This window comes from Ailuropoda melanoleuca, chromosome 15 (assembly GCF_002007445.2).
Source record: "Ailuropoda melanoleuca isolate Jingjing chromosome 15, ASM200744v2, whole genome shotgun sequence".
In the NCBI taxonomy this organism is placed as follows: domain Eukaryota; kingdom Metazoa; phylum Chordata; class Mammalia; order Carnivora; family Ursidae; genus Ailuropoda; species Ailuropoda melanoleuca.
The window spans coordinates 41017142-41089230 of record NC_048232.1 but is presented as its reverse complement, the minus strand read 5'-3'; the positions used below and the strand labels follow the sequence as shown (position 1 = coordinate 41089230).

Genomic DNA, 72089 nt, shown 5'->3' with positions numbered 1-72089 from the left:
GAAACCAGGCACAAGCTTCCAGGAGTCCTCTCTCAGTGGACTCACACAGGATATGCTTAATTCCTCCAGCAATGAGTTTTGACAACACAAGTGAACTATGGTCTACTAGGGAAGCTCATTAGAGACTTGGTGCCCAGGTTTGTTACTGGAGACCAATCACATAGGCACTCGCTGCCTAGCACGTAGTAAAATTCCAGACTGGGAATTCCTTTCCTCGTTCTTTATGGGAATAATGAAAGCAGCTGTTCAGCATGAACCACATGGCTTGTACAAATAGTTTAGGCACAGTGAGTCACTCTTATCAGCTCTGGGAATGGTGGGAACGTTCCTATGATGGTTAATTTCATGTGTCAACTTGGAGGGTGTTTTCGGATGGGAATAACATTTAAATCAGCAAATTCTGAGTAAGCAAACTGCTTTCTATAATATGGGTGGGCCTCATCCAACCAGTTGAACACCTTAATAGATCAAAAACCTGGCGTCCCTAGAAAGAAGGAATTCTCAAGCAGACTGACTTTGGACTTCAAATCAGTGCTCCTGGGTCTCCACCCGGCCCGCCTTCCAACTGGAACCACACCATTGGCTTTCCTGGGCCTCAAGCCTAACAGCCCACATGACAGATTTTAGACTCGCCAGCCTCCCTAATCACTTGAGCAAATTGCTTAAAATAAATTTCTTTCTACATATACACGCGCATCCTTTTCGGTCTAATTCTCTGGAGAACCTAATACACCTCTCCAAATCCAAGTTCCCAGATGCCAGTCAAGGTCAACCTTGCAAGCAGGTATTCCTAAGGATAGCAGTGTCAGACCTGCTGTGCTAACCTTTTCTGTACACTATTAACTTTTACAGCAGCAGAAACTACAAGGCAGGAATACCACGGAGCAGCAGAGCCCGTGAATAATAAGAAACTGTGAGTGGAGAGAAAGTGAGCAGAGAGAAGTTGGTTGCTAGTAGCAGAGAAGCGGAAGGAGCACGCATAGAGTCCCGGAGTCCCGGAGGAGAGGCCTCACTGCCTAGTGGAGCATCTGAACAGGAAACAGAAGGTGTCTGTCACTGAGAGAGCAAAATGAGCAGGTAACAAGATGCTCTTTTATTCGACAAGAACTGACTACCTAATCCTGGCTTGTGGTGGACTCAAGATGGCCAAAAATTCTTCACCACTCTTTGCATGAAGATGTGGAATCTGTTTCACCTCTCGTTGACTCTGGGCTGGCCTGTGATTTGCTTTCACCAATAGAACACTGCAGAATGACGTTGCGGCTCTTCTAGGCATAAGCCTGAAGAAGTTCTGGCAGCTTCTGCTTTTGTTCTCTTGGGAGCCATGAGTCACCCTGTCATGAAGTTTGGCTATTCTGCTGGAGAAACCACTTGAAGAGAAAAAGAGAGCGAGGGAGAAGAGAGGGACAGGGAGAGAGATCAGGCCAGCCCCCAGCTATTCCACCTGTCCCAGCTGAGACCCATGACTCTCCTGGATATTCCAGCCCTTTTGAGACTCCTGTATGAGTGACCCCAGGCAAAACCAGTGAAACAATAGCCCTGCTGAGCTCCACTCAAATTACAGAATCATGAGCGAACAATAAAATGCTGTAACCTTAAACCACTCACTTTTAGGATGGCTCCTTTCAAAGCAGTAGATAACCAATACAGCAGAGCAGCAGAACCGGTATGCGGCAGTGACATCATTGAAACAGTGGGGCCCTAGGGGAGAAGACGAGAGCTGTCTGTGGCGGGGGCAGCAGGATGACTCCCTGGGACTTGACACAAAGTCCTCTTTTCCAGTTCGCACTGTTTCACAACCTTGACATGTGTCACTTCACAAAGAAAACAGTCTGTACCCTTCCGAACGAAGCCGTACCCTAGAATCTTTTCCAGACATTCCCAACCCTCAAACCGAAGTTTGTGAACAGTTGATTGAGATCCCATGCTCAATGACTCATGTGTGTCTTCTGAATGCCTGTTGCCTTAGTGGAGATCTTAGATCATCACAAGTCCCATGACCTGAAGCTCGTGTCTTTACTTGGGGAGCCAAAATACAACAATCTCCAGTGAAGATTCTCAAGATGGGCATGAGTACGTGCGTGCAGGATGCCAAATCTGTGAGTCCATAAATATCACAGTCAACCCCGAAACCAGTCTGACTGATTTTATTGACAGAGTGGATGGGTCATCTAGTTGTAGCAGAAACTGGACCTATGACTGATTGTTGCAAATATTTTCATCTCTCTCTTGTGGATGAGGATACCAAGAAGGAGAGACAGAGAGAGAGAGAGAGAGAGAGAGAGATCCTAGGAATTACCAGAGCTACTCAACAAGTCAAAACTGAATGCAGGAACATAATCCAGGGCTCCCAAGCCTCCCTCCCGGGCTTTCTCCATTATTGGCAGCCTTCATTTTCATTCATATGTTTATGTATTTCTCTGCTGGAAAGGACATAGGTACAGCCCAGCATTTGGTTATTACCTTATGCAAAACATACTTGCTCTTTGTGATATCACTGTTTCACCTTGCACACTTTATTAGTTTTTTTATGGGCAGTCTCAACCATCTCTTGAAAAAAAAAAAAAAAGAAAGATCTGAGAAGAAATAAATTCCCAAAGGACCATGTGTTGAGAAAGAATGCGTAAGCCCAGCCAGCGGGGGGAGTATGGGGAGGCTCTCCCTGCTGATAATTTTGGGAGAAATAATTGCCTGACTGAGAAATATGACATTTTTCTAGGCCACCTCATTTCATCTGATAAAAAATGACCACTTTCCAATATGTTTGTATTAAAGGAAATGAATGAAAATATAGCTAGGAGGTAATGTAGAATGGTAAGTCAGAGTGAGTGAAATCTACACGTGCATATGCAGTCAGTAGACAATCTTTTATTTATAGCATATGGAGAATTCATCCGTCCATCCATCCATCCGTCCATCCATCCATCCACTCAAGAAACCTTGATTGAACACCTACCACATACAAAGCCACATTAGGTAGAGGTCATACTTCCTGCTCTCCTGAGACTGCTTTTACAGTCTCATAAAGGAGATAAGGCAAGATGTGAACACAAAGAACTACGAATCAGGGTGGTAAGTGAGTAAGTACTATGGGAGAGAAAAATAAGGTGAGATGAAGGTTCAGGAAAGGGAGATATCACTTCTGGCCAAAGGAAATAGAGAGGAGAATGATCTCTTAAAAGTATAATCTATCACCCTCCAACTCCTGGTTTGAAGTCTCGCACAGTTATTAGCTCTGTGACTTTGGGCAAATCATAAATTTCCTGTGTCTTACTTTTCTTATCTTTTAAAAGGAAGGGTTGGGCTAAATGATCTTGAAGGTCCTTTCCACTCTAAAGTACTAAGATACATAATTTTTCATAAGAAGCCCCAGCTAACCATGTGACAATCTATTCTTCATACAACTGGAGTAACTCTTTAAACCTAAATAAGATGGTGTTACCTATGGCTTAAAACCCTTTCATGGCTGCATTTCAAAGAAAACCTATACTCCTTCTGATGAGCACACCAGGTCCTGCAGCGTCTGGCTTGCTCCAGCCCCATCTCCCAAGCTCCTCCTCTCTCACCCACTCTCTGCCAGTCACGGGGACCTCTTCTGCCATCCCAAGTGCAGAAGCACTTGGTGCAGTTAGCACCTTCACCACGCTGTTCCCTCTCTCTAGGATACCTTTCCTCTTCTTTAAAAAAAAAAAAAGAATATGTGTATACGTGTACATTTTTACGAAAGAAATAAAAGCACACAATTTAAAAGAGTCAGATGATATTATGATAATTATAATATCCCAAGTGATATTATAGGATTATAACCCAAACCCAGACGGCTGAGAGGTTGCGAGGACTAGAAATCAGGTTCCAATATGTGTGTGTGTGTGTGTGTGTGTGTGTGTGTGTGTGTGTGTGTGTGTGTACACACACACACATATCTTGTGTTTCCACCTTTGTTTCTATGCACCTCTCTTCACTGGCACTGGGCTTGGCATCTGTGGAGCCCCTCAACTTTCCCATGCAGTATCAATCCCCTGGAGTCCTGGCGGGCTGAGGGAAGGACAGTTGCCTAGATTGGTGGGATGGAGGATGGAATCAGGGCATCCCAGTGAGCTTTATACTGACTTTCAAACCATTCTCTGGATTTCCTTCCCACACCTCCATCCCTGCCCACCACAATCAGGTGCCTTCAATTCCAGAGACTCTTCTGGGGAGCTCAGTGCTGTGACATGGCGTCCTGTTTGCAAGCATTTGGTATTCAGCATTCTTACTTTTGCTACGTCCTCCTTCTACTGTTTATCCTCCAAAAATGTTTCCACTCTTTGCAACCACAATCATCTTTCTCTTCACCCAAGCTCTTTGTCTTCTGAGTTCTGTCTCATTATTTATTTTTATACTCAATGTTAGAAGGATAGTGGAAGAGGTAAGGATGAAGAATGTCTCATATCTGCCATTTTAACTAGAGTACCTCTTCCCTTATCTCATATTTGGACTTTTCACCCTTTAGATATCAGGTTCAGAGTTAGAGGTGAACTTCCTTTACCAGAGATCCTGCTGGGATTATCTACTAGTGTACCCTTATTGTTTCCAGCCCTATTTGCTTCCACTGTAACACTTAATATTATTTCAATCTGTACCCTTCTTTATTAATCTATGAACTTTAAATACATCGATTTATTGCTTTGTTTGAGGTCTTTTTGATCCTACTAGAATGTAACTCAGGGAAGGCAGGGACACATCTATTTTCTTCAATCAATTTATACTGAGTGCTTCCCATTGGGCCTCACCTTAGCAGATGCCCAAGAATTCCAACGATGCATGTTGACAAACATGAAGATCGGATCTCAGACTTCACTGCAAGAGCACCACCGAGGTAGGAGCAGGCCAGGGAAAAAAGAAAAAAACAAAGACAAAGATGTAGCAAATTGCACTGGAGCCAAACTTCCTGTGTTCTAATCCTAGAACAATTACTCACTTCACTCAGCAAGCTCGTCAATAAAGTGGATTAAAATGGAGATAATGGCAGCACTCCCACCTGATGAGACTATTGTAAAGATTAAAATAAGTCAACATAGCTAGATGTCTTCGAACAATGCCTAGCACACAGTCAGAGCTACATTGATGTTGGCTTGGGAAGGCCTTGGCTGGGTGAGGATTAAAGTTGTGCTCTGAAAATTTAAGGCTAAACTTCTGTAGAAGATAAACAAGTTGGCATTGTATGTCTGGAATATTCAGAAACCAACTTTGCATTCTGGGTTTTACTACATAAGTTTTCATTTTGTCCCCACGTATGTCCAGTACTTTGTAAAGCAGGGTCCCATGGGGTATCCCCAAACACAAGACTCCTCCTTTGGGGCAAGGTGTGGTAGGAAGGATGGGGGGAAGGATTACAGGAAGGAAGTAACTTGACAGGCTTCAAAGAATAGAAGGTTTGGAAGGAGTGGGGTGTGAGGGTGAAGAGAGGGGTGTAAGGCAGCACACAGGCTTTGGTTGTAAAGCCAGCTCCACCACTATGAGTTGTATGACCTTGAGCCATTTGCTTTACTCCTTGGTGCCTTGGTTTCCTCAGATGGTGTATGTAGAAAACTTAGGCCAGTACTGATTTAGAGGAAAGTCCTTTTTGTATTTAAATCATTACCATTATTATAAGGACTAGTCAGGAGACTTGGGTTCTAACCCTACCTCTGAATCTGACTGGTAATGTGGCCTTCGAGGATTCGTTTCCTTTTCTACGTCCAAGAGGCTCAGCTACAAAACCAAGTCACACTTTATATTCCCCTGCAGCCTGTGAGCCAGATTTCTGCTGGTGGTGCTAGAGACCCCCTGCTCCCACCCCTTTACACACGCCACACGGTCCTGAGACCTTAGGCCTTTTCTGACTTTTTTTCAGGACAGTATTTCCAAATTTTGCTCTGCTGCTATACGAAATTAACCTATTTTACAGGGTGAAGGGTCTGTGGAAGCCAGCTTCCACGAAGGCCCTCTTGATCCCAGTTTCCTAGTATTCACACTCCTATGGGGTCCCCTCCCTTAGTAAATACAGCTGACCAATAACCTGTTGGTATAACCAATAGAATTCTTCAGAAATGTCGGAGTGTAATTTATTTTTTAAATTTTAATTCCAGTGTAGATAACCTACAGAGTTATATTAGTTTTAGATGTAAATATAGTAATTCGACAGTTCCATGTTGAGATGAGGGTACTCTTAATCCCCTTCACCTATTTCACCCATCCCCCTACCCACCTCCCCTCTGGTGGGCATCACTTTGTTCTCTATACTTAAGAGTCTGGTTTTTTTTTGCTTTCTCTCTTTCTTTTTTCTCCCCTCTGTTCATTTGTTTTGTTCCTTAAATTCTACATATGAGTGAAATCATATGGTATTTATCTTTCTCTGACTGGCTTATTTCACTTAGCATAATACTTTCTAGATCCATTCATGTTGCTGCAAATGGTAAGATTTCATTCTTTTTATGGCTGAGTAATATTCCATTATATATATATATTATATACATATATATATACATACATACATATATATATATAATATATAATATATATATATTCCACATCTTTATCCATTCATGTATGGATGGACACTTGGGCTGCTTCCATAGCTTGCCCATCATAAATAATGTCGTACTAAACATAAGGCCACATATATCCCTTCAAATTAAGTGTTTTTGTATTCTTTGGGTAAATATCCAGTAGTGTGATTATTAGATTGTAAGATAGTTCTATTTTTACCTTCTTGAAGAACCTCCATGCTGTTTTCCCCAGTGACTGCACCGGTTTGCACTCCTACCAAAAACGCATGAGATTTCTTTTTCTCTACTTCCTCACCAGCACTTGTTGTTTCCTGAGTTTTTTATTTTAGCCATTCTGGCAGGTGTGAGCTGATATCTCATTGTGGTTTTGATTTGCATTTCCCTGACGATAAGCATCTTTTCACGTGTCTGTTGGCCATCCGTGTGACTTCTTTGATGACATGTCTGTTCATCAGAGTGTAACTTCAGAGATTAGGTCATAAAAGACATTGAGGCTTTCCCCTTACTTCTTGGATTTCTCCCTCTGGAGGAAGCTGGCCATTGTGTCATAAGGGCACTCAAGCAGTCCTATGGAAAGGTCCATGTGGTGAGGAACTCAGACCTCTTGCTAACAACCAGTCTTACTTGCCAGGCATGCGAGTGACAGGATCCTCCAGCCTCAACTAAGCCTTCACGTGACTAGTCCCAGCCAACATCATGACTGCAGTCTCATGGGAGACCCCGAGCCAGAGCCACACAGCTAAGCGTTCCCAGATACCTAACCCTCAGAAACTGTGTGAGAATACATGTCTATTGTTGTTTCAAGTCTCCAAGTTTTGGAATAATTTGTTACGCAGCAACAGATAACTTACACAAGATCCCTGGGGACATGTTATGTACAGATGAGTCCATTTTCACATACAGACCCTGGAGCTAATCTGGGCACTGACTGAAACCCTATGAACCTTTCCAAAGTCTCACTTATTTCTCTTCCCCATTAGGTAGCAGACTGTTCCCCAGATCTTAACACTTTGGATTATAACTCCTTTTGTTTTTCTGAGTGTTTATTTTGCATATTGGGGCACTACTTGGAGGTTTCTGGACTACCCCAGGCCTCCTCTAGGCTCTGACAAGTTTCAGAGTCCTTCTGTTGCACAGTTATCTGTTAAGGTCCTGAGTGGGCCCCATGCCATGTGCTTACATGGTCCTACAGATAATCAACTCTGTGAAAGAACAAGAGTGGATTACAGTTGTTTAACACCACTGTCCCTTTCTACATCAACTTCTACTCTGTCATACGTGCCCTCGCCGGGTGGGAGGTGGTGTGAGAGCGACCATAGGTATTTTTGGCATCCAGCTAAGGGAACATTGAGAGTAATTGGACTTAGTAGGACATGTTTTTGTAGTTCACTGACAATTCTGTGTAGAGGTCAATAATTTCTTGTCTTCTCAGGCCTGGAATGGCTCCCAGCAACACTCCCAAAAGCACTGCTCTGCTGACACAAGAGGGCATCAGGGTAAGAAGATACCCTATGCCAGGCCATATGGGAGCCAGAGGTATGCAAGACTCTGGAGGAGAAATGAGAGGTGAAACACACAGAACCAGGCACGAATCTGTGAACAGTTCTTCTGATCCTGAGATGGGGAGGATTATAAGCCAAAGCTTGATTAGGTTGACATCTAGGCAAAACTATCCCACTAAATTTATTAAAACAATTCATCATTCATGATAGAATAAAGACTGAATTATTTTCCAGTTCACTCTTAAGAGAATTATACCACAGTCATTTTCATATACAGAAATGAATAACCAAAAAGAAAGATGCAGCCAAAAAAATAAAAATGAGGAAAACAAGTACGAAAGTGTATCAGTTGCCAGTTTCTCTTTGTAAATAAAAATTCGCTTTCAAACCTTATTTTGTATTCACCATTTTTGGTTCTTCTTAAGGGGAAGCCCTCAAAATTGTATTTGCTTCAGTCTCCACAAGACCAGGCTTTGCTCCTGCGCCTTCCCACGCAGCTCCAGACCCCAGGGAAAGAGTTGCTTCTTTTCTGGGCCCCGCCTCGGTTTTGGTTTTGGTCTGAGCTCCTCTCCACTCTAGTCGGCTGTTCTCAGGGGCCTCATGAGGACCCACAAGCTCCTCTTCCTCCTGGATGAGAACATTTCATTTCCTGAGTTCATGCTTGCGCCCGTTCCAGCGAGTATGGACTCCTCTCACCTTAAAGCCCAGTTTCTTGCTGAAGACCTCGTGATCTTCCTCATGGACAGCAGCCTCCCTCCCCCCTCACACCACCTCAAAGCATACTTTTCCAGGTCTCTGGTTTTTCCACCTGCTTCGTGGCCCCTGTTATTACCCTGTCAGCCCCATGGGGGTGGGAAAGATATCTGAATCTTTCACTTGTGCTTAGGGCAAGTGCAGGTGCAGTGCAGAAATAATACACAAATAATTATAGATCTATTGGTATAAAAGTGAATATTTATGTGGCCAACCTTCATTTACAATTCAAAATCTCCTAGCTCCAACTAGGCAAAAATTCATAAACTTGTGGGAGCGGGGAGTAAAATGTTTTCACTGTAGGGACATCCTCTTTGCTTTTCCATTGTTGAGATTTTGTCCCTAAGCTTTCTTCTCTTTCTTTTTTTCTACCCTTTCCCCATCCTCTCATGTTCCCCTAACATACACACGTGAACGCACACACATGCACACGTACACGTTTATCCTTGTAGGAACACACTTACAATTGATAGAGAACTACCCAAGGCTTATGGTTAGAGTTATTTTATTTAACGCTGAACTTTGTTGTCCAAGTTGCTTTGAAATCTGGAGAAGGGGAGAAGAGCGGAAACCTGCGGTCAGGAGGCAGCAGTGCCCTGAGGCAGGTAGGAGAGGCTCTGCTCCAGCTAACAGTTTGCAGAAGATGAGAGACACTGATCTTAAAATGGGCCTCAGGAGAGAAAAATGCATGTCTAGGAATCTATCTCTGTTCATTTCTCATAGGTCAATAGGAAGGATGCCTTATTTCCAAGCAATAATACGTTTCCTTCATTGAGATAAGTGACCTCTAGTTTTATTTCCTTGCAAACTAGATTATAACCCTCTAAAATGAAACACCTCACCCTATGGTATTTTCATGGACTGGAGCGGACAGCTGTTGTATTCGCCTGTCCAGGATCCATTACCTGTTATTCTGATAACAGTCCACTGGATTTCTGATGGGGGGCTCACTCCATGCCTGCATCCAGGAGTGGGCCTAGGACTCAAGCTGTGTCAGAGACTCTTACCCCAGAAAGCAAAACCCGAATAAAGTGCCAAAAAATGAAGATTATTGCAATCCTTTTATCTCGACCTCAGTGTATTGAAGAAAGGTCCAGTTATTCCTTTCCTCAGATCCTCAAAGCTGTTCTTACACGAAGACCTGGTTTTGTTGTTTCCACTTAGAGCTTATGAGCTGCTCCTTAATCTTTCAATTCCTTCCTTCCTTCCTTCTTTCCTTCCTTCCTTCCTTCCTTCCTTCCTTCCTTCCTTCCTTCCTTCTCTTTTCTTAAGTGTTCCAGTGTGGGTTTCCCTGGCTTGCAGTCAATGAACCTAGCCAATACAGATGGAGGAAGGAGATCTGAGATGTCAAGAAAACCAAAATCTGGGGCCAGACCCAATTATAATTGTCCAGCAGGAAAAACTTGTTTTCCTGACTTCCCATTTCCTTTCCATTGTCACCTTGCTGTGAAGCCACAGATCCCCATCCCCACGCCACCAGTTGCACAACACTCAGTGCTGTGATGCCTACTCCAATTTCTTCCCAGCAACACTCATCTCTGAAAAAGCATGAAGTCAATCATCGTTTATTTGGTCAATACTTTTCGAACACCTACTCTATGTCGGGCATGCTCCAGGTTCTTGGGACATAGCAGCCAGACTTCTGCTGCAGTGGGGGCTTTCATTCTAGTGGTGGAAAGCAGACAATCAAGCGAACAACTAAATTAACAATATAATTGGGCAGAGTGATAACTATTATGAAGGCTGACATGATAGAGAATGACTGGGTGGTTTGGGAGGGCTTCCTTGAAGAGGAGACATTTGAGCTAGGGTGAGGATCAATTGTGGGAACCAGTCACATGAACATTTGGTGTGTGGGGAGGGGGTAAAGCTGTCTGGGTAGCTAAAACAGCAGGTGCAAAGGCCCTGAGGTGGGGACGAGCACGGTGTGTTACAGTGGTGTACATGGAAGAAAGAGGTACAAAAGGTCAGGGACACGTGCAGGGCCCAGATCCTGTTGGGGTTTGTAGAAGATGGTAAAAAGTTTGGGTTTTATTCGCATTGCCATGTAAAGCATTAGAGGGCAATGGTACGGTAGGACTTACTGTTCTTAAAGAGATAACCGACCATAGTATGGATAAGCAATTGTAGAGCAGGGAAACCAGCTGGGAGGCCATAACCGTAGTCATTTCAAGAGCTAGTGGGACTCGGACAACAGTGGAGACAGAGGCAGTGGGAGGGTCCAAGACATGTTTGGGCATAGAACTGCAGGTGCCAGAAAGGGACAAGTGATGGCACATTTGCTGAGACCAGGACAACAAAGGAGGCAGAGGTGTGGCGGGGAGTGGCAAGCAGGGATGCTGTTTTGGTCATGTTCAGTTTGAGACCTCCCATCAGAGCTAGCCGAGTAGAACTTTCTGGAGTCTTGTGAAGGAGTCAGAGCCAGTATGAAGTTGAGTCATAAGGATATGGATGGTATTCAAGGCCACGGGAGTAGAGGAAATATTCACGGGGAAAATAGAGTGAGAGAAGAGAAGAGAAGGAGTAGTTGACTATACAAAATCAAACTGTCATTGATATTTATGATTAAAAACTTTTCACAGTTCTTATTCAAGATCTTTATCCAGATATTTGACCCCTATGAGTTTACAATCTAACGCAGTGTTTTAAAACATTTATTTTTTTTTAATGGCGAGATATTCCTCAAAAGAAATCTATGGCTAAATCTATATTTAGCATTGGGAGTGATCAGGTTGCTGCTGGTGGGGGGGGGGCTTATCCAAAGCCCTCCACTCATAGTGTCCCCCCAAGCCTTGCCCCCAACACTTACACTCAAAATCGTCTCTGAGGACCCACTAGGGAAATCTGGCCGCAGGCAAAACAGAATGAGAAGCCCCTTACCTCCTTCACGTCTCAGCATACGTCACCTTTGTGGTAAGACTTACCCTTCACCACTCTGCAGAAAAATTACAGACCGTCCCCCGCACCCTGAGTCCTAACACCTTTAGCCTATCCTTTGTTTAAAGTACATATCAAATGCTAACATGTTACAAGCTTTGCTCATTATTTGTGTTTTATTTAAAATCGTTTGTCTCTCCTTGCTTGAACATAGGCTCCAAAAGGGCAAAAGCGCAGCGTTTTTTGGGTTTTTTTCTCCCCTGTACACTGATGTATCCTATACACTCGCAAAGAGTGCCTGGTACGCGGTAGCATAACTCAAATATTCCTGGTCTGAATGAATCCATGAAGGAACTACAGAAGCAGTTCCTTAGGTAGACACAGCATCTTTTTTACTTGCTCAAAAATTTATTGAATATCTAGATATTTAACCCTGTACTCAATAATACAGGCAAAATAAAGGCATTTCAAAAATGACATTTGAAATAAGGCTTTGTCTTATTCTGGTCATCCCGGAGGACTCAGTAATATGATTTCTGATTCTAGAGAAAAGCAGTATTTCCTTTCTCTTTTGAATTGTCACACGGCCAGGTTGGAACGCCCGCTCGGTTTCCCATCCCCACCTAGAAGAGTATTCGCGTCCACACATCGCAGCCTGTAACTCTGCCGTGCGTCTTAGGAGAGCTAGTGGGGCTCGCGTCTCTGACTTCGGGCTGCGCCGCGTGACTAGCTTCGGCCAGTGCTGGGTGTCGAGCAGAGGCTTTCACTGTGCCTGCGTGGTCTGGCCTGTCCTGGGCTTGCACCATCTGCGCGAGACGAGCCAGTCCCCGCCAGCCTCCGGTCCCAGAATGAGAGAAACGTAGAGCAAAGCTGAACCCAACCCGCAGCCTGAAACTGAACCTCCCGCCAACCCACGGACCCCTGCGCGAAAGGCTCACGTCTGCAGCTATCAGCCACAGAGATGTGGGGATTGTTACCCAGAACCAGGGCATTAAAAACCGGAGTAACAGAGTCACAAATAAATATAAGGAACTTAAACATACTGGCTCTTCTCACTGGAATTTAAAAATGGAAAAGAAAACTCCACCTTCCATTAAAATCAGAATTAGAAGGTGTTTTGTGGTTTTTCTAAAACTTCTTTGAAGACGAGCACCTTGAAAAACCAAAAGGGAGGCATATCTCCTAGGGGAAATAGGATTTAAGGACCTTGTGGTAAGGAGCACAAGGGTAGAAACAGAGAGGTGAGTCCTAGCCAGGTTATGACCCGTCCTTCCCTGAGTGAGCCTTGGGCCCTCTAGTAATCCCTGGGTATTCCGGCATCCAGAAAATGAGGACAAAGAAGTCGAGGGTTGCTGGGGTGGCTTTCGCTCCAACATCACATGGACCATTCTCATGTAGAAGCAGGAACAAGTTACTACGTAGCTGTAGAATTCAAGTACCGGTGGATGGAAACAAGGAAACATTTTTTAAAGAATAGAAAAAAATATTCCACGCAATTGAATGATTCTGCCATTATTAATAGAATTTAAAAAGCAAATGGAAAGAAAAAGGCCAGCTTCAGACCAAATCACCTCAAAAGGACAAAACTCCTGCAGGTAAAGCAGAGTACCCTCCAGAAAGGGTTGTGAACTTCTTTCTCTGATAAGAAAATAAGTGGAGGGGCAGGGTATCATTTTTGTTCATAAGCATAAACTTTTTTTTTTTTAAGTAACAAGGGGCTAGAAAGTAAGCATGTTGAATTTTGTTTGCTTGACTTTGAGATAGCAAATGCACAGGTCAAGTGTCGGGGTGCCTCTGAGGTAGGCTGCTCACCGTTCTTAGAACCACTTTCGTAGAACTGAGCAACTAACCTTGCCAAGCTTCCCTCCAACTTCTGTCCAACATGCTGGGGGCAGAGGCAGAGCCCGAGAAGTGGTTGCCCTTTGAAAGGCAAACTTTTATGGGAGGAATTCCTTTTTAGCTGTCTTTTTTTCCCCCCAACTCCTCTTCAAGAAGGATTATCTGTCTCAGTAAAATGTCTTGTCTTTTCCTGATCACTTTTTGCAGTCTGCCCTCACCCAGCAATCTGCTTTGTTCCGTCAGGGAGCCCTGTCATCTCTCAAGGCAGGGAGAATCATCAATGGCATCTCACTTCAACAAATTAGCCACAGTGTTTATACTGCAAGTCCTGGGGGCTGAGCTTTCTTGCATCTCAAGAAATTCCCAGGATTCTAATGTTTTTGCAAGTGGGAGGATTTTGATTCAATGCGTTTTACTTATTTAGCTTAGCATACATTATTTTATATGATCCTACTGAATGCTTTGAGCTGAACTCTTGGAAATATTCACACATGCACACACACACACACACACACACACACACACACATCCATTGATGCAAATAAAGAAGCTAGTCTGATTCAAAGGAAAGAAACCGATTTGTAAGTTAGGACACCTAGAGCCTTACATCTGGGTCCCGTTTGGGTAAGCCAATCACTCGTGTAACTTTAGGCAAATCACCTCTCCCCAAGATTCTCTTTCCTCCACTGTAAACTGAGGAATGAAGGGAATGGGCTAGATTATTCCTAATAGCGTCTCCAGATCTAACGTGCCATAACTTTAGACTTCTAATTAGTAGGTAGCGATGAACTGTATTAAGGCAAGATGGTAGGAAAGCAGCATGAATCCGTTCAAGGGTCCGCTTTCACCTCGCACAGGAGACATCTCACGATGGGGGCAGATGGCAAAGATAGCCCCCAGGACAGCCACAGGCAGCTACAAAAGAGTGCTATTGAGACGCCTTTCCTATTGCTACCACCGCTGTGTTTTATTGTACTGGTCCTCGTGCAGAACCCAAGGATGTGGTCTCGGCATTTGAAGAGCTCCCATTATGGGGCCAAGGGTAAAGGAACCACATAGAAAAACATCACAGTCAAGGGTAACCTCACTAACTTCCAGAGGTTCCTTTTAGGCCCATGAGTCGATGCATAAGAAGAATAAACTTATTAATCAGAAAAATGTGGACCTGCTCAATGTCTAATTATACCTGTCACTTCTGCAGCCCACACTCCAGTCTGACATGGCTTCTTTCTCTGAAGTCACAAAGCTGTATTTGCAGAGGGGTACTTAGTCGATCTGTGTATTTTCTGTGTCATATGTCTCTTCCACATGACAGTTCAAAATTGTCCAGAGAAACCCTGAAACCTCTCTGTGGAACAACCCAGCAACCCAGACCTCACAAAGCCTTCTGTCCTCTTCTCCTTCTGAGCCTCTTGTTAAATTCCCAGCCATCTCTCAAGGCCGAGCTTAAATCCTTCCTCCTCCAAGAAGCCTTTCTTGATCCCCTCCCCATCAGACTTAATCCCCCCATTTCTTATACTCCCCAAGCACTTTGTACCTTTATTATTTTAGCACTTACTTACCTGAGTCTGTCTTATATTAAAGTTACTTTATGCATCTGTCTTTCTTATGACATTTTGAGCTTCTAGAGGGCAGAAATAAGTCCTATTTTTCTTTCTATTGTCTACAGCATCGAATAAAATGCTTTGCACATCGTAGTCACTTAAAATTGTTCCATAAAGTGTGAAGGTAGGACATGAGTGTGAAGAAGGAAGCATGTCTTATCCATTCTTTAATTTTCAATAACGAAATGTTTTTTAAGTAGTGAATTCCTAAACCTGTTGGATCACTTGTAAATGCATAAAATAATGCAAAACCGCCAAGGTAGAAAACCAATTAGCCTTGTAATTTGTTCGTATTGCACATTAAAATAAATTCAGTCTATTTAATCAATGTCAAGAATGAAATTTGCCAGTAATATTCATTTAGAAGTAAATGCTCCTTTCATTCACCCAATGAATTTATTTATAACAAGTCTCTACACGCTTTAATTTGGAAGGAATGCATTACTTTTAATGAAACACTCAGAGTATTTAATTAATCATTTACAACAAGCCATAAAAGACATGAAAAACCATCTTTCCACTTAAATGACTATTTCCTAGTATAACAAACTTTTCCACTACTACTCAAGGCAACCTACAGTAATTTCTGTTACAATATTTTATGTTTGTCAATGTCACCGTCTCCTCATTCTTTTTCTCCCTTGTGTGTGTATGTGTTCGATCAATTAAACTAAATCAAAGGCTGGTTAAGTGATCTTGGTCTATCTCAGCCTCCTTCTGCTCCTCCCTCCACTTTACCTAATGTCATCACATCCCTCACATACACTTCTTAAACTTCTCGAAAGTATTCTCTTAAGTTTGAGCTTGAGAGACTTGTAGAAAATTTCAATATCTTGCTTAATTGCCATGTTTCATGCCTCTTTTCAATGACCGGTGTTCCCTGAGCAAAGTTAAGCAGGAAAATGTACTCAGTGTCTACAACAATGATGTTTTGTCCCTTCCCATGACCGGGAGATTATAAAATGGTGAAGGTAGTTTGCTATAACCTAATGCTTAAACTACCTCGCGTAGAACAGTTCCACAGGAGGTGGGTTCCGTTTTGTTTCCAACAAAAGACAGAGAAATACACTTCACATTTCTGACGATGGCCATTAAATCAATAAATGGTTGTTCACTCTTTATTGAGCATCTGTTTTGAGATATGTGCTATTACAAAAGGGCTTATAATCTTGTTGGGGAGAGAGACTATTATCAAATTTTTCAATACATTGCAGTCAATGCTATAATAAAAGTACATGCTAGTTTCCCACAGGGAAACAGAGATGAAAGTTAAAATAATCTCTGGAACGTGAGCAAGAAACTGCAAGTTTTGCGGACAATCCACACGAAGATAAATCAGATCTTAAAGAGTTGAGAGCACAGTGGGAGAGTGAGGGCTCGTGCTCACAGAACAATGACGTAGTACAGAGCCAATTACGTATCAGAAAAAAGACACGGTCATGCTATAGAGACTGCTATCAGATGGAGAGATGAGAGCAGTCTTCAAGGATGAGATGGCCTTGGAGCCTCGCCTCACAAGGAGAGTAGAATCAGGTGCATTTGGATGGGGAAGGAAACAGAAAATGGGAATGTGAGGGTTGAGAATAAGACGGCACATGACCTTGTTCTTCTCTGTATGTTTATGAGCAGACATTAGATACCGTCCTGTCACCTTTTGCATCTTAAAATGTTGCTTTTCCACCAACTATGCATGACCTAACCAGTCCCCGGTCTCTCCTCGTTGACCTTCTCAACTGCTACAAATTGTAAGAAATTCTCAGTAGAAATAGGGCTTTACTGTAGTTATCCTCAATAACCAGGGAATAAATGGGGAATGGCACCATCTGAGTGATTAGCTCATTTTCTCCCACAAACTCACATCTCACATTGTTTATCATAATTAGACAGCAAATGCACCAGGCGGGAACTCTGTTTTACAAAAGAATCAATCCCCCTATGTTCTTGGCCTTCTGTTTGAAAGACAGAGAGAGGGGAAGGAACCATAGCATAGCAGTACAGAGCATGGACTTCAGTCGCTGGGCCATGACAGTAGCCACTAGGTAGACGTACGTGGCTACTTAACAATCTTTTTTAAATTAATTTATTTATTTGAGAGAGAGAGGGGTTGGCAGGGCAGAGGGAGAGGGAGAATCTCAAGCAGACTCCCTGCTGAGCGCCCAGCTCAAAGCACCGGCGCGATTCCAGGACCCTGAGATCCAGGCCTGAGCCGAAACCAAGAGTCGGATGCTTAACTGACTGAGCCACCCAGGCACCCCCATATGTGGCTACTTATATTTAAACTAATTACGATTAAATAAGTTAAAAATTAAAATAAAAAATTCAGTTCCTCAGTCACACTAGCCACATTGCGAGGGCTCCATAGCCACATGGGGCCAGTGGCCACCCTGTTGGACAATGCAGGTACAGAACACTTCAGACAGCAGAGAAGTTCTGTTAGACAGTGTTGCTCTGGACCCCTACTACTTGGTGACCTTGGACAAATCATTCTATGCCTCAGTTTCCTTATGTGTAAATGGGATAATACATAGTGCCTATTTCAAAGGATTCCTGTGAGGAATACATGAGTTCATGTTTGTAAAGAGCTTGGAACAATACATCGCATGTGGTAAGCCTATAAGTACATGTTAAACAAATAAAAGCACGCATAATTTACATATCTGAAATACGGCAGTGAAGTCCAAGTGCTATCCGACAGGAATGAAAGGGGATGGGGTGGAGAATCAGTTCCTACGGTTTCCCACCAGCTGAGGTTCTCTTCCCACCTCTTCTCCTGGCCTCTACTCATGTTTATTTTGTTCATCTGGGAAGACCACCAAGCAGGAGCTGTTCTCTATTGCACAGTGAGTGCTTGATAAATATTTATACTAGAAATAATAATGATGTATATGGAAAAGAATCGCTCCATCATCTTGGAATTGTAGTCACTGCCAAAACGTAGATGACTTCGAGCAACTCGGCTGCGCTCCACGGCAGATTAGGAAAGGAAGTGAAAAACTCAACTTGTTTGGGGTTTTATGATGAGAAATAGTTCTGGTAACCAAAGTCTCTTGGATCCAACCCAGACTGGTAATCCCCACTTGGATATATATTTGGGTGTTTTATCATAAATACAAAAAAAAAAAAAAAGACTCCCTTTGCCTGAGATACTCAAACTGTGTGCTGTTGAATGGAATTCTCCCTCTCTCCCCACCCCATGCAGATGATGGACAGACTACAAAGAGAGAAACTGATGTCATTAGGATACGTCCCCAAACTACAGACGTAAGTCTCTCCTTCCTAGGAAATGTCTGTGCCTCTAACATGTGCCGGTAACAGGCCTAACTCTCTTTATCAAACAACAATTGCCTAGTCTCATGCCATTCTCGTACCAATTTGCCCTCTGTTCTACCTCTTACTATCCAAATTCTCTGCATTCCTCTAGGTCCTTGTAAAGTGTCCTTACCTCTGGAAGGCTTTTGCTCATCACTCCAGCTGGGTATATTCATGTCTTCTTTTGAAATCTTTGTATCATTAACAAATTGCCGCCATGTATAATGCCTGTGTGTTACATATTTATTTCCCCTATTGATCTAATATCTTTGTAGACTTTGCATCTAGCATTGCATTTTAAACATAGCAACTGTTGCTAGCTATCTACTCCGATATTCTTTCTTCCCTTTTTATGTAAAAAGAGAACACTGATTTTTAGCCAAGTCTCTATTTTTAAAAATTTAATATAAATTGAATAGCTAAAATTTTGCCAGATTCCTTGACAGGTAGGTATGGCTATTTGTCTAAGTACCTGACCAATGAGAGAGGAGCAGAAGTATAATACAGAATTTCCTGTATATCTCTATGAAGGGGAGGAAGCATGCCATTATTCTCCCTTTCCTCAATCTCTGCTTCTTGGAACACAGATGTAATGGCTGGAGCTCCGGCAATCGTATCAGACCATGGGATAGTAGTTAAGTGCTAAAGTGAGAGCCACAGATCTACAAAGTCTCTATGGTGTCACCATTCTAGCCCAGGACTGCCAACTTGTATACTATTTTACATGAGAGAAAAATATTATATATTTCCTAAGTGACCATTTTATTGTTGTTTTTCTTATAGAAGGCTGAACCTAATCCTAAGGCATTCATGCAACAATTATTTTTATTAATTTATATATGATTATGTGATCACACTTACTTTCTGCCTGGTAGCGCCTTATTTTAGAATTTATTTATTTTTAATTACTAGGCTATATTTTTAGAACAATTTTAAGTTCACAGCAAAATCAAGTGGAAAGCACAGAGTTTCCACATAACTCTTCTCCTTGCTCCACCTCACCGCACACACATTCAGCCCGCCCCACCATCAACAGCCCATACTATGGTTTGCTACAATCAATGAAATGACATTGACACATCATTATCAACCGAAGTCCATAGTTATCATTATGGATCACTCTTTGGATGTCCATTGGTTACATTCTATGGGTTTTGACGAATGTATAATGACATGCATCCATCCTTATAGTATCATATGTAATAGTTTCATTTCCTTACAAATCCCCTGTGTTCCACCCATTAATCTCTCCTTCCTTCCCCAAGCCCCTGGCAACCACTGATCTTTCTACTCTGTCCATAACATTGCTTATTTCAGAATGCCATATAGTGGGAATCATATAATATATACCCTTTTCAGATTGGCTTCTTTCACTTAGCATTATGCCTTTAAGTTTCCTCCATGTCTTTTTATGGCTTGATAGCTCATTTCTTTTTAGCATTGAATAATATTCCATTCTATGGATAATATTACGGTTTATTTATCCTTTCACCCACCGAAGGGCATCTTGGTTATATCCAAGTTTTGGCAATTATAAATAAAGCTGCTATAAAGACCCACGTGCAGGTTTGGTGTGGACATAGTTTTCAACTCCTTTGGGTAAATGCCAAGGAGCATGATTGCTGGATGGTATAGTAAGAGTTTGTTTAATTTTGTAAGAAACCACCAATTGTCTTCCAAAGTGCTGTATTGTGTCGTATTTCCCCCAACAATGAACAAGAGAGTCCCTCGTATCTCACTGTGGTTTCCATTGATGTTGAGCATCTTTTTATTATTACTTTCAGTAATCATTCCTTCCTGCAGCTTTGTGAGGAAAGGTTAGATTGTTACCACCTCTACTTGGCCGCAGAGGAAACAGAGCAGAAAGCTTCCTGACTTGCAATCTTTCTAGGTAAGGTATGATAATCATTGTCAGACTTCTCACCCATCCAGCTAATGGTGGCCTCACTGTTGAACTTCTAAGCATTGTCCCTTTTGTTGGATGGGAACTGAGAGGCTGTCTCAACACTTTGAGAGGTGGCTATGTCTGGCCATGCCTGTGTCATACAGAAGAAAGGTGACGTTTGGCAAATCAACACCTGCAATGAAAGAGCAGTCACTGTACAACACACACCTGGCTGCCAGGAGCATGTCAGGCTGGGCAGAACCACACTTGCTTATTTTCAAGCAGAACTTTCTTTCTTTTATCTGAAAAACAAAAGCAAAAAAGCCTTTAGACAAACAAAACAAAAACAATCAACAGAACTAAAACCACACAACACAAATCATACCAAGTCCCTCACATGTAAAGTACTTTTTTAGAATACCCAGCAGACCTTCATAGCATTGCAAACAGCATTTTCTGGCAGGCTTTTAATTCCTCTTAGACATTTCAGACATGACCGCTAAATTTTTGTCCTTCGGAAAACTGAATTTCCTATGCATTACTTTCACTACTGAACTTTGAATGCCTTGGTTGCTCATCAACTCTGATTCTGTGCTTTGAGCTCAGGATGGTATTATTATTACTAATCAAAAATCTGACAGACGGAAGAGAAAAAGTTGCATATCTTCAAATTAACTAAATTATACAATATGGCACACGTCATCATTCCCTGCTCATGTATAATGAAAATCAAACTCTTAAAGAAGATAAATCAGGACAAGAATTTCTGAAATAAACAAATTTTTAGAATGGATATGTTCCCTAGAGCAGAATTTCTCCCAGGCCTTTGAGTTGTACCATCTTTTGTAATAATAGTTTTGGATTTTTAGTTTAGGATATGAAGAGTGGAAGACAGGCCAGTCTGGGAAATCACTTAGTAGGACTAACGGGTATGAAACTTGGGCAATGACAGTGTTGGGAAGAGGGGAGGGTTGGATTCCTCTGAAGATTAACTAAATTTCTGCTTATTCAATAGAGCCTTTCCTAACATTCCATACATACATTTTTGGCATTGTTCTGGGTCAATCAGCCAACTTCTTTTTATTGCTTTACCATATTGAAAAAGTAAGTAACATCAGAATTGACAAAATAGAAAAGTGTAAGAAGTTGTCTGAAGTCGAAGTAAGAAACAAAGAAAAGGTAAAGAAATATTGTGTGAAATGTGGGGTAGAATCTTCCTCTTCTTTCTCACGTTGACTTGTAACATCCGCGATTGCTGCTTTCTCATCAATGATGAGGATAAGAGTGTTCCTGGCCTTGGGCTCAGCCAACATGAGCCGGGGGGTCTCACACCACTGTCAAGCAAGTCCTGATATCTACGTTTTTCCAGGAGGAATATGCCAATGTACATCTATGAATATCAGAGACTCAAGATGGCCAGAGGCCACAGGCCATGTGTTGCTTCAAGGTTCTATGCTCTACTGGAATGCATGGCCACCTTTTCGCTGATGTTTTAAATTAGAAAGCTTTGAACTATAATGGAATATGCACCTGAAAGTGGCTTCAACAGGAAACCAAGAGGTACATGGTCCCATGGTTTTAATAGTGGCTCAAGGACAACATAACAGCATCAAAATGTTTCTGCCCTGTCATCTTGTCAATCCTTTGATCCTCAGGCTTGTCATTTCTTGGTCACGATTTCAAGCATCATGTTCTTTCACAACTATATCAAAGAGAAGAAGTAGGGGTAGCAGAGGAAAAAAACCCCTCTGCCCATCCCTCTCTCTTTTTATCAATAAAAAACAATTTCCTAGAATCTCCCAAGCTAGAAATGGCCAGAACTGAGTTATGTAGCCAATTGTAGGTGTAAGATAAGGCTGGCAAATGGGATGCCTATCTAAAATTTCAAGTTTTTATTATGGGAAATGGGCTCTGCCAGGAAAGAAGGGTAAGAGGTGGAGTTTTCTGCCAATGCCATAAGTTCAGAAAGATTGCTAGGTATCAAGAGGAAAAATCCCTCCTGACACAAATGATATTTAGGGCTTTTATTGGGATTCAGGATTTTCACACATCCAAAGCATTCAGACTTCAGGAAAAAGTCAACTAAGTTTCTGCAATGAAAAAAGCCCATCATCCCTGACATGACTGATTCTTTACCCTAGTCTTAATAGAGAGAACCAAAATGCCAAGAAATTGACTCGTTATAAGCTGAAAGACTAACCTTTTGTACCGTGAGGCTGGTTTTGCTATTCCTTTTGTTGCCTGTCTCCCATAGTTCTGTTTCTTAATTCTTCTGGTCCCAGATAAGATTCACTCTATAAAACGTAGCTCTCCTTGATTCCCTGGGGCCCAAATGTTTTTCACTGAACCACTGAAGTTGAATATTTTCACAAAATTTCCCAGAGAGAGATGGAGGGTGAGAACCCACCCAGCCCAATAAAATCTGCCATCTCCTCCTCCAGGGCCTTCAATCATCACCAAGCTCAGAATACCGCAGCTCAAAAACACATTTTATTTTTCTGCTTAAGATGAAAGGAGTATTTTGAAATAGCCAGCACTTCAGGAGTGGGCTCATCCTTGCTCAAGAGCCTCGGCTAATTAAGATGATCTTACCTTACCTTGCACAAACTCTCCAGGTCATCTTATTTGCTTGAACAATGTGTTCGTTGGGAATTTTAAATTCTTCGCATGCTAGAAATAAAAATATTCTTAGCTCTCATAAAACGATCTTCCCTTAATAAACGAACAAAAAGATCACCCACTAAACAAAATACTTAGTCTGGGCTCAACTTGAAGAATTGAAAATATTTGTGTTATCTTGGTTTTCAATAGGAGTTGCCCTGTGGGATCAAATCGCTATTTGTCAGGGCTAATATCCCCACCTCCTGTTTAGCCAGAATCAGATGTACCAGAGAAAAGGAAAAGGAAAATAAAGAGGGAAAGTCAAGCCTATTGCACCTGGCGCATTGTGTAATATCCCACGCTGGACTGCGAGGTGGGAATTCCTTCTTGCCCCTCCTTCCACATGTGATCAATTTACATCCTGGAACATGAGACTTCATTTCCTTGTATCTTTTTTGTTCTAGCTCACACAGCTTTAAATGTTAGTCACGCTCATAAAATTATCTAATCCTTCCTCAAATCCTACTCTCCCCTGCCTCAGCAGCCCCTTGCGGTAGGAAATGCCACAGGTGGACTATGCCGGTTGTGTTGAATAGAAGTTGGTTGCTTTACATCTCTTTTTCTCTTGCTTATTTATATTTTCTTCTTTTCCAGTAGCAATGATGTGCCCCGCTCTTATTTGGAATAAGCTAAAAAAATAATAATTAATGCAATTTTTTAAATTCCCTGGAAGTCCCCTTTGACTTGGTTAAATGGGCTTACTTGAGAATTTCGTCATCCCCAACACTAGCTGAGAAATATACTCTGAAAGGAAGTGAACAAACTAAAGTGGAAGCGGGGGGCAATGGAAAACTGAGAAAGTTAACTAGATCAACATTTCTCAAAATATATTCCAGCACCTACTATTCCTCGATGACTTACCATAAAAGAGTTCCATAGTCAGATGTAAGGGTCAAGTTTGTGCCACATTCATATGAGCTTCCAACTCATAAGTTAAAGGCCTGAGAACCTGGCAGTAAGGAGATAACTGCCAGTCACATTTGTTTAATCCAGTGTTTCCCAAACTCAGTTGTCCTTGGAACTCTATTTTGGGGGGGTCATATTTTAACTTCTTGTAGATCCATGCTTCAGACATGCTGCTTAAACAAGTTAGGCAAGACGTTTTCTTTTGTATGAGTAATTCAATCATTAGTCACTTCTCTGAATTTTGTAGTTCTAGAGGCATGCAATAAGGGAAAAGCACAGTACTTGGAGTCAGAAAATCTTGGTTTGAGCTTAGCTCAAAGGATGAAGTTCAGTTTCTTAAATCATGACACAACAATAGATATAATACTATTCATCAAGATTTATAGCAGATTGGGTAAAGCAAGGAAGCAAATGGTCTTGGGGAAAAGTAAAACATTATATATACTACTTTTTGTTTGATACTTAGAATACGTTATCTTGAATTCCTTACTATTCATATAATTTCATGTTATTAGGGTGGAGTTATTGCAGGAACAAATAATCCTCAAATCTCAATGCCTTTATATAATAAAAGTCTTCGCTTTATAACACTGTTCATTTCCAATGTTTCTGTTTAGGTGATTTTCTTGGGTGGTTCTTCGCAGAGACCCAGGCCCTTTCCCTCTTGTGACTCTCCCATGTTGTGGCTTCAAGGTCACACTGGCACCATGTGGCAAGCAGCAGCAGGGACATAGGAGATCTCGGAGGAACATACAAACTGACTTAGGGCCTGGAAGTGGCATACGCCACTTGTCCTTCCATTCTACTGGTCAGAACTAGTCATATGACCCTCCTCAGTGCAAGGGACCTTGGAAATGTGACATTTCTGTGCCCTGGGAGGAGATGAAATAGCTGCATAAATACACAGCATTGTCTCAGGCACAAGGCCTGATTCCCAACTGGTCTATAAGCCCCTCCATTCCTAACCTTTGAGCCCCAGCTCCCAATAAATGTGCATGCTAATAATGAGCCAATGTAAGCTAGTTTGTTTTTCTCCCTGAATTATTTACAATGACCTCAATCAGTTAACATTTGGACAAAGATCTTCCAAGTCACTATGCACTATTATACAGAAAACGTAGGGGAGATACTCTGGTGGAAATGCGGTCTGATGAGGGAGAGAGGACTCACATAAATAGATCTAAACACCGACGACAGACTCTGCCAGCTATTCAAAGCCAGCTACAGTGGTGCAGAGGAAATATAAATCTCCAGAGTGAGAAAGGCGGTGAAGGAGGAGCATAAACTGATGTCTGAATTCACTGGAGCCAGGAGGAGATTGTCAGAGGAGACAGAACTTGATACAGTATTTTCCAATAGCATATAATTTTCCTAACTATAAAAGGGACATGATTTAGAAAACAGAGAAAAGTACAAAATATTTTAAAAAATCATCTATAATCCCAATACCTATGCATACTCCATACACATTATCTCTGTGGAAATGATTATAATTTACTTTTTGGTATAGGTTTTTCCCATGTTTTTTCTTTTTCTAAGATTTCATTATTTGAGAAAGAGAAAGAGAGAGATCATATGCACTCAAGCTGGCGGAGGGGCAGGAAAGAGAAAATCTCAAGCAGACTCCCCGCTGAGCACAGAGCCCAATGCTGGGCTCGACCCCATGATCCTGAGATCATGACCTGAGCCAAAATGAAGAGCTGGAGGCCTGACCAACTGAGCCACCCAGGCACCCCTTCCCATGTTTTCTTTCTAAGCAACATTTCTGCCTACTCCCCCCTCCCCCCCCACCCCAGCCAATATCACACTGTACAGATTCTGTTGTGCATTTTTCAAAAACTCACCAGTATAGTCTGAACAGTTCCCAATATTCAGAAGATGGCTCTTAACTGGCTGCATAGTCAACTATGGTTGGGCGTAAACTTCTTCTCATTTTTCATTCTTATAGGGAATGGTGTGATGATATCTCTTTGCACCCATCTCCAATTATTTTGCACTCCAAAAGAATTGTAATAATGGGGACTAATATTTGCTGAAGTCGATGATTGTCTACCGTGAATTAAGTTCCTTACATGCAAGATCTCATACAGTCCTCAGAACAGCTGTGATCCCGCCATTATTAGTATCGTATTCATTCTGCAGGTGAGGAAACAGTGACATGGGTTCAGTAGCCCGCCCCACATGGCATAGCCAGGACCGGGTAGAACTGGAATTTGAACATGGACTGGCTGCCTTCAGAGCCGGAGCCCAATCCACGGTAAGAATACTCTGCCCCAGGAGTCCACTTAAATTCTCACTAGTAGATTAACCTCCATGGAAAGTTGACAGGGTAATGGATATGGCTTGAGAAGAGGCACATATAATCAGGAGGAATGGTTTATGTGATGGCTTAGAGAAGAGAGAGGGTAAAGTTTTATGAGGGATAATAACTTTTGCCAGGTTGAAGTAAAAAAATATGAGCTAGTATGTCCAGGGAGGAAAATTCGTTTCAAAGGAGGGTCTCCAAGCCAAAGTTCAGGAGTGTTTAAAAATTATTTAAAGAGACAATGGGAGGGCCTGTCCAGTCATACAAAGGGGAATAATGTCAAAACGATACTTGATAAAGATGTACTTTGTTTCATTCTTTGATTTAGGAAACCGGCTTTGGCTTGTGGAATGAGATAAGATCCAAGTTTCAGAGGTCCTTTTGGAGACCTTTTGTCATAATTTTCTTCCAGTCTGACATGTTCTCTGTGGGAATGCAACTTTCTTCACAGTAGCTGTAGAATTTGAAGGAAGCCTGAAAGGCATGACCTTGGATGCCTCTTCCATTTCCAGTCTCCATACACAGCCACTTCTCTGAATGCATTCCAAATCCCAGATGGAGTCAGGGCAGGAGCAATTGCTGACAAGAGACAAGAATGTTGACCAGGGCACAGTATAGCATGATGGCTGTGAGCACAAACTCTGTCCTTAGACTACCTGGGGTCAAATATTGAACCCCCCCCATATACTAACCATATGATTTTGTGCCTAATTATTTCTCTTCTCTGTGCCTCAGTTTCCTCAACTGTAAAATGGAGTGAGGATCTATTTCATAGAGTCATTGTGAAGATTAAATGAGCAAAAACAAGTAGTAAATGTTAGCTATTATTATCTCCACAAAGTAAAGCATAATCACATGATAATTTCTGTAGTTGGTCCTCTCTCCCCAGCTCTTGGAACACTAGGCCCTCAATAGATGTGTATGGATTCAAACTGGGAGTCCAGTTCTTCCTAAGTCAGGAAACTCTTGCCCCTGAGGAACAAACAACTCTTACTGAATATCTTAAACATCAGTGCATACGATCACAAAGGACCACCCCTAGCACTTTCCTTTTCCTTTCTGAACTTTCTGGACAGTTATAAGGAGGCCCAAGGCCAGCCCTTTCTGAAGGCTCTTTCTGAACAGCACAGACCAATGTCCCTTCCCTTCCCTCCCTCCTCATCATTCACGGCTTAGGTACTCTCTGTTCAGATGCACTTGCACAGAATTTAACCCCTCTGCCCCTCTCTTTCTCTTTCATCTCTTGTCCTGTTACCGCGGTGGTGGCGGAAGTTGAAGTGGAGCCCAAGTCCTTTCTCTCTGTTCCCCCCTTTCGTCATAAGTGATCAGATGGAATTAGACAACTAGAGACCTAGCCTCATCTCTATTTACAGTCTTGAAAGTACCCCGCCAAAGCCTTCTACAGAAATTACTCAAAAGTATCCATCTACCATTGCGAAAACCTAGAGTTAAAATTGGTCTTTCTAGAAGTCAGAGTTTAAAATAATGTACAAATTGATCAATTACTTTTGAACCAATTAATAAAGAATATTAAACTTCAAATGATAATTTTAAAATGCACAATAGTCTGCCACACTATGGGTTAAACAGAGCTTTAAGGGTAGTCTGGGAACTAAGTCCTATGGGTGACATTGTTTCTATGGGAAAATGCACTCTGAATTCCAGACAACCCATTTACCCACTAACTTTTGGGAAAGGACCCTTTAGTAAGTTGGAGACTGACTAAAAATACCAAATGTTTTAATGTATTTTTTATCAATGTATTAAAAACACATTTTTAGGGTTTATCTTAATAGGTTGAAACAAATTCTAGACTCTTCCATGAGCTGCTTTCCTGACCTCTGAGGCACAATTAAAAGTAGGTTTGTGGATTTGCCGCAAAGAAAGGGCCTGGCTATTTTAATTAGCTTAATGTATGTAAAATCAATTATTTTGAGACAGTAGACAAACAAAATCATTCATATTGTTGGCAGGTTCGCACAAATGATTTCACAAGGGTAAATCGTTTCCAGGTTACATAGGACAGATGCATGCAGTCTATGTGAGAATGTTTGGAAATATTTTGGACTCTTTTTTCAAAGGCCCACACTACATGTGCAATCAACTGGGACCTGTTTCCCTAGTTATTTCTTTATTACCCACGCAATAATGCTAGGTTCCTCTTCACGGGGGGATGTGACATTTTTATGCTATCAAGTTGTCTTTCTGTTGACCACTTTTTAAAGGATACAATATTTTTCTCTCACCATCAGATGTTAGCTTCCCTGTGAGGTTTTACACAGGAGAATGAGTTGAGGAAATTTGAAACTTATTTTAACAGAAACCGAAAAACTGCAGCTCATACATAGAAAGAAAGGGGCCAGAAGACCTGAGTTTTGGCCCTGACTCCTGAACTGAGAGGCTTTGAGCAAGTCACTCACCTCAGAGCCTTTACCTGAACAGGGTATGGGATATGTGACTTGAAGTTCCTTTTCAGATTTATGTTTTGTTTCTTGTGTAGGTAATAATATAAGGATTTGGGAGATGTATTCTTCCAAACTTTGTCTTTCCACTCACATCACTTCGGTGGCGGGCAGAGAGAGACTGCCAATAACGCAGTAACTTTTTCTTGGCTCACATCAACTTTAAAATGTGTTTTAACAAATAAGCACATTAGGTGTTCACGAATAACAAGCAATATTCCCCAAATTTGATCTTTTTTCTTTTTCTTTCTTTCTTTCTTTCTTTCTTTCTTTCTTTCTTTCTTTCTTTCTTTCTCTTTCTCTTTTCTTTTCTTCTTTCTTTCTTTTCTTCCTTTCTTACTTTTCCTTTCCTTCTTTCTTTTTCTTTATTTCTTTCTCTTCCTTGTTTCCTAACATTCCTCCCTCTCCCTCCCTCCCTCCCTCCCTCCTTCCTTCTTCCTTCCTTCCTTCCTTCTTCCTTCCTTCCTTCCTTCCTTCCTTTGCCTTTAAAAGGCAGACCAATGGCTTTGGCTTGAGATCAGCTCTGCAGGTCAGGATCTAACAAAGGGAAATCCCCTGTGTGCTGGAACCTTGCAACTCCAGAGATGGGCCGTTTATGAAAGCTGAAGTACCGCTGGGGTGAGCCAAGAAGCCACTTGTGATTCCTGCCAGTTGTCCCCAGTCCAGACCATTCAGAGGGAAGGGCTCCGCCGGTCTCCCTCCTCCAGCTGTCCAAACCCAGGAGGGGCGGCACCTGCTGGGGAAAGCCAGGATACCCATAGAAATGGCTGCTGGGGAGGTCATGCTTTCTCTTTTGCGCTGGCAAAATTGTCCTTTTCTTAATTTTTACGATTCTTTCCCTAGACTTTGAAGCTCTGACTGTTGGGAAGATGGCTTTCAGACATTTAGTTTCCCCCATGTTAATGTTTGTTAACTTTTAAAACCCAGGATAAGGGCTGCCTAGGTGGCTCAGTAAGTTAGGCATGTGCCTTCTGCTCAGGTCATGATTCTCTGGGATAGAACCCCAAGTCAGGCTCTCTGCTCAGGGGGTCGTCCGCTTCTGCCTCGCCCTCTGCCCCTCCCCCCACCTCGTGTGCTCGCTCTCAAATAAATAAATAAAATCTTAAAAAAAAAAAACAAATCCCAGGATAAATGGGAGGGAGATAGTGAGGGGTGGGGAATGGGGTAGGGTGGGAGGATTGGTAGGGGAGCATGAAGGGGGGGGCGGGGGAAGATAAGGGTAGGCTGCAGTGGGAAGGGAAAGGGTGGAGATAAAGGATTGAGTAGATAAATGACCAAATGAAAGAACTGTACAAGGCAGCAGGCAAACGAGCAAACAAGAAAAAATATTTCTTGAGTGCCTGCCACTTGCTCGGTGTTGTGTCAGGCACCAGGCGCACAGCAGGGACCAGTGCAGACACGTCCCCGCCCCACGGAACTTACAGTCCACAGACGGAAGGTATTAAACAAATAATTAAATTTGTTAATAATTAGTAATTAAATTAAATGCTTTAACAGTTACAATTGTGATACGACTGCAATGAAGAAATCGCAAGGCACAGCAGCCTAATCCAGGAGGCGAGGAGGGTGGTGTTCAAGGAAAGTTGGGTATTTTTATACCATTTTTCAAATAGAAATCTGAAAGTAAACTATATTGCAATATGATGTATGTTTTTTTCCAAATGAAACCCAAACACACATCCTGTTCTGCCCCACCCTACACCCCCACACGGGAAGCTCCCCCCCTCGTCTCAGAATCAGCCTGGGTGTTCTGTGGTTTCGCTGCATTCTGAGAGCTCTGCGGCCTTGCTCCTTCCCCCACCCCCACGGGTTCCTTCTGGGGCGCCACCTAGAGTTTGACGAACGCATTGCCAAAATGCAGGATATTTGCCATTTTTTTTTTAAATCGAAAGAATAAGTAAGTAATCCATTAAAAAACAAATAAAAGAATGAGTGAGCAAAGCGGCGAGCAAATACACAAACAAGACAGAAACTTCCATTCACTGTCCTTGGCATCCAGAGTGAGTTAAAAAAGACTCCAAGTTTTCTAGGAAGAGAATGGCTTTCTCTCGGCGCTTTCCAAGATTTGTTTTGCAAAGCTGCCAAAGAGAATTATAGACAATGAATTGGAAGTAACAAGTCTCATGGTGACATCCAAAGTGTTTTAAATCCAAACCTCAGGGCTAAAAGGTTCCAAGAAGATGCCTCCAGTTAAATCAAATTTGTCTTGTTTTTGCTAATAACTGCCTGATAATTTTTGAACAGTCTGTATTACAGAAATACCTGTGGCATTAAGACAGAACTGTCGGTTGTGATTTATGGGGTGGGCTAATATTACAGCTCTCAAGGAAATGAAAAAAAATGCACAAGATTCGTCATTTTTAAATCACCTTAAGGCAAGACATCTAGCTCTGTGTTACCACATTCCAAATAGCCTGATAAGAACAACCAAACACATTTCAAAAGTGCTATCACATATATAAAGATAAAGATGGAACTTATCTTCCCTCCTGGTGCTAGACGTATCCTTTCTCTCCGGAAAATTATCCCAAAGAAAAAAACTCAGATAAGGAAAACTCACATTCATTCCCTCCATTCACTCATTTTATTTAAACATTTGTTGAGCACCTGCAGTGGTAATGCAGAGATGAAGGAAGATTCTGCCCCGGGTGCTTATCGTCTAGTCCGATTAGGTTGACAGGAGATGCCAAGAAAGTTGATAGGACAAGAGTGGGCTATTTCTAAATACTATCTGGAAATGAGAAGCATGGGGTGTTGAGGACTGCTGAGGGGCTCCTGTCCAGTTTGGAGAGGACAGAGAAGGCTTCTTCTAGGTTAGTTAGAGTGTTGTGTCTTCACGTACCAACTTCTTGGAAGGCTAAGTTGAACACAAACACATTTACAAACCTGGAAAGATGAAGGTGTCACTTTCACTGAAAACTTTTCTACCCGAAAAACATAATGGAAATGAATGTGACTAGGATATAAATTCCAGGAGTATGAAGACCATTTTGATCTTCGTTCTGATCTTGTTCACCCCCTTATCACTTTCGTAACGTCTAGCACATAATAGGCATTAAGTAAGAATTTGCCAACAGCCAGCTGGATGCAGAAATCCTGTTACACATAGTAAAAAATCAGTAATTGTCTATTTCAGTGATCCACAATTTAGTGCAAGTGGCTTTCTTAAAAGACCTCATTGGCTTTACATTTTCTCCTTCACCAAATTTCAATGCTCCTTCCTATTTTTTTTTTGCTCCTATTTTTAAAAATAATTTGCCCAATTCAATTAAATTTTTTGCTGTGTCTCCAAGTATTTTCCTCTGACTCTTCAATACGCACTGACTTTGCCCTTCATGCTGGTTTGTTTACAGCCCCACCAACGTCTTGTGCATTCCCACTTGCAAACATTCAGTTTTGGTTTCCCCCATCTGGATTCACTCTTCTCTCCTCTTCCCCTGCAATCCACTCCTTCCTCAGATCTATGGAAATTCTTACCATTCCTCAAGAACCATTTTGAACTTACCTTGCTTTCTTTGACTAATCCATTTTCTCTGTCTCTCTCTCTCTCTTTCTGTGTGTGTGTGTATGTTGATTTCAAACTCATATAAACTCTATGTCTATGTCATATTAATGAATCTTAATCATATAACCCCTTACATCTTTCACTTTTATGGGTGTTAGTCTTACCTTCCCTGATAGACTCTAAACTCCTAACAGTTATGCTTTATGCCTAATTCTTCATCTATATATAACAGCCACATGACTGGTACAGAGATTCTAAATAAGGAAGATAAGAATGCCCTGAAAACTGGGTCCAAATCATAGGAAACCTTCAACTTCGGGTTAAAAGACTGACTTTAAGCTTTAGGCAGAAATAAGAGCACGTTCTAACATGTCAATCAGTCAGAGGAAAGGCAAGCTTTTCTGAAAAGCACTCTCTTCTCCATAGATACTTCACCATTATTAGCCAAGTAGTTACCAATCATTCATTATGAAGAAAAATCACGGGGAGGAAAAAATTTAGGAAATACCTTCTTTGGTTTTCAGCATCTTGATTTCCACGTTCCATCGAGTTTCCCGAAAATGATTATTTGTGTTAGGTGAGTGGTCAACTAAACATCCTGCACGTAATTCCTCCTGTTTCTGTTAGTGGAGAACTTTGAGTCTGCTGGTCTCTACGAGGTTTCAAATGAGCTGTGTTCCAAGCAGGGTTTGGACAGTGCAGAAACGGCTGATGATAACTACTCTTGACTGGAACTGGGCAGCGCAGCTATCCAGAGGCATCTGGAAGAAATGATAAAAAGAATAAAAATTAAAATTGAGTATTGCACTTATAGAATCTTTTGTTCAATGAACATTCTCTCTAGAGGCAAAAAGTTCATTAAGAAGTAATTTAAAAGAAATTTTAGAAACTTTGGAGGTAGGTGCTCTGATAAAACTCATCTTCTATATGGAGCAATGCAATAAACCAGGAGCTGCATCTTTAGACCCAGAGAACTTAAACAAGCAAAAACTAAAGGAATGTATTTAGCAATGATCTGGTTTTTGCATTCAAACATTTAGGCAATGTTTCATTTGCCTAATGAAGAAGCAGTATTTCATTTTTCCTCTGAAATGTGGGATTTCTTTGCCTGAACTAGCTTAATAACTATGTCAGAAAGTAGTTGATCCACATTATTCACGGATTCTGTAATTACAAATTTGCCTACTCACTATAATTTACTTGTCACCCTAAAGTCAATACTCAGCAGTTTCACAGTCATTCACCAACATGGACAGAATGGTGAAAATTTTGAGATGCCCAACACACCATTCCTAGCTAACGCTGAACAAGATGATGACTTGCCCTTTTGTTTCAGCTTCCATGCTGTAAAAAATGTCCTTTTTTGTGGTCTATTTAGTGCCACGTTTTTGCACTTTTATGCTTTTGGTGGGCATTTTGCTTTTTAAAATGCCCCTCCCCAAGTGTAGTGCTGTCTACTGTTCCTAACTGCACAAAGGCCATGAAGTGTCTTATGAAGAAAATAAAGATAAGTTTTATTCAGGCAAAAAAAAAAAGTTTTTGCTTTTGGCCATGAGTTCAGTGTTAATGAACCAATAGGATATATTAAGTAAGGGATCTTTAAACAGAAACACATATAAGACAAGATGATGTATTGATTGGTTGACAAAAAATGTTTTGATTAGAGACTTGCAGGAACCTAGCCATACATTTCTTCTAGGAGTAATGATTCAGTATTTGCTAATTCTGTGTTTATGGGTGACTTTATAGAGCACATTACTACTGCAAATAACAAGAATTAACTGCATATGAATTAAAAAGCTCCATAATTCTTGATTCCCCATCATCAAGACTAAACATTTGACAAACTATTAGTCCACACAAAGTGTGTGTTTGAACCTCAGCTTTGACATCAGATGGATTTAGGGTTAAAACTCTGATTGTCTACCCATTACCTGAGTGACTTCACACAGATCACTTAACCTTTCTCAGGCTACATTTCAAGGTTGTTGAGTGAATTTAATGAAACAATGTGCACAGAGCCTAGCAGAATTTGCATATGGTAAGCCTTTGATATATGGTCACTCACTATTAATCGCTCAACTTTATCTCCCAAGTAGCACAATCTCCACTTTAATGGCTCAGGAAAGTATAAGGATGAAAATGACAATATGCTTCACTCAGCTGAGGGGCTCACAGAGTCCCATTTACATAGAATTGCTTGTTAAGAGCCAGACGGGAAGCTGGACAATCAACTTACAAATGATCAGCTTTTAGTTTTAACCTATTTCCAGGCAATTTTCTGTCAAAAATGTGGCCCTAAATTTATCACTTATCACATGTCAGGCACCGTTCTAAGCTCTACAACTTGCCCCTGTGCTCTCTCCTCAAGTGGAAAACATTAGTCTTGGGCGCCAAGGAAACCTACCTGGCCATGCCCTTGAATGTCAGGAAGCGCTCCTCCGTGACATCTTGTCTCTCAGATGAGCTCCGGCATCGCTACGGACCACTCATGCGCAGACGCGTCCAAGTCCATTTCCGGGAGAACTGAAAATGGACTTCAGATTCTGCTGAAGAAGAGGCAGACATCCTTATAATGTTTTGGCCTGGAAGGGAAGAATCTAAAAGTTAATCATACCTTTTCACTGAGAAAATTAACCTCCAGTTGGCATTTCTCCTTTACCTTCTTATTCGAAAAAATGACTCCTTCCTGGCGTTGAGCTCTTCTATTTCCAGAGTGTCTCTTCTCTCACCTTACCTCTCTAGCAGGTCATTGCCAGGAGCTGGAAGGAAAACTCATCACACCTTACTTGCTTTTCAGAAGTTGCCATATCCTCATTTTTAAAAACCTTCCTTTCTTCTCCTTTACCTGGTACAATGAAGTCTTATCTCTTATTTGAAGGAGGAATCGAGAGATTAAGTAGACCCTGAAAATACGGAGAAATAGCACATACCATCTCAGAATCTCTACTGATTGAGCTCTGCTGGGGATATTAATCATGAGGGCTTATTTTCCAAAGAACATCAGAGCACATCTGAAAATTAAATAAAAATAATAGAAGGGTTCAAATCAGCTGACGTTTTCCAGAGAATTCCTCAAGACAATTAACAAGATGCTGCCCATGGAGGCACAGAGAAACCTTGATTCTGTTCTGCCTAAAGAACCCTTAAAAAATATATATCAAAATTCACCTCAAATAGTTTGGTTTTTATTAACTGCCCTGTCTTGAGCGGATCCACATATACGACTGAAATCTGCCTTCTTTGTATTTGTTTCATTGGATTTGTTTTTGTCCAAACTGAATGGATGGGTGCCTATTTCTAAGTGGTCTTTTTGACACTAGATAATTCTGACAGCCCAAGTTACTGGGAGCCCAAAGAAAGGAGGCTCTTTGCTGTGGGAAACAAAGATGTGGAGACCACATTTCTCTGGAGAAATACTCTGACTAGGTGACTCTCACCAAAGAGCCAAGGTCAAAATTAACTCTGGATTAAGCTCCCCCTTGACAAGAGGGAGGCATTCACTTGGAGATCTTCTTTGTTAGCAAGATGGCTGTTAGACGGTACAAAGGAAGAGAAAGGAAGTGACTTCAACCTTTTCCTTATCTGTGAGATGCAATGAATACTCCCTGTGGTTTGGTGAGGCCAGCTTGTCAGGAATCATGGAGTTGGGCCAAATGGAGGCAAGAGTAGGGTAAGAGCCAAGTTTAGTCTTTGTAGCCCCCTCCCCTCTCTTCCCCTCCCTTACTGTCTCTTCCCATCCTCCTGCCCCTCCAAATACCCAGAAACCTCTAGCAGGTTGACAAAATGCTCTGGGTTCCCCAACTCTCTTTGAGTCATCTAACTTGAGTGTTACGAGTTAAGTTGTTTAAGTTCATAGGATGACATCCTAACACCCACCACCTTGTAATGTGACTATCTTGGAGATGGGGACTTTATAGAAATAATTAACTTAATGTGAGGTCTTAAGGGTAGTCCCTAGTACAATATGCTCTTGTCCTTATACAACAGGGAATTTTGAAGACAGACAGGTATACAGGAAGGACATCATCTGAACACAGAGATAGCCATCAACAAGCCAAGGAGAGAGACCTAGAACAGATGTTTCCCTCACGGCTCTCAGAGGGGATCAATACTGCTGACACTCTGTTTCAGACAGACGTCTCCAGAACTGTGAGACAACACATTTCTGTCATGTAAGCCACTCAATCTGTGGTACTCTGTTATGGCAGCCCTGGCAAACTAATGCACTGGGCTACAGAGGTCCACTTGCTGTACATTTGGTTCCCAAAGTGTGACCCTCCAATTGGAGGGAGCCTTGCAATTTTTGTCGGGGTCTCAAGATTTATCTCGCCATTTTGGTGTTGATTTAAAGCCAAGTAAATATGCTCAGTGAAGAATACATACAGATTGCTCAGTGATTGTCCTTCTCATTTCTTTCTCAATTTAACTGCCATTACTTTCTACCTTTCCTCACTTTATTCTAGCTGCACTGATCTACTCATTTCCTGGAGGTGAATCTGTTTTCTCACCTCAGAAACTTTGTACATGCTATTCTCCCCTCCTTAAAAAAACCCACATACGCTGAGCGCTGACCAACTGCCCCTGATGCTTTAGTCTCAGCTGAGTTGCCACATCTTCGGGGAGGTCTTCCCTAAACTCGGCCAAAACTGAGTTAGCTGCCGTTCCTATGTGACCTCACAGCACCATGTGCTCACTTCTCTTCTATCAGTAAACAGATTCTTTGGTAATCATCTCTTCACTTGGTCACCTCACTCGCTAGACCAGGGGAGGGGTTGTTTTATTTCAATCTCATATTCGCAGCACCAGACTCAGTGCATACCACAAAACTCATTTTTGCACATTAAATAATGCATCAAAGCATTTTGTTCCTGTGAATTTTCTTAGTCAATAAATATGAAACTATTATATTAGAAATCCTCACTTTTTTTACATTGAAAAGTGGTCCTCAGCCTCAAAAGTTGGGAAACCATGGATCAAATCCAGAGGTCCCACGATGGCCATCTCCCAAAGATCTCATCCAGCCAGCAGAGGCTTCATTTTGGCCAGCCCAGTTCTCCAGACATCTCTGGATGTGGACAGTTTTCCCTGGGGGTACGTGCTTGCAGGCACCACAGGATCCCCATTACCACTGCAGGGGATTCACCTCTTTCATCCAGAGTGTCAGAGTGTCACCTGTCTGGGCCCTGAGACATTGAAAACCTTCCCCTCAGATTCTTCATCAAACTTTCCTTTCCTGATATTCCTCTCCTCAATTTATTAATTAAATTGGAAATAAAATTTAACAGGTTGTCTTTTTCAGAGAAAATCCGTATCTTATCCAGGACCTACGAGAGGAGTTTTTTGGGGTCTATGCGCACAGAGGGTTTTCCCCATAATCATAGATAAGAAAACACTCAAAGGAAAGTTAGTGGTTTTTCCCTTAGAATTTCACCTTGTCCTGTAGAAAGGATGCAAGACCTGAAGCTAAATCAATTTTTTTTTTTAAACCTTCAGTTTCCTTTTTGGGCACTTCCAGAGACACTAACCAGCAGAGGAACAGGCAAATCAGGGACAAGTGTGGAGGTGGAGAGGGGGGAAGGCTCCACGTGATCTCCAGTCAGAATGGTCAATCTCTAGGCAACACAATATTGAATCACTAAAAGCAGGGGATAAAATGCCATTTTATGAACTCTCGTTCTTATCTCTTTAAACAACTTCAGAAAGGGAAAAAGCTAATTTCATCTTCGAGTATATCCAGATTGCTCTGGGTTCGTGATATGCTAGGTTTAAATCAAATGGAATTGCTTAGTGCATTTATTTTGGAGATTCTCGGGGGGGAAAAAATTACTACGTAGCTGAGGCTGACCACCAGGACACTATGGATAATGCAGGGCCCTTAAAAGTGAGGAAAAGTCCCCACAAAAAGGATGTCTGCTTTTGGCGCAATTCTCTCAGAGTTCCCCCATCTCCCACTACAACCTTCTCCCATATAAACGTCTCTGAGGGACACCTTCGGTGACCCCAGAAAGTGCCAGTTCAAATGTCAGTTGCAGCTTCTCTTCTGATCCCAGTTCTGATCCTGCTTTCAAAGCTGACACATTTCTGTTCATAGTTACCCTTTCTTTCCTCCCCTTTTGCCAGTTTTTAGTCCAATATGCCAATTGTCCTACACTTCCATGACTTCAGTCCTCAAACATTTTAACCAACAGTAGAGAATTCTGTAGAGCTCTTTCTGAAAAACTCAGCCTATAATCTCCTCCCTTCCCCCAGCCAGTTCACTGGTGCAGTGATTTCCTCAAAGAATTCCAACAAATTAGTTAGGCACGACTCCCCTTCCTGAAATGATGTTAGCTGTCTTTAATCAAGCTTGCTTTTCCAACTGTTCTCCATTTGATACCTTAAAGTAGTTACAGCGTCCTTCTCCCTAAATGAAGCTAGACTGACTGGCTTATCTTCTTATTCCCGGCATCCCCACAAATACTGATAATGTTTCAGGGAGGGGTATGGGTGATGAAGAGGGAAAGGACTCATTAAATCTTTTAACTTATCCTAGCCTTTTCCTAGACAGAGACTTTTTCTTTAAGCCCAAAGATAAACATTTAAAATCAGAATCCCAGAGAGAGGCATCTCTCAATCAGTCTTGGTGCTTTAAAAATGTTAGGACTTCCTCTACACATTTGAGCAACCGTTCAAAGTAAGACCGTCTTCATTATTTGATGCCAATGGCATGAATTTCCTCCACGAATCACGGCTGCTATTTACTTGGTGTTTGCAGTGCCAAATCTCAACTTCTGAAGTCAAGAGGTGAAGTTATAAATACCTGCTATTAGATAGCTGTAAAATATTTGCCTGAAGGCTTTGATAGTTTAAAGCTTTCCATTATTATATATACAGATATGTATATTCTTGTAGCTATGTATATTTTAAGATACATATGTATCTCCACAACACCTCATGTGTGGTCACGATATCCATCACATAAACTTCTGCATTTTCCAAACCCTGGGATACAATTTCAAACCATATATAAACGGCCTTTATACTGCACATATGCACCGCACTGGGCCCTACCACGCGGATGGCATCATTATTTCCACACGGTCTGATTCATAGTCCAAACTCAGGAGAGGCTCTCAAGGAAAAGACGTTCAGGACCAGGTTTCCAACTTGAAACTCTCCATGGGAATTTCTAGAAACACTCTGATACTTCAAGGGGAAAAAAGTGAAGAAGGACTACAAACCAGAACCAAAACCAAACAAAAGGAGAAGCATTAAAAAGTTATGTGACGAAGTGGGATACTATAAAGTTTTTATTATGACTTGTTTGGAAAGAGCTTGTTTAACAAATGCAGTCATCCTCTATTCAAACGCAAAGCAATAAAACATTTTACGGTCCACTATCACATGCCATAATGCGTATGGAATGGTTAAGCCCAATCAGATCTTGGAAAAGAACATTTTGTTTGCTCTTCTAGGAAAGTTTGCCCTTTAAAGGGGGAGGGGGAATAAGTGAAGGAAGAAAGAAACTGCTACAAAGTGTTGGGGGTGGGGAATTGTCTGGAAATTATATCAGCTAAGGACTGGGTGAAGAAAGGGGAGCTGTGTCTTTACCTGGAAAGAGAAAACGGGTGAGGGAAATGAGAATGGTCGCCACCTATCTTGAGGGGTGTTTTGTGGAAGAGTTGATCATTTTAGAGTTCTGATGTGAACTCTGATTGTCAAGACAGGAACTAGATCCAACTGGCACATGTTAGGGTGAAGGAAGGGAGGTCACTTTGACTCAAGAAAGAACCTTTTGAATGATGGCTTCTCATAAAGGAGTGATCTCCCTTGGGAATTATTGAGTTCCCTGTGCCTAGAAGATCAAGCAGAAGCTCAGTTAGCGTCAAATACGGGTGTCAGACTTGTAAGGGCAGTTCTGCAGCGGGTGTCGGCAGCATGAGTTGACCTGGACGGTGCATTTCATATCTAGATACTTGTGATTCTGAGATTTGCTTAAAATTCCAAGTGCATAATTGGACACATTTCATATCCCCTGTAAATCAGAGCACACATCAGAAGAGGATTTTCATTAGAAAATATGAAAAAGTATAAATTTGTTCTCATTGTTTAGTTTTCCCCAATGGAAAAAAAAGGGGGGGGTTCTTTTTCTTTAAGATTTATTTATTTATTTGAGAGAGAGAGAGAGAGAGCACGAGCAGGGGGCGAGAGAGAGGCAGAGGGAGAAGCAGACTCCCCGCTAAGCTGGGAGCCTGAGTCGGGACTTGATCCCAGGACCCTGAGATCATGCCCTGAGCTGAAGGCAGATGCTTAACTGACAGAGCCACCCAGGTGCCCCAAGGGGTTTCTTTTTTAAAGTGGGAAGTGTCAGAATAAAGTCTTTTTTGATCTCTGCTTTGGAGCAGAGTTTTTCTATTGTTTATTCACCACCCTTTTGTCAAATGTTTTCAAGTTGGAAATCGCAATATGTTGAAAGGCTGTGGGGAAACTCCAAACGGTTTAAAGAAATCTGAGCCCTCAAATTCTGAACAGAAATTTGACGTCAAGTATATTAGTAGATTCTTTTCTTTCTACATTATCACCCCCGATTCCCGGTTTCCCCAAATCACACATCAGCCAAAGACACCCTTTCCCTTTCGACACTCCTCCCTTTTTTTTCACTTCCTGTGTCCTTCTGCGCTCTATTCTTGCCTCCCATAGCATAATTTCCTGCTGAGATGAAACAAAGAAAAGCCATTCTGTAGCTCTCTCCTTACTAGGAGAGACCAAACAAGCTCACTGAAGGGATGAAGGATAAGAAGTTGGAGAGTTGCTGAGCCAGTCTCATGATCTCACTCCCTGTTTATCCTCACACTTGCCAAATATTGCCCGGGAACAGACTTCCTGCTCCATCCTTTAAAATGATCTCTTTCTTCTACTTCCTTGCCAAACTTATTTCATGATACAAGAGACTCTGAGACGGAAGCGGGCAAAGTAATAAGCTCAGGATGAATTTTATCCTTATTAAGTACCTTCATTCCTCAGAACCCCCGAAGGCCTGACAATCTATATTTCATGCCCTCCTACCTCACCGCAGAACTCTGGTCTCTATGCTGTGAAGGGAACGCACAGTAAAAGCGGAGGTAAACTCTCTTCAAGTCTGACCATCACTTCCATTATGCGTTAGCATTTCTATGACGCACTATATTGGTCAATGTGACATGACTCAGTCTAGACAGGAGGGAGAGGGGGTCTTCCTGTAAATGGCATTTCCACACATTTTCCTTTCTTGACTCACCTTCCTTCTTGGGTTCCCTTTTTGGGTACTAAATTTTCCCTCTCACATAGAATTCTTATTTTAAACCCATCAGAACCCACTTCAGGAAGAAGTTCTATGAGGAGGGTATCTACTTGACAAAGCACAAAGCAAGAAGCACAGGGCGAGAGTTTTCCCCTTGAGTTTTTCATTAAGCAGAAACATGTTATGATGTAAAATATGAAATGTAAATAGCACATGGCCCTCACCTTAAAGGAAAAGATATCTCATCCACCAAGCCAAGGCAAAAGAGACGCGTTAACTCTGCCAGTCTACTACTATCCATGGAAACATTAAAAGAGCTGATGCATAAAGTATGAGCTTAGCAGGTATCACCTGTTTTACGTTTAATATCTCATTTACTTCCCATAACAGTCTTATAAGGCAGCACTATATTAGTTTCATCATGAAAGAGGAAAATGAAACTTAGCGAGATTAAGCAAGACATGTGTGAGGTCATGCCAATTCTTGAAGGAATCTGAACCCACATTATTCGGAACCCAGAGTCTATTCTCTGAACCAACATTTTCTGTCCTAAATCAGGTATTTCTTCAAGGATGAACACGAGGACAGACACCCTTCCATTCGAGTGGATCCTTCTCACCGCTTCCACCTCTCTTTGGGTTCATGAAGTCTTTCTCTCACCTCTCCGTGGAGTTGAGGCAGCGACTGTGAGGGTGAGCCCCCAAGCACTTGGGCTTCTGCATGACTGGTTAACTCCTGGCAAGTGGAGTCTTCATTCAGGTTCATTCTTTTTCCACTGCCCTTTCCAGTTCATCCTTCTCTAAGGAGTCTATGCTTGAACTTGGGCGGGGTGGGGGATGGAGGGAGGCAGAGTGCAGTGCAGGCATTCGCTTCTCACTGAAAGGGCAGCTGTCCACTGAGTTCACACAGTAACTTGAGTAGGTGTGTTACTTAATACACCACAAGTAAATGCCCACCCCGAGAGTCTAAAATTGTGGATTTCAGAGGCCTCCCGCTGCTGCTCGGCTGTCTTCCAGAGCCCTGCTGAATTGCTTCCTCTGCAAGCAGGACCTTCTGCCAGAGACTTTGGGGGAACTGTGGTTGTCGATCTGTGGTGAGAGGTGACAGGTGGCTGCTCTGCAATGGTGGGATGTTAAAATTGATATGAAAATATTTTTTTCCAAAAGGTGAATAGAGACTAGGTAAAGAAAGAAAGCCCTAATGTTCCTGCACCTCCAGAGAAGGTGTGCTGGCTCCCAACCAGCTTTCCACACTCAGAGACCTAAATCCTCTAAAGACTCATTCTGGGAAGATCTTGGCATGAGGATACAGCGGCTATGCCTGAGCCGGGCCTTTGCAGACGTCTGTTTCCCTGGGATCCCTCACCCTACCATACCCCCTCACCAGCATCAAGGACGTGGCTCCGGGAAGAGTGTGCTGGCTGTTTCTATGGAGCCTGTTGCCTTTTTTCTCTCTCCTCAAGAAGAGCAAGGGAGTACTACAGATGGTCCAAAATATGATAACTCGGGGCCAACGGGCCTCCTTACTTTTGACCCAAGGCGGAACAAACTTCACACTGAACGACCAGGAGCTTTTTTCAACTCACCAAATGAATTTGTCATCATTGCGGCACGGTGGCCGGCAGCAAGTTCCTTAGGCCCTCGGGAGTGTTGCTTCATGAACTGTGAGAGTCCAAACAGCTTTCTGATAAAAGTCATCTCCTCCTAGAGACAGTAGATGGGGCACTTTTGGAAACATTGTTTTTTGGAGCAGAGTGGGATGTTTTGATAGTCCAATTAAAACACGTATCATATGTTTTAGATCAATGGCTCTGCTTTTGTTCTTTACTCAGGTTTCTGTTGTTTAAGCCTTCATGGAAAAAGCTGTTCCTTGGGCCTAAGCTGTGTGGCTTTCTTCCCATTGTGATGTATCAGGGTCTTCCTGGGAGGCTGTGCAACTGTTCCCGAGACCAGGAATTCATTGTGTAGACTTCCTTTCTCGAGGCTTTCCCCAGAGAATGAAGGCAGGCTCCACCCTCTGCCTTTGGAGTCGGCATCTGTTAGCACTTCTCTGCCACAATGGACATTTATCATTCTTTTTCATTGCCCACCTTAGGATTTTTGGTGGAAGGCCGCATTATTCACTAGCGGAGAAGCTGACAATACTGCATATTCACTGTTTTCCCAATTTCTTTACAGCTAGGACCCAAGCCTGTGAACTGGGCTCCCGCAATTGGATGCACCCATTTCAGACTTAGAATCTGGGGTTTCTGGTGCAGGGAGCGTGGATGGCCAGGAAGACTCTGGCTGTGGTGGGAGCCATACGCTAATCAAGGCTAATCAAGACCTGGGCCCAGCAGGGCCAGAGGCAGCATCCGGGGCTCGGAGCTGGCAGCCTAAGGGGCGCCGGTTGCAGAGTCTAGGGATAATAAGCAGCCAGGAGGTCCTCACCAGAGCAGTCCCACTGTTCGATTCTGGGCATTATTCCTGACTTGTACAATTCAGCCAGTTACTTGGCAATTCCATGAGCTACTCAAAGGCCTTTAATAAATTCTTCCCATAGACTGGCTTTCTGTCTGGAGCTTACAGCTTAAACTCCCGACTTAAAACAATGGAAATAAATTCAGAATAGATAAAGGCTTCAGTTTCCTAAAACAACAGAAACCATCTGGTACAGCATGATCTATAAAATGGGCTCTGCAATCCGAACACCTGTGTTTGAACTCTGGCTCTGAGACTTCCCAGTTGTGGAACCAAACACGTGGCTGGGACCCTCTGGCCTCACCAAGAAAATGTTGACAGTGCCATTACCTGTCTCACAGAGCTTTCTGAGAATTAATTGAGTTTATATATGTAAAGTACTCAAGATACTGCCTGTTACATAATAAATGCTTACTAAATATTAACAGTGATTTTCTTTTTTTAACTAGGTGGAAACAATGAATATGGATAAAAGCAGGTTTATAGGTTCAGTTGGGTGGGAAATTGAAGGAGATCCAATAGGATGACTTCTATTTTCTGGGCAAGTCAGAAGGCGACAGCGAGAGGCAGGTTGAGTGGCAGAGATCAGAAGGGGTACACGGTGAGCTGCTGCACGGAAACGCTGCGTACATCAGTCCCTTCGTGGAGGCTGCCTCTCACCACTGTCTCAGGGCTTCCACGCAGTCTGGCCGAGCCAGCTTGCCTCCTCACAGGATGAGCAACCAGAGTCGTTTTGCTAACGCTACCTCAAGAGTGGAAAGGTCAAAAGCCTAGTGCATCGAGTACCGATAGCAAAAGAATTTAATGTGAACCTGGAACACACCAGATATACAATTAGGAAATAGCCTTTGCGTTCTGAAAGAATCTGGCCCCTTCGCACTAGTTCTTCTTTTCTTGCAGTTTTTAGATTTTATTGTATCTTTAGGGTGATCACTCTGCTTCCTTAATGTGTGCAACTGCAGACATCCGCCCGTTGGGGCAGGCGAACTAGCCTGTCAGTGGGTGATGGATGTTTTCCTATTGCTCTGCTAAAGAGCATTAAGTTAAGCCTTCACTTCAGCTCCACAGATAGTTGAGACAACAGATGGTCTTTCTTGCAATTCTGGGGAATTGCTGCAGTAGGAGTTTCAGAGAGTGGCTTCTGTTTGTTGATGGCTTAAAATAGACGAGGCAAATAAAGAACTATTATTGTTATGTATGCCAGGGAGTGTAGCGGGTGGTGAGGGCGGAGCTGGACGAAAGGAGGGAAATCTTGGTCCAGTTGCCTTCTTGACCTTGCAGGATGCAGTAAATTTAAGCCACAGAGTAGATGAGGGAAGCCAGAGTAGCTCTGAAGAGGTCAAATTCTGTCTATAACATTCGAAGAAGTTGAATATCCTTTTTCGGGGACAAAATTGCCATCTTAACCAAGCACAACTAGAAGACACACAATGCCAATCTATTTTCATGACTTAACTGGTATGCCGCAATGAATATTGATTCCCTCCATTAAAAAATACTTCTAATCTAACTCTGGAACTTGTGCATTTTTTCAATGACAGTTTGGAGACATATGGACAAGCTTGGTATCATTTATCCTGTTTTCTGAGGTTTCTATGACAAAGACTATCTTGAAGCCGACATAGTTACAGCACCTTCAATATGCATGTGCTTTGCTTCTGTCCATCTCTGGCGTTCTAACGTTCGCCACAAGAAGAAGTGTCCTGTTTCACATAAGGCTAGATTACTTGATGAACTCAGGATTTTTAGCAGTGTACTGACTGACTGAAAATAGTCATTGTTCAGAGCTACGAGGCCCACGAGAAAGAATCGTCAGCCTGCTTGGAAGCTTGCTAGTTATAGCTCATGGCAAAAACCTTGTTGCCAGCCCAACATTGTGATTTAGGGGCTTCGCTGTTGGCCTGTCACAGGATGGCCTCAAGTAAACTGTGCCCATTGATTTAATGGGATTTGATATTTGTAATGGTCTCAGAAAAGACAGTGTTACATGTATGAGAAATTAAAGAGGCAGCTTCCAACATAAATGTTCTCTACTGCATGTGGATAGAGCATTTTCTAATTCCAAGGGCAAAAAATGCAGACTCCATAATATCTGCCTTTCGTCCAGGCACACCACCCCTACTCAGGTGGCAGAGAATTATTCCACAGTCTGCTTGCAGATCAAGGACGCAAAGTGTAAATGCTTTCAGCAGATGCTTTGAATCTTGAAGGCATATGTTGTTCATACTTCTTTAAAAGAAATCTCCAAAACTGCTGTAGTAGTTCAAATCTTCTGACATTTGGGAACCTGGGTTACTTTTTTCATATGAAAGCAAAACCAAGATTTGGGTCATAAAAAGACAGTTCAGTGCAAGGTGGTCAGCAGTTTATTCACTAGAACTTTAATTCATTTAACATGAATGTGAGGGGAGGATAATGGTCTCTGATGCTAAGGAGGAACATCAACTCCATCGGGCAGTATCTCAGCAATCAGCGAAGGAACATTTCACGGTATTTTTCAACAAAGAATTTAGCCTTCGCGTTATAGCACCCCCACAGCAGCCATGCTGCTAGAACATTATGGTGAATGTGTTCTTTGATTTTATACCTGGAATGTGGTAGGCACCCTGATAAACACTGGGGGATACAAGAAAACCTCATGGTGTCAAAACCACCCCCCAAAATTATTCCCATTATAACAGCCTAGATATAAGGAATTGCAATACACCCTTCACCCAATCTCCAAAGAATTTAATTTTCTTCAGGGGAAACCATGGCCATTTCATTTAGATTCACCTGAAATCTTGAGATGTACCTTTTGCTCTAACAGAGGAAATGGAAAATTTTGAATATCTAAATTAAACGAAATATATCAGTTAAGGGTTTTTTTGGTTTTTTGGTTTTTTTGGTTACAGTCAACAGGAAGACATTCTGGTTAACCTGAGCAGAGGAAGGAATTTAATGGAAAGATTTGGGGGAAGCTCAATGAATTGAAGAAAAATCTAAACCAAGACTCAGAAAGGACGAGACCCAGGGATGCTTCAGGAACCTCAACAGCAGAAATGAATGGAGCACATGGGCAGGACACCTTCAGTAGAGTGGATTTTGTTGTTCAACACTTTAATATTTACTCGCAAAAGTGAAAAGGGAGATGTTCCCTGAACATTACAGGCCAAATTATAGAAGTTTTGTTGCTGTTTTTTGTCTTCTAGAAGTTGTGATATGAGACCACCTTGATTCAATCCTTCAGGCTAATACTTTATTAATGATGGTTGGCAGCCTGGTGCTTGACATGAATTGAGGGCTGGGAGAGAACATTGTTTTCCATTAACATTTGAATGGACCAAACATGAAAACAAGGTCTTGGCCTCAAACTCTGTTAAAACATGAAATCAAGGCTAGAGGTTCTAAGAATGTCTACAATCAGAGCTATTTCTTTGCATCTTGGAGCTCCCTTCTAGGAAGTCTTCCTGCCTGGTTCATAACCTGCTTCCATGTGGGAGGACCCTTGAGAGCGCTCCTAAGCTCACCTTGGCCCCTGGAAGTCCAGTCCTGCTGGGTCTTTGAAATAGCCGCACATATAATCCTCTTCCCTACCAAGTCTTAGGCCAATTGAGAAATAAAAGTACTCAGCAAATGAAGGTAAAACACCTCCTTGTTTAATGATAAAATTGATCTAAGAGACTGCGGCTTGGGTGGGAGGGTGGGTGAGAGCTCTTCTTAATACTGAACACCAGAATCATAGACTTACCAGTCCCAGTTTCAGGAAGCATCTAATCATGTCAGGCTTCTGCATTACTTGGAGGAGGCAGACTGTCCTTGTGAAAACGACCTCAAGAAGGAACAGAAGAGAATTCATGTCATCTAAAGGCAGCTTGTCCCAAAGAGGAAAGTAGAACGGAGGGGAGCTGTTTCTACTTTCAACCATATCCATCAGAGAAGGCGCTGCACTTCTCCCAGGGAGGAGTTATTAAAAGGGTGGGGAATGACCTATTGATGGGCATCCCCAAGTAGGAACTAAACATCGTCCCCTCCAACAAGACCCTTGAGCTCAGTCTAGAGAGAAAGAATCTTCTCCTGTCTGCCCGAAGCCTGATTTCAGCATTCAAGTTTTCTTCTTGAGGACACGTCTTGTGATAATAAACATGAGGAATGTTGACATTTTTCAAGACTATGGCTACTTATAACAGTGTGCCCTTAATGTATAACTTTCGTCCTAGAGACATATAAACTAGAGTAGGAATGGTGTCTTGCTTTGTTTCATTGTTTATATACTTTTTCCTGTCACAAAGGTATCTGGTAGACATATTTCTTACTTCATCCATTTTTCAGTTTTTCATCTGCCTACCTTCATCCAGTTCCCAAGCAGTCAACACCATTACCTGCCCATAAAGGATTCTTTAAAAAAAAAAAAAAAAAGAAGCATGCTCTGAGCAGCTCCAGAGGCCCCATCGAGCTCTTTCTCCAGGACCTACACTCAGCCTCTCACCATCAAGACATCATAGCTTTAAACCGTGTCTGTGAGCATCTGTGCTTTCTCTTGGTTATTTTGTGCATCCGTTAGCAAGATGTGTGCTAAGGTATCAGAAAAGCCTAAGTTATTTTGGGGTCTGGGAAACCTCAAAAGTATGTTCATACAAATGAATGGTAATTCCTTTATGCCATTTTGGCTTATGAAAGATTTCGTAGGGATGTTCTACTTTTGGAAAGCAGGGGAACCTGCACCACAATTTGTTTATTCATTTACCTGTTGATGAATGTTTTGGCTATCACAAATAAAGATGCTACAAGCATTCAAGTACAGGTCCTTGTACACACACGTGCTTTTTTTTCTCTTGAGTAAATACCTAGGAGTCAAATGTCTGGATTATATGGTGAGTTTATCTTTATTTTTTTTTAATGTTTTTTTTTATTATATTATGTTAGTCACCATACAGTACATCCCTGGTTTCCGATGTAAAGTTCGATGATTCATTAGTTGCATATAACACCCAGCGCACCATGCAGTACGTGCCCTCCTTACTACCCATCACCGGTCTATCCCATTCCCCAACCCCCCTCCCCTCTGAAGCCCTCAGTTGGTGAGTTTACCTTTAACTTTTTAAGAAACTGCCAAACTATTTTCCAAAACAGGTCTAACATTTTACATATTCACCAACAATGTACGAGGGTTCTAGTTCCTCCATATCTTTTTCAACACTTGATATATTCGGCTCTTTTAATTTTAGCCATTGTAATTGGTATATATGAGTATCTTGTGGTTTTGATTTGCATTTCCTAGGGAAAAGTGCCTATTTGCCATTCCTATATCATCAGTTCACATCTTCTGTCCATTTTTTTAACTGGTTTTTTTTAGACTGTCTGTTTTTACTATTGTCCTGAGGGTTTTAAAAATCTATTCTGGATACAAGTCCTTTATGAGATACAAATATTTCCTCTCAGTCTACAGTTTGTGCTTTCATTCTCTGAGCGATGCCTTTCAAAGAGCAAAAGTTTTTAATGCTAAAATTTTAATGACTCATCACTCCCAAGTTTTTCTGTTTAGATCATGTATTTGATGCTATATCTAAAATATCTTTGCCTATGGTTTATACTTTTATAGTTTTAGGTTTACATTGAAGTCTATAATCTATTTTGAGTTTATTTTTTATATAGTTCTAGGTATAAATCCAAGTTGTTGCTGTTGTTAATTTTGTATATGTGTCTTCGAGCATCATTCTTTGTAAAAAACTATTCTTTCTCCACTGAATTGCCTTTGTTGAGTATTACTCATTTATTTGTGTTCTGTCCAAATATCCATCAGTTGTTATATGTGTGATCTATTTCTGTACTTTCTGTTCTGTTCCATTGATCTATTTGTCTATATTTACACCAATGCCACATTGTCCTCATTACTTTATCACGAACCTGTATAGAGACTTTACAGTAAGTCTCTATAACAAGGCACTGTAAACCCTCCAACATTGTTCTTTTTCAAAGACGTTTTGGTTATTCTAGGTTATTTGCATTTCCATATGAACTTTAGAATTGATTTTCTAATTTCAATCCCCAAAAAAGCCTGCTAGGACTTTGATTGGTATTGCATTGAATCTACACATAAATTTGCCATCTTAATAATATTGAACCTCAAGGTCCATTAAAAAGATACATCTCTCCATTCATTTAGGTCAGACTTCATTTCCCTTGGAAATATCTTGTAGTTTTTAATGTTTGAGGCTTGCCAATCTTTTGTCAGATTTAACCCCAGGTATCTTATATTCTTAAAGCTCGTCCAGATATTTTTTATTTCAATTTCCAATTACTAATTTATAGAAATACAATTAATTTTGTTATTGATCTTTTATCCTTCAAATTTGCTTATTCTATGAGTTTTTTGTAGATGTCATCAGATTTTCTGCATAGACAATCATGCACTCTGCAAAGAAAAACATTTTTGCTCCTTCCTTTCCAAGATAAATGCCATTTTTCTTGCCTTATTGCTCAGTCTAAACTGCCAGTACAATGTTGAATAGGAGTATGAGAAAGCACATCTTTTTCTTCTTCTTGAACTTAAGTGGAAAGTGTTTAGTCTTTCACCATCAAGTATTGTGTTGGCTCTAGGTTTTTCTTAGATGCCCTTCATTAGATTGAGCAGCAATTATCTTCTATTCCTACTTTGCTGAGTTTCTATCAGGGATGGATGTTGGATTTTGTCAAATGCTATTTTTGCATATATTCAGATAATGATATGGTCTTTTTCTTTCTTTCTTTCTTTCTTTCTTTCTTTCTTTCTTTCTTTCTTTCTTTTTTCTTTTTCTTTTCTTTCTTTTTTTTTTTAGTGTGTTAGTGCAATGATTTACACTGATTGATTTGAATGTCAAACTAAACTTGCATTCTTGGAGTAAACTTCTTGGTCATAATGTATTATTCCTTTCATATATGCTAGGGTCTGATTTTCTAAAATTTGGTTTCAAAATGAAGTGATAAATATCTACATTCATGAGGAATATTGATCTGTAGTTTTCTTATTTTGTAATGTCTTTGTTTGGTTTTGGATTCAAGGTAATAGTGAGCTTACAGAATAAGATGGGAAGTATTTCGTTCCCTTCAATTTTCTGGAAGAGTTTGTGTAGAATTAGTATTATCTATTCCCTAAATATTTGGTGGAATTCATTTGTGATGTCACTAATTTTTTTCTAAATTTTCTTTCCAGGCCTGGAAGGTTTTTAATTATAAATTCAATTTTTAATAGATACAGTGCAAAGCAGGTTACAGGTTTCTTCTTTGGTGAGCTTCAGTAGTTTGTGTCTTTAAAGGAATTTATCCATTTCATCTGTGTTGTTGAAGTTCTTGGAATAGAGTTGTTGAAAGAGTTCCTATATTATCCAGATCTATAATACATTTTCATTTCTGCCTTCCTAGCCTTTATGATATTGTTTTCATCCATTTTACCTATACATATATCATAAAACCCATAGTACATTGCTTTTTCATTTAAATAGTGAAATATTTTTTAAAGAAATTTAAATAATAACAAAATAAATCTTATGTATTTTCCCATAGTTTCTTCTTTCTTTTGAGTAGATCCACATTTTCATCTGGTAACATTTTCCTTCTACTTGAAGGATTTCCTTTAACATTTCTTGCACTGTGGTGCTGCTGGTGATAAATTCTTTCGGCTTTTGTGTGATTGAAAAAGTATTTCACTGAGTATAGATTTCTGGGTTGTTAGTCATTTTTCCTTCAGGATTTTAAGGATGTGGCTCCACATCCTCTTGTTTGCATAGTTTCAGATGATGGATTCTTTATCTATCTTATCTTTGTTTTTCTGTATGTAACATGTGACTTTTCTCTACCTGCTTGTAAGATTTTCTATTTATCACTGCTTTTGAGAAGTTTGATTATTGCATGTCTTGGTATAGTTTTTTGTTTTTTAAGATTTATTTATCTATTTATTTGAGAGAGAGGGAGAAAGTGAGCAAGCAAGGGGAGTGGCAGAGAAAAAGAGAGAGAATCTCAAACAAACGCCCCACTGAGCAAGGAGCCTGATGCGGGGCTCAATCCCAGGACCCTGAGATCATGACCTGAGCCAAAATCAAGAATCCGACTCTTAAACGACTGAGTCACCCAGGCGACCCTGTCTTGGTACAGTTTTATGTTTCTCGTGCTTGGAGTTCTTAGGAGTTCTTGGGTGATTTTTGTGGGAAGATATTTGACACTGTGCCAATAATTGGTTCCTAATCAAACCTCTACACACCAGCCTTGACATCCACAGATGGCTCATGCTGAATCGGATAGAAGTTGGCCTTAACACATAATTTGTTTTGTTTTCCAAAGGTATCAGTTATCCTGATGGAAGATTAGTTGTTCTAGCAGTAACAGTCTTAATATCCACTGAAGATCGATATCAGAAGAAAAAGTGTATCTATTCATTTCATCATCCATCCAGCCATCCATACATACATATTTCATTCACCCAATAAATATTTATAGTACTTTTATATGTGACAGGCATCAGAGATACAAAAATCATAAGACAAAGTGTTCAGATCTAATAATGTCCTGGTTTTAGCAGGGGAAAATAATGTCAACAACTAGTTACAATTCAGTGTGATTACAACGATGTATTATAATGCAGGTAGATATAAAATATATGGAGTACCAAAGAGACATAAACCTTATTAGCATACAAAAGAAGGTTTCCTAGAGAGGTAATATTGGAGCTGGGTTCTTTAAGGTGAGTAGGAGCTTGGGAGATACATGATGAGAGTGAGATTAAGCAGAATGTTCCAGTTAGAAGAAGCAACATGTGATAATGTAGGGTAAAAGGACATAGAAGTAGTTCATGGTCTTCGGGAAGGGGAGGGTAGGGAGGAGGGAAGGGAAAACTGATGATAAGGCAAGAGGAAGAGACTGGAAAAACTGAGGCAAGGCTGGTGTGGAGGCAAATTGCTCTGATCACGCTANCGATCCCATAACGCCGGGATCACGCCCTGAGCCGAAGGCAGACGCTTAACCGCTGTGCCACCCAGGTGCCCCAGGACTGTTTTTTTATTCACCAGGATTCCCTCTAAAAGTACATATTGCTGGGCCCCAACCCAAAGCTATTAAATTAGAATCTTTGGAGAAGATCTAGGAATCTGTATTTTTAATAAACACCTGAAGTTTGGGAATCATGGCTAATAAGTCAAAGGGTGCTACTTGATGCTCTAAAACAGAGTGAAATAATCAGGTTGTTGTCTCAGAAAGCTCATTACAGGACTCATGGAGGATGACTTCAAAAGCAGAGCAGGTGGACACAAACCTGTGACCTTGTCACAGCACTCCGCCAGGTTTTTGCAATACGCAGAGTGCCAAGCCCTAGCTTTCCTGATCCTGGCTGAGTTTAAAGAATTTGTGGAGAAGACTTGATCTTCAAACTGCCAGCATTGTCTCTTGCCTCTGATCTATTCAGGCTGAAAGGATGATCCAGACAGGAAGATGCTCCAGAGTGGACTGTTAGAAGACACCGGCCAGCAAGAATTGCCAAAGGTCCCACTGTTGACTATGTGTATTACTCTGCGTCTATTTCACGTCTGTTTCACTCTCCTTCTAGTGTGGTGACTTTCAAATTTCTTTTCTAACTCAATCCACAGTAAGAAAGTCATCTTACATGCAATCCAGCACACACAAATGTGTGTTGCACAAAACAGTACTTAACCTTGCTAAGTTGATGCCTCTGAAATTTCTATTCTGTTCTATTTCATCTCTTCCAGTGCTTTCATGATTAATGAACGATGGGTCCTGAGCCCATATGTGAAGACCATTGCCCTAATGAGGTTTCCTGTATAACAGAGGCTGGAAAGCAAAAGACATTTTCCCACTTACTACAGCTAAAATTCCAGAAATTTTTTAGGCTCTACAAACCAAATGCTTCCATACTGCTTTTGATATTCTCCTGGGCAAGCATGTCACAAGAAGTAGTTGGTCCTTCTTGGCAATGCCAGCAGCGATTTAGTCATAAGCATAGACCCCTTTCACAGGTATCAAGAAGAAAGACAAGGTGGCCCATTTTTGCTGGTGACATTTGTATCAGGCACAGAATGATTCGTGGGTCTGTAGCATTTATGGTTTCAGGAACATGGTACTTTCTTAATCAGAACAGTTTCTAGTTTTAGCAGCTTTAAGATCAAGGCCTGAGATCCTGATCATAGAGTGGTGGGCATTGCTTGGGTGCCCAGTACTATGATGTACTTGGAGGGAGCAGAGGAAGGTGACCAAAAGCTCACCCCAAAGACTGTTCTGTCTGCCCTTCCAATGGTTCTACAGGCTTAAAAAAAAAAAAAAACCCTGCCGTAAATCTCTACCCGTCTAAATTAGCTACAGGGGATTCTACTCTGCAATGGACCCTGGATGTGTAGTAATCAGTCCTACTGAAGTACTAAGACATGGGACCTCAGGACTTGCCTAAGCTTTCATCACCAAAACTTATCTAGGTCCAGCCACAAAATGATTGAAGGACAACTATATCTAACAACATGAGTCAATCTTAAAAACATAAGGTTAAACAAAAGTAGCAAAACATACAAGTACATGGTTCTGTTTATATAAACTTGAGAACACAGGCAAATCAAACCATATTGCTTATAGATCCATTGATACTTAGGGGATAGATCAATAAAGAAGTGTTTACCATAAAAGTGGGGAGAGTGGACATGTGATTGGTAAGGGTCATGGGAAGACTTCTATGTTCTATTTTTTACCTAAATGGTGATTTACAGGTGTTTGCTTTATGTGCTTTCCTGTATGTGCATTATGTTTTACCTTCTCTCTCTCACACACAGGATGAAAAACTGAAACCATAAACAAAAATTTTAATAGGGAGTCACACAACTTCAGGATTTAAAAATAATTTATGACCATCCAGCCCATCTACTCATCTGATGCTTGAATCCACCTAGGACCTTTTCTGCCCTCTGCTTGACCCCTTCTGAAGGGCTGGAGTTGGGTAAATGTCCCTCATGAGACAGCAACACAACCAGGCAAGTAACAGGTGAGCCTCCTAGCTTTGTTGTCACGTAAATGTGATTGTCCCTCCTTTTCCTTCAATTCCCAACTGCCAGGTCACTGCAGGTGGTACTTAAAGAACTCAAAATGATCAGCAAATCTAACATTGAACCTTGGCACCCTCAGGACATAACTTCCCTCTCCCCGATCCTTAGGTAACATAACTTCTTTTATTCAGCAGGGGATGTCCATTTGTTATCTGTTGTTTTTGCGGACAAGAGACAAGACAGCAATTATCAATACCATTAAAGGAAAAGAGATACATAACATATGGGTTACCTTAGAGTATGAATTGCTTTCTTTTCCAAATGGGCTGCTAAGTTTGAGAAGGGGTATTGAGAGAGCAGAAATGAGGGGTGAGACAGAAAGAATACTCCACTCTGAATGTTGTCTCTCTCATTTTCTATTTTCGGACTCTAGAGGATGACCCGGTAAATTGAGTAAGTAAAAGACAAGTGGCCTGGATCCAGTGGCGGAAAAGACATAATAGAAAGTCTTCCAGTTCTCCAGTCTTCAAAGAGAGATGCAATTTACTTTGAGGGGACCACTGTTGTCAGGATTAAATGTTAATGCCTGAAATCTTTTCGGCAAAGGGTGCTATGTCAACTTCATATAATACACTTCTTTCACAAGTTCAACTTTTTTGTTTTTAAAGAAACATAGCCTTTGCTGGAGAACTTTTCCAAAAATTTGTCACCTTCTCCTCCTGCCTCATAGCACTCTAAAGATATTTCTGCTGATTAGAGATTCCTGAATAAATGGGCGTGATACTGAAGGATAATGTGTCTTTTGTTTGTCCAGTAAATATTTGCTAAATGAGTCACAAAGAACAAATGAAAAAATATTATAAAAGAAGAAATAACCATTTGGAACTGGGTAGTTCTTTTTGATATATACAAAAGTTACACATTTTCATGGGAATGATTTCTGAGAATTACAGGTAATGATTCTATTATAACAACAGACAAAACTAAATCAGCAAAGCTGCTTCTCTCCTCTATGCAGGCAAAACAAAGTCAAAAAGTGAAGCAATTATCTGGATAATTCACACAAAAAATCAACTATGAGGGAAAGGAGGCCCTTTTTTCCTGGCCCAATAACATGACCCGCTAGAGTGGAATTTGGCATTAAAGAGGCTTGTCTTGGCTCCCATCCAGCAGGGTTTAGTTACTGAATTCCTTAAAGGACATTGTTCAAACATGGTCTCCCATGTAACTGGGTTCCAAAGCATGAGCTGCAAGAGCCTTTACATCACCAGGCAACTCTAGGGTATAACTCTATTGGATCGAATTATCCAGAAAGCCACTCTCATTCCAGTTCACCTTTCTGGGTTAGACAAAAGCTAAGTGTATTGCACAAGATTTGCCACACAATAATTACATGTGAAAGCTGTGCCTGCAAAGTGTGTTCATAAGTATGATTCCAATTCCTACATCACAGAGATAGAAACCGAGGGGCAGAAGGTGACAGCTATTCACTAGCCCCTCTCTCACCACCTTGGTCTTCCACATTCTCTCTACCTCTGAATGCACATTTGATTCATGAAATAATTGCACTGATTTAATGAATGGTAGAAATCACAACTCTTGAACCGCCCCCCATTCTAACTTGTCTCCCATGACTCTTAATTTGTTCCCTGAACACTTATTTACCAACTGGAGAAAACACAGGGATGTTTTGCTGAGAGTAACCAAGTTGCAGAAATAGCAACTGTGGCCTTTTGCTTGCTTTCCTAGAGCTTCCACAGCTTTGCTGGCCATGTCTAAGCAAGGTTTTTTGTAAAATGACCTGGAGTTAGGCATTCTGCCCATGCGCACACCTGGCAGATCGAATCCTCCTATCCTTGGGAACTCGGATCCATGCTGAGTTCCCATTTTCTTTGACTGCAAAACAGACAGGGACCAGCTGGTTAGTGCTGACACGGCTCACACCACTGGCGGGAACACTATTTCAGTGTTCTGTGTTTGCTCATTATTTATCAATGGGGAGATATTTCTCCGGAGAAAAGCATGTCCTTTGTCTTCTGACGGAAAGTCCATTCTTCCAATGGGAGATGACTTAGAGAGGAAAAATTGATAATTCATTTCCCATGTGGAAGTCCCATGTGGAAGTTTTCATTTTAAAGGTTTGAGTTCAAATAAAAGAAGTGAATTGTGGCCCTAGAAATCCCAGATACTTAACTTGTGTCTGTAGCAATATGATTTTTAAGAGCTGAGCATGCCATCTCTCACTGAGCAGGTTGCTTTTATCACCAAGCACATATTATTGTTTTAAGTACCATTAACTACTTGAATATAACTTCACACTGGAAATAATTGTTAACATCAGCAGCCTCAAGGCATCACATAATGCCGTGCTGTGTTCAGTGTGTTCCTGTAGACACTTTCCTGTGTGAATCCATAGGCCCCACATGAGCCTGGGGATTCTGGGGGATAGAAAAGAGGAGAATCAGACACTTAGCTACTAAAGTGGCAGAGAAGGGGTTTTTGATGCCTGTCCTGTGCTCTTCAACCTTACACAAACTTTCCAACCCTATGTGGGAGAACATGTTAAAAATATATAAAAAAAAAAGAGTTTTTTAGACTTCACCTGAAATTAAAAACTCCTAAGTTCTTATTCTTTCCTCCACTTCTTTTTCTTCTCTCCCTCCCCTTCTTCTGTCTCCGTTTCTTCTTTTCTCTTCTTGTTCTTCTAGGTCTTGCTAGATCGAATATCAGGGTCCCTTTGCTCTTTGAATTATTCATGCTACTCTGATTAACATTGTATTCATATTCATCCAAAGAAGCTTATTTGCGCTTAAGTTTTCCAACCATGAGCCTAATAGAGCATAATGGAAATGTAACTGATACTTAGCTATTGTCCTGAAAATAGATCTCATTACAATTATATGTAAGAGATATTAAAAAATAACTTTAAAGCGGGAGGCATATTTATGCTTTTCTGAAGATGAATAGACTTATTTATAGGTGGGGAGACATTCCATAAGATAAGCTAAAATTAATCATATTGCTGAAGTTTTCAAAGAGGTTAGAGTCCAAATTAAATATAGAAGGGCAAACCAGTTTCTTCCTCTTGCGTATTTTAATGAAGACTAGAGAGGCTGGAGAAATATTTATATTCTTTTATTCATATTTTCGGGATTGCCTCATGTCTCAATTCTTTTTCAAATCGCTCATTTAAGTGAGGGTACTTCAAAGTGAATATGGGTATTCTCAACTCCTCATATCTTTAAAAAAGGGGGGAAAGGGGAGAATTAATGGGACTGGAAATTTAAAAACAACAGATGTACTAGAAGTGTGATTACTGCGCTGAGTAAGAAATAACGGGGGAGTTCTACCACATTATGTAGCTTCGGTTGACGGCTGATGGTATCGTAGAGAAACCGGAGCCCCAGAGCAGAGCTAAGCCCATCTCTAGGAAACTGCTGATTTCCCTTGGAGTGCAACAGATAAGGAGCTGTTTCTCTCTAAACATAGCTATCTAACTGCTTTGTGGTTAACAAGAGACCCTGCGAAGCACTGTGGGTAATGCGTTTAAGGCTGAATATGAAAATGTGCTGGGTGGTGAGGCAGGACGTCGTGCTCCCAAATACTTGCTGTATCGGGCTGATGGAATTCGAGGGTTGAGGGTTGATGGTAGAGGGGGACCGGGGGACCGGCTCTTCGAGTGCTCCACTGAGGGGCGGCCACGGAGAAGCGAGCGGAACTCCAGCATCCAAGGTCAGAAAGAGACGCCCAACAGCACCACTTGCGCCAAACTGAGATCTCTTGCCTTCTGGCCCCAGATTTTTTTTTCTCTCCACAGAGCTACATAGTTCAGTCATGACGCCTTGAGCGAGAAAACAACGTCTTCAGACAGTGGCTGAGATAAGAAAAACAAGGCAAAGCTGAGTCCCAGGCACAATGGTGTGCATGTTGATATCACTGAGTTATGAACTATTTCCTTTTAATCCAGTTTCAAAAGATGACTTCCTCCATATGCAATTAATTCCCCATATAACTACAAGGAACTGCATATTTCAGAACAGTTGTGTCATCAGGATGAATGTTTAAACAATCTCTGTGGTCTCTTTCCCACAAACTGATTTAACATGTATATAAAGAGGCTTTTGGAATGAGCACTTTACATTTGCTTCTCAAACTTCAGCGTCTGTTTTCAGTAAATATTGAAGATGAAACTCCCCTCATTCATGCCTGGAGGACTGGCCAATTGCAATTGAGGAATGCGGTTCTTGGGCTTCTCGTGAATAAAATTCTTCAGTTGTGAACCTAGTCTCTCTCAGGCCACGTCAACAGGACCTCAACAGAATGGACGTGGGATAAACCACTCATAGCCGTGGATTGAGCTAGCCGCAGATTAATATCCTAATTAATACCAAAACAGTGAGAATCCCACAGACCTGGGCTCAAGTCCTGACCCTGCCACTTATAGCTGGGGTTGCCATGAATCCCTGTTTGCCCATGGTGATCCTGGTTCACTCTTACTGCTCTGGTGTAATTATTAACAGTGTCCCTTTCGAAAGTGTCCCAGTTTGAGCCCGAATGTCTATGGTCACCCTACTAATAGCGATACCCAGCTTAGGTCTCTACCCTCGCTTTTGATGGGTGCAGCAGTATGTTTGGGGTTCTATTGTAAAGACCTAGTTCATAGGCCAAAATCATCAAAACGGATCATGAAAATAACTTACAGTTAATTAAAACACAGGTTTCTGTGTAACAACACAATTCATTGAATTATTAAGGTGTGGGTTTCACCCCACATATTTGTTTTCTCTTCTGTTTTCAAGTAAGAACCAGTCTCTTTGTGCTTCCTTCCTTCACAGATTTTTGCAGGATGAAAGGCAGAAACCCCTGAAGTCTTTGGCTTTTCCTGTTGTTTGTTTTGTTTGTTTGTTTGGTGTTTTTTTTTGTTTTTTTTTTTTTGTAAATACCTACAGCCATTGAAGAAATAAGTGCCCTGGACTCTAAGGAAGAGGGACGAAGCATTGGAGGGCAGGGAGTCTAAGAGAGAAGCTCTTCTGGCCGATGGGGTGAAGGAGGACTGCAGTCTCAGCTGAGAAAGTGAGCAGAGGGGGTAGTAACTAAAGCCACAGGCAGGATCAGCTATACCATTTGCAGGATCCACTGCAAAATGAAACCATGGGGCCCCTTGTTCCAATTTCAAGATGGCAATGGCAGAGCATTAAAAAAAAAACAAAAAAAAACCAGGGTTCTTCTGAGCACAGGGCAGTGTGAAACTATACAGGTCACGTGACCATGCAGCTTGCCATAGCCAGAGGAGGGGGCTTCTCGGTGTGCCTAGTGAGAGGCACCCTCTGCAAAGTTCCCTAACCCCAATCCAGTGTACCACCATGGGCCACATGGTTCTGATGCCAGTAGTACCTTGAAAGGCTGGAGATCCCTTCCTTAATTGTCCTCATTCCAAGGAAACCCTCAAGGTTCTGGTTGACTTTGGGAAGGAGAGGGGGTTCCAAAAAGGATGAAGTCGATGTTCTTGCCACTTTAGAGGAAAGATGGAGGCTGAGAGTCAGAAAACTAAGTTGATTTAAAGAAATAAAGAAATTGATATGTTTTGCACACTCTGGTTTGTGGACTAAAATTTATTCCACATATGCTTTTATAAATATTTAAGTATATAAAACCAAATGTTTAATATAAGATCCACATTGTAAATATTCCTTAGAGAGTATTTTTCTGCATGGACTGGAATGGCTGAGCTTCTTAAAATACAAGTTCATGAAGTGGAGGGAAAGATGCCTGCTTTCTTGGGAAACCTCCGTGAAATACCCACAGGCTTTCTTCACTGCTGCAAGGACTTTGATCTGCATTTAAAATTCAGATTGTTTGTCTCAAACATTTTCCTTATCCATTTCATGTGCAAAATGCCCTGGGAGTCACTGAATGGTAGGTCCTGTGGGACGAGAAGTTCCATGGTTTTGGTTAACTGTATATTTGAACATCTTATTTACGACAGTAAATGTTAAAAAAAAAAAAAAGGTGATTCTCTGTGTGATATTTGAGCAAGTTACTTAACCTGCTATAGAATTCTTTTTTTAAAAAAAAGATTTTATTTATTTATTTGACACAGAGACAGCCAGTGAGAGAGAGACAAGCAGGGCGAGTGGGAGAGGAAGAAGCAGGCTCCCAGCAGAGGAGCCTGATGTGGGGCTCGATCCCAGGACCCCGGGATCACGCCCTGAGCCAAAGGCAGACGCTTAATGACTGCGCCACCCAGACGCCCCTGCTATAGAATTCTTATCTGTGAAATGAGGATCGTATCCACTTCTTGGGGTGTTGTCAGAGCTCAATAAGGTGACGCCGAGCAACCAGCACAGATGGAATATGAAACTGTTGCTAGGACCTGGACATGACCTGCCACGTTAATCAGACATGGATAAGCAATTTCTAGCTCATATTTAGTTCGTATTTAGTTCATTTTAGTTCATAGGCTGTTACCTCAAGCTGGCTTGCTTGCTTTCTCTCTCTCTCTCTCTTTCTTTTTTCTCAGTCATAAATGAGAGAACCTCCAACCACCGTAAAGTTCTGGGAATTTTTTGGTTTTAACATGAAGATAATTGACTTGTCCCCAAAGGGACAAATGAGCACCAATTTCCTCAGATGCCCATGGACCACAGAACAGATTTCTTCATGCTGCTTCCAGCCACTCCAGGCCTCGGGCAGATATTGAATCACTGAGGATTAGAATTAAAAAAAAAAAAATAGAGGGGTGCCTGGGTGGCATAGCGGTTAAGCGTCTGCCTTCGGCTCAGGGTGTGATCCCGGCATTGTGGAATCGAGCCCCACATCAGGCTCCTCCACTATGAGCCTGCTTCTTCCTCTCCCACTCCCCCTGCTTGTGTTCCCTCTCTCGCTGGCTGTCTCTGTCTCTGTCAAATAAATAAATAAATAAATAATCTTTAAAAAAAAATAGAGATCATAGTCTTTAGTGGCGACCTAGGGACTTCTGCAGACACCCAAGGAACTCCCTAATGCAATATGGTCCGAGACACCTCCTCCCTACTTTGCCAGAGGAAACCCAACTGTATCTATTTTATATATCGTCCATTGAAGTAAGATTTTGTTTAACAGAAGCATGCAGCTAAAAAATGAAATCAAAACATTTGAAAATCACTGATCTGGTCCAACCCCCACATTTTAAAGTGGATGAAACCTAGAACTAGAAGATAAGGTGTCTAACCAACACCACACTGCTAGCAGTAGCAGAGGTAGGAGTAAATGGAGGTCAGCTCCAGCCCATGCAGTTTTCCTTCTAGCAGGCTGCCTCCTGCAGAAACATGAAGCTAAAATCACAGATGTTTCAGGGTCAGGATTTACACCTTACCAATCAGATGTGCAAAAACCGTGGCTTATCTGTTTTCTATAACTGATCTAATCTTGCTCTGAAGCTCTCATTCCTACAGATGGCAGAAATAAATGTGTTAAGTAATAGTCTCTTTCAGGGGGAAACAAAGGGGAGGGGGGCTGAATTTTCTGATTTTGATGTTGAAATTCCCTATCAGAGCTAATTCTCCACCTTTAGGAATCTCCCCTCCTCCCTTCTTCCCAAGATGGGGTCTGGCTAATGGAGAGGTTTATGGATCCTCATGGAGCAGGAGGAGGGATGTGCAATTCACAGATTGTCTTTCTCTGCGGGCTCCTGCTGTTCTACAGCTGAGGTATGACTCCTCTCAGTCTTTGGGCACCAGCCTCTGTCCTCCCTACATGTGCTATGTAAGAGTCTGCAGCTGGTCTACTCTCTCAGCGTGGGCAATCTATGATGATAGCTCCCAGGGAGCAAGGCCATCTCTCCCTGGAAAAATTCTAACCAGGGTACCAGTGCCATAGGAAGGCTATCTTCAGAACAGAACTGACAGCCATTGAGGAAAGCTCCTCTCTATCAGGCACCTAGCTAGCAAACTGAAAATTAATTAAATATTGTGTACATTCTTCCCTTAACTTTCTCTTGAAGTACAAAATTAAAAGCAGACGCACAATTATTTTTAAAAAGTACATCTTCTTGTGAAAGGCAAGTGAGTAAAAAATATTTATGCCATTCCTCTTCCTAAAACTCCAATGAAAACAATAAATGGAACAAAAATAGAAGGAAAAATCTCCCCATCATGAATGAAACAAGGAAACAGCTACAATACCAAACCACAAACTATGAAGAATACCTGCCAAATATTGTGGGCATGGAAGGAGATGAGGGAGGTGCTTAATGCTGACAAATGCCTCCTTGGATCTCAAATAGAATCTATATTTCTCTAAAATTGAGTGCGATGGCCCTAAAAAGTCAAGCCACTGATCCTTTGCTTAGAGAGGGGAGTTTGAAATATATGAAGGACACGTGAGAGAAATGGGGACTTTCCTTAAAAGATATCGAGTTTGGGGTGCCACAGATTTTTTACTTCTTTGCACTTTTCTGAATTGGCTGAAATTTTTTATGAGTACTTTTTGCCAAAACAATAGCCATTTTGACAATATGTAAAAGCTGAAAACAAAACTAAATAAATGAAAAACCCCAATGAATTTACAATTTAATGAATTGTATGTAAAAGGACTAAAGGACAGTTAAGAACTATATCAGAATTCTTCTCAGGGATTAACAGTCTTTATTATAATACCCTCGTAGGTAAAGACCAATCAGATCCAGAGTCTGAAAGAAGAGGGAAGAATAGAGTGAAAGCCAAATTGTTCTGCATTCAATCTGGACACAGTAGGGTTTGGCTGAGATTATTACTCCTGAGAGACAAGCAAGAAAAGAAGAGAAGGACCCAAGAAACAATGGGAAATGATTGGTGGTAGTATTAGAACCTGTGTTGGTAGAAGCGCTCAAGAGTCTTTGCAACCTTGAGAACGCGGAGATTTTCAAGTTATTTCATTACCATGATACAAAGACCTCCTTGGCTTCCTTCAACCTTCTGCTGCACCCACAAAGGTCATGGTTTTGTTTGTTTACTTTATTTATTTATTTATTTATTTATTTCATGAGGTTGGGTAGAAATAAAGGGAACCAAAAGAATGAGACAGCACTTGTGGCTAGGAAAATGATCAGCAGAAGTATAAACTCTGAATCAGGGCTGATTTGGAAAAGCCGCAGACTCCTCCCACTTCACCCCCAGCCCATCCACAGCCTACTCCAAGCTCCTTCTCCACACCTGCAAAGGGGTTTAAGCCACTTTCACTGGTACCTCAGCTGACATCTAGATTGACCGTACCATAAGCTTTGGGTTGAGAGGGAGGAGGGTGGGGCCATTTTGATAAGAGTCCAGGTAGGAAGTCATTGTAAGATCATCTTAATCCTTTCTAGACCACTTTTCCTCTTCCCAGTTCATTAACCACATGTAAAAATAAGAAAAAAATTCCAACAGATGAAAGAGAGGGTAAAACACTGATTCTTCCTGGTATCTGGAGACTATTCAAGATCTCCATCCTTGCTAAGATGTCTGAAAAATATTTTGAGTCCAGCACACATTCCTTCTCATTACAGTCTTTCTTCCTCTGAAGAATCTTCTATTTTAAATAGTAAGGGCTTCTAGTAATATTGATTTTTGAAACTATTATTTACTGAACCCCCAAAGCTCTAAGACAAATCATCTCTCAACACACCCATTAGAAAGTAGTGGAGCAGAAACAGGACAACCAACCAGTTTAAAAAACAGAAGAACAGGAAACACTCAGTAGTCATTAAGCAATAGCAAATAATAAGTCCTGCTGAATAAACCCAATTCCACATTTCAGATTTACCCTACTTTCACTGATCAAATTTGTTTATTAGTTTTTTCTTTTCTTTTTCCTTCCTTCCTTCTTTCTTTCTTTTTTAATTGCAAACTATAAAGTCCATTCATGCTGGCTTAAGCAGAATTTACTGAGAGTTGTTTATCAAGACTCTTTGAGAGATCTGGAGAAAAAGCAGCTCAGGGCTCAACTCCTAGAAATGCAGCTCAGAACCTCATACAGAAGTGACCTGACAGGGCGGCTGCTGCCTCCACCACTTAATGAACGCACAGTGTTCAGAACCCAATCTGTTCCCTCCTGTTTCTGGCTTCCAAATCAGAGTTTCGCATGGGTGTGTTTGATTGGTGGATCTTAGGTCACATGCCTGTTCTCTGGCTGCAAGGGATGCTGGGAAATTCTTACCTGAGAAAGGAAGACTCACAGTGTAGGAAACTATGAACATGTCTACATTTGCAGGGGCATAAAGGAATGGCAGTTATCTGCTAAAGAGAATTGTTTTCTAATGAACAATTTTTTTCCAAAGAGCCCCAGAAAGATTCAGGTTTTAGAACCACTAAGTACTGCAAAGAGCGAAGCTGAAGCATGAGGCTGAAACACAGTTTGGTTGAAGATCTACAGAAGATAGACCTCTAGGTTCCCTCAATCACCCCCATGCAGCCAGGCATTTAGATTTCCACCCTTCCCTTCCTCTCCCCTCTCCCCTTAGAGGACTAGACGTTTGTTCTCTGTTGAAGTTCCAGGCTCGGGGATAACCAGGCCTAGAGGAGGGCAGGACCAAGGTGCTAAACTGAAAACAAGTTGCTGAAGTTGAATTCTGCTTGGTAAGTGTGGAAATAATCTGCTGTCAAAACCTGAAGTGATACTTTCAGCTCTCTCTAGCTATATTCCTGCCTCAGGCCTTCTAGGAAACTCCACTCCAATTCCGGGCATCTTGGTTATGGACTGGGGAAGGGGAATGGGTGGGTCGCACTCATCATCTGTTTCCATTCTCAGAACACATAGGGATGGTGATGTCATTCTCTTCTTCCAAGAGTCTATCCTCTGCCTGTCCCGCTGTTCCATTCCACAGCACCTTATGAGGCTCCCAAAAGTGGCCCACACAAGTTCATTTCCGGTTTAAGAAATGAGCGAAATGATGTCTGCGTTAGGTTTAGTTTTGTTTCCACCACAGGTAAGCTAAACATCATAGAAAGACAGAGCCAAATTATTAAGCACAATATCTAATAGCCGAAATAATCACACTTTTATTCCTAATTAAAGTTCAGAATTTGTTGGAAGAGAAAAGATGGCTTTCCCAGGCTCCAAGCGTCCACGAGCCTGACGCCACATGCCATCTGCTGGTCGGAAGCTGTATAGCTCCAGAGTAACTCCCACCGCGCGGAGAGGAAACAAAGGGAGCCCTCACCTCCTTCAGAGGGGAGGCTCCATCCAATAAGCCCTCTGCTACAGGTTTTAGACATGAACAAGTCCAGACCACTACCTCAAGAGGAATGAGGAAAATGAGGACTATCCCATTTTGGCACGTATCTCAAAATTGTCATCATTCACTTAAAGGTCATAACCACAACGACATTCCTACTTATTTTCTCAGGTGTTGTAAAGTTTTGACATGGGAATAAAATATCACTTCTAGAAACATAAATTAGACTAACTCAGAGTGCCCTGTTTTTTATACCAGCCCTTCTCCAGAAGCACATGGCATCTTCTTAAGGAATCATGTCTCAGATTCTATACCAGCCTAGGTGTTGCAAGACTGTCTTACCCAGTGATCTTCCTTGGGTTCCAATCTTTGTTCACCGCTTTTTCACTGGCTGCCAAGTAGCTGAGAAGTGCAATCTTCACTTTTTTAAATAGAAAATATCACTTAATTGTCTTAATTAATGGATGCTAATGCTACATTTTTCCCGGTTCCTTGTATGAAATCACCTTTGATTAAAGGTAGATTCTTTGAGCAAAGCAGTCCTGGCCCAGTCTCAATGTTGTAAGGCTCCTGGAAAGACCTCATGTGGCAGCAACAGGTTTACTCTCAAGATTTGCTGCCAACATTTTATAAACACAAACACAAGTTTCTCTCACAGGGCACACATTTATATTTGATCCAATAATACAGTAAAACGAGTGGCAGAAAAATAGAAGATATATTTGCTTATTAAAAAATATACTTAAGGGACGCCTGGGTGGCTCAGTAGGTTGGGCCTCCGACTCTTGATTTCGGCTCAGGTCATGATCTCAGGGTTGTGAGATGGAGTCCTGCATAGGGCTCCATGCTCAGCGGGGTGTCTGTTTCTCTCCCTCTGCCCTTCCACCCCCCCAACACACACACTCTCTTTGTCTCTTTCTCTCTAAAATAAATAAAATATATATATATATGTGTGTAAGTCTGACCATTGTTTTTGAGTTGTAGCACTAAAATATACTATCAATGCCAAAAAGAAAAGAAAAAGGTAAAAATAGTGTTTTCACAGAGCCTATGGCCAACCTATGTATAAAAACCTAGGATTCCAGAAGCCAAGCCATCAGCTCAGAAGTGGAAAAAATTTTGGAGTCTTGCTCAATCAAGACATGCTCACTGGCTGGTATAAAACCAAACTATCCAGTGGATTCTTTCCTTTACAATTTGTACAGTGAGTATAATGAGCTATGAATTGATAATGCAGTTGGCTTGACATCTGCCCTGACTGTCGCCTACAAGGGCACGCAGGTCTGGAAAACATCACAAGAAGCCTCGGTAGTTGGGGAAGAGGGACAGTGGAGGGCAGGCGGTGGCTGTGGGGGTGTTTTCCAATCTTGCACAGACCATTGAAAGAGGCCTTGATGGGCCAGGATCCTTGTTCCACCCTCAATATATGGTCACTGTAATGGCCAGGATGCCTTTGATTCCAAATTCTTGGGTCAGTTTTGACATTTAAGTCTCCAGGTACAGAGAGAAACTGGTGGGCAGGGCTGAAGGGGTATTGAGATCTAGTCTGGATGTCCTGAAAGCTGAGTCCAGACCCGGTGTTGCCAGCAGTTAGTAGAGAGCTTTTCACAACAAGCTCATCTACCCATCATCCCAAGCTTCAGTTTTCTCATTGTCCAATTCCTACCCCTACTCCCTTCTCACTTCCCCCTGCCCACCCCCTGCACTTTCCAGGCTGGGTGAGGGGATGGGGAGCAGCAAAAGGTTCTGTGGGCTCCCTCCTCAAGGTGCTAGAGTAGTGGGCCCAAGTCCAATGGAGCAATTATTAGATACACATGCCTGGCCCTCTCCATCCCTGAATTCTGGCCGGCCCATTATTTGTCCCCTCCTTTGTAGCTGTTTTCCTTTCTCTCTCCCTTGTGTTCTTTCCTGTCCTGTGTCTACCTCAGCAGCCTCCTTTTCCTGGTATCTAACCAATCCTCCCGATTCTTTTTCACTTTATTGGCCTAAGATGCAATGTTCCCATGGCTACATGTTACGTCTTTTAAAAATATCATATGCATGGGTAATTGAACTTACTGCAGAAATTGGGGAAAATATAGAAAAGCACATAATAATGACAGTCATGACGATTGCCATGGTTTTATTGAGCACTTGGCTCTTACCCAGGCAGTGTGCAAGGCATCTCACGTGTATTCATTCATTTCATATTGCACGAGATAGGAGATAGGTACCGTTATTATCTTCATTTTGCAGGCAAGGAAACCGAGGCCAGAGAAGTTAAATAACATAAAAGAGAGAGTTAAAAATTCCCCACAAACTCATGCTGAGAATAACTATAACCAACACGAAATCCTTATTTCTGAATGAATGGAAGGCCCCTGGCCTCGTGCATTCATTTCTTCATTCAAAAGCAATTTTGCAGCAATTCGCAAGTCGATGCTGCCATGGGGCCAGCTGTGAATTTAAGGAACTTTCTTGATATCTCATTTGAGGTGTGGACTTTTGTCACGGAATGCAGAGGGGACATCTGGCCAGTGGAAGGAATTCATAGACTGAAATCCACTGACATCCTATATCCCTATTCCCAGAGCTGGTCATTCCAAAGACAAAATCCAAACGAGAACTCAAGGTCTTGCCAGCTTGGGGAATGAGGGTATGAAAAATAACAATCAAAAAGTGTCCACTATGTCCACCCTGAGAGAGTTGCTTCCATGACTGACAGGTGTCCCAGAAGAACAAGTGTCCTCTTACTCCCATTAGCGATTGCAGCAACTCTGAAACGCACACAAACACTATGTGTGTTTGATGACGTGGGGAAGTGCTCGTGATGGGGTAAGGAGAGAAGAGAGCCACAGAACAGAATGTGTGTGCACGTGTGTGTGTGTCTGTGCTATGATGGCAAACATTGTCAAAAGAAGGGGGGAGGCCATACACATTGAAAAAGTACTGGAAAAATTTTTTATAAAACAGAAAAATTAGTGATTCAGCCTCAGTAAAGGTGATAGGGGATTATTCTTGGTTTTTTTTCTTTTCTCTTCTTTCCACAAAGAACATGCATTACTTATATGCTCAAAAAAGAAGTCAATAATAATGTTATCTTTTTTTTTAAAAAAAAAGCTGTACAAGTTGATTAACAATTAAGTCAGTAGATTGTATTCAGGGGGAATTCAGAGTTCCTAATTTGTAAAAGGGAAGAAAACTAATATGTGTTGGCTAAGCGTTTCTGCTGCATCACCTTATGCCAGCTTTGTAAGGCTTTGCGTGGTCAGTATTCTGTTGCTATGGGGACATTAAGTAACATTGACCAAGGCCAGTCACTGAAAAGGGGCATAATAGCCAATTCCTGCTGACTCCCAAACTCAGATTCTGTTCTCCAAGCCAAGGGTGTTCCACTATTTTATTTTGTAACAAAAGCATAATAACCTTCTTTCCTATATGATTCTTTGAAGCAATGACGGAGAGAGAGTAAGGATGGCGAGTGGGACAGGGGGTACCTCTCAGAATTGGCCGAAGGCTCCCAGATGATCCAGATCTGCTGACTCTATCCTCCATTCCCCCAAAGATGTGCTGTTCTCAGGGCGCCCATCGAGTCAGGAGCCTGACTTCCAAGACAGTGAGAGTGAGAAGGGCCGTCAGTAAAATATTTCTCCAGAGAGATCCTTTAGCTTAAGGATCTCTTTGTGCCTTTGGCTAAAATGCACTGGCTGGTATAAAACTAAATTACCCAATGGATTTCTTTCTCTGAGCATAAAAATGCCTTAAACCCGATCACTCCTAACAATAAATACGTTTGTCAACTTCTCTCCCAAGCGGACAAGAGGGTGACTGTGAACCCTCCAAGGAAAACAGATACATGGAAGGCAAGAAGGGCACTGAAAAGCCACTAGAGTCTCCCTGCTCCTCTTCATAGCCCTGCCAATGGCTGGCCTTGATTATAATATTTAGGTTTCTGTGTTTATATCCTGTCAAGGGAAAGCAGAATATCACATTCTATCAAGTCACTTGAAAAGAACCACTGATTTACAACTCCAAGGCACTAACAGAGTGTTTGATTTAAAGGAGTGTATCTATGTAACTGAAATAAACACACCACACTCCAGAAAGTCTGCAGATAGCTTTTCTCTGAGTAAATGGCAAAGAAGAACTACGGCTTGTTTATATTCCTTCCCTTCCCTAAGGGTTATCAGGGCCTTTTTCATCACCTTGGAGGGAAAACAAATGATCAAAAGATGGATGACCCCTTGTCCCTTCCATATCTTCTTCTTGGTATGTCAAAAGGCTTTCCAGCAAGGCAGGGCAAGCTAATTATTTTCTTCTAATCAATCAGCTATTTTAATGATGTGTGACACTCCTGATGTATCAGTGCCATTAAGATAATGTCTGCTCTGTGGGGCTGCAGCTAGTTTACAGACAGCTCACTAGCCAGCCTGGACCCTCTAAAAATCCAAACTCATATTCCCTCTCCAGAGGGAAAGTCAGACCTGGAGTCACAGTCTAGGTGGAATTGACTTGAGGAATTATTGAAATGTAAGTCTGCCCGCGTGGGCCTACCTCAGAACCTGAAATTTCCACTTGTTCATTGGAGGTTTTTTTTTTAATTAATTAATTAATTTATTTATTATTGTCTTCAAGAGAGGTCACTTATAGTTAAAAAGGCAAAGAAAAAAAATCCCCAAATACGGTGAGGTGTTATCTATTTCCACGGTACCTCAGAGATCATTGTCAGAACGGCTGCCTTTAGCAGAGCGCAAAGACTCGAAAAGAAAGATCTGGAATATAGTGTCGGTGTCTCAGCTCTGCTGGGGGAGGCGGCGAGGAAATCAATGGGAGGACAGGAGGACCCGTGGGGAAGGCGTGGAAGAGACAGGGTTCAGAGAAAGCGGGAAACGCTGACTGCAGCGCGGACCTGAGTTAATGAACACGAGCTCAGTTTGGCTCACCGGGTTCCTAGGAGCCTGCCCTTCGGCTCCCCGGGTACTAAGCAGAGAGCCACTGCCGGTTCTCAGGGGCCTGCGTTCGCCCCTTCGGGGCAGGAGTCCCAGGGCGGCCACCAGGGGCAGAAAGCGAGCAGGGGGCGGCCACCAGGGGCAGAAGGCGGAGGGGCGAGCGCGGCTGCGCCGCAGGCCTCGGCCTTCCTGCAGGCCTCGCCCGGTGCAGGCCGCTCTTCCTCCTCCTCACTTTCTCTTCGGCTTTGATACCGCCAGCCGGCTCAGGAAATCAGATGGGGAGCTGGCTGGTCTCAGTCTCGCCAGCTGACAGTGGCCCCGACCAGATGTTTCGCCGGAAGCCTTCACACCCCTCTCCCATTAGGCAGTAATGGCACCGGGGCTGCAGGGGGAGGGGCGCTGGGCTGCGGGGCCACAGCTGGCGAGCAGCTTTTGTTCTGGATGACTTCAGCTTGAAAATCGGCTTTAAGAATGTTCTCCTCTCAAAGGAAGGGAAAACCCTCTCAAGGCATGGACACAGGCTGCTTTCACCTCGGAACGGGTCCGGGGCGGGGGGGGGGGGGGGGGGCCATCCTCCACGCTCATAGACCGATGTTTGTTCCGCGGGAGGAAGGGCTGGGGACACCACCAACAACCCTGCCACTTGGCCGAAGCCACCACGAGTGGCCAGCTTTCCCTGCATCCCGCCTCTGTGGTATGTGTAAAAATCCGCAGGCTCCCTGCAAGTGTGCACCTCGCACATATTGTGTTGTGGACCCTGCGCGGGAGCTGGGGGTGCAGAGAAGAGTAAGACGCGCCTGCTGTCCTCAGAGAGCTCCCCGTTACCGGATAGGGGTACAGAAATACGAACACGCGATGACAGTAAGGGGTCCTAAATGCTCACAGGGACCTATATGTATAGTGCGGAGACACAAAAGGGAGATAAAAGGAAAGCTTCACAGAAGAAGGAAGGGCGCTGTGGGCCGCCCAGAGTGAGCAGGAGTGTGGAGAACAGGCAGGGGAATGGGCAGTGCAGACAGAAAGAGCTGCGTGTGCAGAGACATGTAGGCATGGGAAAACGGTGGCTGTTACAACAGCCTGTGCTTTCTGTAAGAATTAAGGGGAAAGAAATTCAAACTTTTATTTACTCCCTTGATAAATA

The 72089-nt window shown here is 41.9% G+C and overlaps 2 long non-coding RNA genes across 10 annotated transcripts; one reads left to right on the top strand and one right to left on the bottom strand.

The window, feature by feature from the left end:
- Window positions 1–19941: 19941 nt before the first annotated feature.
- Window positions 19942–41269, bottom strand: LOC117796426. 9 transcript variants are annotated; one of them, XR_004620934.1, is made up of 8 exons: window positions 41187–41265; window positions 35072–35152; window positions 34546–34900; window positions 32647–32899; window positions 25711–26750; window positions 23822–24115; window positions 22897–22969; window positions 19942–20601 (listed from the first exon to the last, which is right to left on the bottom strand). It is a non-coding gene; the product is annotated as an uncharacterized LOC117796426 (long non-coding RNA). The 9 variants fall into 9 exon arrangements; XR_004620933.1 differs by lacking the exon at window positions 35072–35152 and adding an exon at window positions 34987–35044 and having other exon boundaries at window positions 41187–41264; XR_004620931.1 differs by lacking the exon at window positions 35072–35152 and having other exon boundaries at window positions 34546–35044; window positions 41187–41269.
- Window positions 41270–41847: 578 nt separating this feature from the next.
- LOC117796425 lies at window positions 41848–43199 on the top strand. The gene is made up of 2 exons (XR_004620927.1): window positions 41848–42092; window positions 42567–43199. It is a non-coding gene; the product is annotated as an uncharacterized LOC117796425 (long non-coding RNA).
- Window positions 43200–72089: the final 28890 nt, after the last annotated feature.